Below are 72,089 nucleotides of genomic sequence, written 5' to 3'. Positions count from 1 at the left end.
ATATACTGTCCTTCTTGAGGTGTATTCCAAGTGTTGTCACGCCACAGATTTGTTTAAAACTTTATGAAATAAGCAGCTTTATTTTTTATTCCTTTCCTAATAATCCCCTTTTTATGGAATTTGCCTTTTTCATAGCAGCTGTACAATCAGGGCCTTCCGAGACGAGGCCTTAGCACGCTTTGTGGGCCGGTTTCCCTGCTGTGCGTCCAGATGACGCACAGGGGAATCCGGCGCCAGGCCGCACTGAGGCCTTCTCTAACGCGCCATAAGCGAAGTCGCTTATGGCGCGCCTTTTTCAAAGCCCCGGCCTCAGTGCGAAACGTCTAGGAAGGTCCGTGGCTTTTTGCGGCTACTCGCTTACTCGCGGCTACTCGCTTACTCGCGAGTAGCCGCAAAAAGCCACGGACCTGGCACAGCGCTCATACGAGCGCTGTGCCCATCGTGCCAGGGGGGGTGATCCGGGGGGGGAGATGGGGGAGGGAAGGCCAGACCGGCAGGAGAGGGGATGGCGGAGGGCAACGAACGGGAGATGGCGAGGGGATGGCAGAGGGCGATGAATGGGAGACGGCGAGGGGATGGCAGAGGGCGACGACTGGGAGATGGTGAGGGGGGGCAGAGGGTGACGACCAGGAGATGGTGAGGGGGGGCAGAGGGCGACGACCGGGAGATGGTGAGGGGGGGCGGAGAGCGACGACCGGGAGACGGCGAGGGAGGGCGGATGGGGGGGGGGCTTAAATTAAAAAAAACCTTACCTTCTCCGGCAGCTTCGGGCCCCACATGGCCCCTTTAAAAAAAAAAAAAACATGGCCAACGCTGCAGGGCTTGCGTCGTCCCTACGCGTCGGCTGTCTAGGAGGCTGGGCAGCGCGCTTTAAAGTTAGCGCGCCGTCGCCCCGCCTCCCTGCCGGCTTATCCCGGCAGGTCTAGCAAAGCCCTTAGTCAACTTTTTCATTTCCTTGTCACTCCCCACCAGTGCAGACCCCATCAGCATATATGAGACATTTTGCCCCAGTGCTCTAATATTTTTTGCCTCATTGTGTATCACTTTGCACTTGCTTACACAGCAAATCTCATTTGCCACTTTAATGCCAGTTTCACCCCAGTTTGGTGAAATCCTTTTGGAAATCCTCACTATTGCTTTTTGTTTTAGCCTAAATAATTTGGTGTTCTCAGCAAATTTGAAACCCTTGATGCTTACCCCTAGCTCCAGATGGTTTATGAACAAGTTCCAGTGAGGACCCCATCACTCCATTGTGAGTACTGCCCATTTATTCCTACTCTCACCTTTCTGTATTTTAACCAGCTCCCCATCCATAAAAGGGCCTCTTCTCTTATCCCATGACTGTTAAGATTGCTCAAGAGTTTTTGCTGCGGGACTTTTAAAAGTCCAAGTAAATTATGTCTATCTGATTACACCTACCCACATGCTTGTTGGCACACTCAAAGAACTCTAAAAGATTAGTGAGACAGAACTTACTTTTGCAGAAGCCATGTTGATTATTCTTCAGCAAGACTTATCTTCCTACATATAGGGTAGGCAGCCTGGTGCCCTCCAATTATCTTGGACTACAACTCCCCAAATCCCTGACGATTGACCATACTGACTAGGGTTGATGAGAATTATAGTCCAAAACATCTGGAGGGCACCAGTTTGCCTATCCCTTTTCTATATGCTTGATAAATGTATCTTTACTAATGCTTTTCACCAATTTACCCAGAACAGACCATTGAACTGGCCTGTAATTTCCTGACCCCCCCCCCACTTCCCCCAATCCCCTTTTAAAAATTGGCATTGTGGCCATTTTCCAATGCTTTGGTACAGAGGCCAATCTTAGGGTCATGTTACGTACTGCTGTTAGAGTTTCAGCAATCTCACATTTGAGTTCTTTAGGAACTCTCAGATGGGCACAGTCTCAACCTAGTAATTTGTTTGCTTTCAATTTGTCAAAAAAGGTCTACAACTTCATCTCTTGTCACCTCTATTTGCCTAAGAGACTCCCTTCCTGAAAATGTCAGTTCAGATAACGGTATCTGCTCTACACCTTCTGCAGTGAAGACATCTACAAATAATTTATTCTAGTTAGTTATGTGCCTTCAAGTCAGTTTCAACTTATGGCGATCCTATGAATCAGTGACCTCTATTCACATCTGTTGTTAACCATGCTCTGTATCACGCTCTATAGTAAACTTTGAGTAGCAAAAGTGGTTTGCTGTGCCCCTCCCCCGCCCCAAAGAACAAAGCAACATTGTGAGACCGCAACTTTTATGAGGAAAAGAGAAAAGGCATAATTTCACATAATTAAGTACAGATAGGTGGAAAAACAGAAGACAATCACAACTAAACACTTGTGCAAGAAACTGCAGAAGGCAAATAAATAAATCCAGAAATCAATGATGGAACAGAATGTACTAGATTCAGCCCTCACTGGGTGTGACTCAGTTACATGCATATTGACCCTAAAATATCTTATGTTGAGCTTGTGGCAATAAAGTCTTGCTAAAACAGTGCATGTAGCTGGGAGGAGATGGAGGAAAGAGACTGAGGCCTAATCTACACCAAGCAGGTTATTGCACTGTGAAAGCGGTATGAAAGCAGTATATAAAAAGCAGGAGCCACACCAAGCACGATATAACACTATGAAAGTGGTAGGAAAGCGGTACATGGTATGTGTCCATGGACCCCAACAGTTGTCAGTGCACTTCAATACCGCTATAAAGCAGTAGTGTGGCTCCTGCCTTTTATATACCGCTTTCATAGTGCAATATCCTGCTTGGTGTAGATTAGGCCTGAGTCAAATAAAATAAAGTGGCTTGAGATTGGTAAGAAAGAGGTGATCTAGGTGGACTGAGAGACAGAGAGATGCCAGAAAGAATGAAATGAGCAAGTATGTGGGGTGGGGGAGGAGAGAGACAGACAGACAAAAGAGAAAAAGAGAGAGATGGGCGAGGAATCTCCCTTCGTTCACTAGTGGTTAGCTGGAGCGGGGTGAATGGGGTGGATTGTGGTAGCGAAATTTACCAGCTAAACCATTGGCCACAGGCCTCTAACATTGTATATTACACATCTTTTTAGCAAATCATCTGCATCCAATTGGATTGTTAATTTTAAAATACTAAATTGTTAGATTATTAATCTTCAAAAAGCAAGTTCTTCATAAACCTGATTTAGCGATGTATGATTTCTGATCTAAGCAGGCATTCCTATAAAATTGTTTATTGATTTCTTACCTCTGGACCCTTTCTTGCCATCGCTTACGAAGGCCACACTTTGTCTATAATTCTTTACTCTAACAATCCCAGGCTTTTCTGGGAATTTAGAAGTGGTCACACTTTTAGCCAATATAACATAGATCTTCTGTCCATCAAGTTCCATATCTTGACGCTCACGAATAAAAACATACTGCACTGAAGTTTAAGAAATAACCAGGATTTTAAAATATAATATATATTATGGAGAAAGAATATATATATTGATGCAGATACAGAGAACACACCTTTATCAAAAAGCCTGGATTTTCAGATAGAAATTCATGTGTTGTTTTGCTTTTCAAATATAAGAAGGAATACGATTCACAAGAATACACATCAATGGCCTACTTTTTCTTCACCCATAGGGAACGTTAATGTTTCATTTAAACTTTCAGAACTGTGCTGAGAACTGGCAATCATGTCAGGGTCTGCAGCTGCAAATGCTAAATGTAAAACTTCAATCCAAGACATGAAAGGATACATCTCTATTTGCCAAGGGGAAAGGGAATTTCAATTCCCAGTAGATAACTGATAGGCCATCATGAGTTTTCTCACACATTTCTACAAATTGGAGGAGAAATGTGTTAGATGCAGACCATGTATTATTTAACTGAACTTACATATCGTATATAAGGAGTGTCAAGCATTTGACTAATTAATGTTTGGTTAATTAAATGTGTGACAGAAGTCACACTGAAATTAAAACCTTGTAGGTGTCAGGCCTCAGCAAAAGTCAGGTCAGTTAAAACCAGACAACAGAGGCCAAAATCCAAGGCAGCAATCATGGAAGGAGAACAGGAGTTTAGGGAGGGTTCTCACACTCGAGATGAGTTGCTCAGACTAAGGAGCAAGCTCTGGTGCATAGGGACTGGCCCCTGGAGTCAGCTTACTGAGTGTTTCCTACATGGTACTACAGCTTAGTTGTTGCTCTTGAAGCAAAGAACTCAGTCTGTCAGTGGAAACAGTGCTGGTGGTGCAGGAGGGAAAGAGGCAGAAGCTGACTGTTGAGAGTCTCGGGGTTAAGACACACACATACACATGTGCACGTATGGCATCTTACAGTATGATGCAGCAGCTGCCTTTCAGCCCTCTGTTTTCTGCTCCTTTCACTTCCGGTAATAGAAGTAAACTTGGAGTGCAAAGTAACACCGTGCATTCCTTTTCTGACTACACATTAATGGAAGGAGGGGGGAGGAGATGCAGGGTTCATGTTTTCCTAATGTGTTGTTCTAACCACATTTAGAAGATCAAATTGGATTTGTTTTGGACATTCTTTTGGGAAGCCTCAGCATCTGTAAACTTGATCTCCTCCGTTTTCAGTCTTTAGCCCACATTATCCTATAATGGATACAACAAACATTATTCTTCTAATCTATATCTATGTTATAAAATACGCACACATTTTACAAAACTATTATCAACACCTGAGATATTCCTTACATACAGTACCATGCTACTGATAATCTAACATAAAGTATGTAGATTGTATGTAAAAAGCCAGTGTGGTGTAGTGGCAAAAGTGTTGGACTGGGAGTCAGGAAATCTGGGTTCTAGTCCCCACTCAGCCATGGAAACCCACTGGGTGACTTTGGGCCAGTCACAGACTCTCAGCCTAGCCTACCTCACAGGATTGTTGTGAGGATAAAATGGAGAGGATTATGTACGCCACCTTGTGTTCCTTGGAGGAAAAATGGTGGGATATAAATGCAATAATAATAATAAAAAATAAAAAATAATCATCAAACAAATAAAGCATGGTGGGAGCCTCAGACCCGGTGACCAAATCCAGTCTTCTTAGGGTCACAGTCTGGCTCTTTAGGGTGCATCAAAGGCCCATGCCCCTATTCCTCTGACATCACCCCATAACCATCTGTTGCTTGGTAGTTTTTCAGCTTTTATGCAAGCTTACGATAGCCAAAGGACTTGAAAGGAAAGAAATGTTCCTTGCCAAGATCTACTAGAAAACAGGTAGATTTGGGGCCTATTTGAGGAGAATGTTCTAAATTTGCAATGCTATCCTAAGCAACCAACTTTGGAGATCTATGCAAGGGGGATCTCTCTGAGAAGTGAGAGGAATCCCCTGCATAGATTTCCAAAGCTGGGGAAGTTCATATGGAATGGGAGAATGCACACCTTAAGGCAGCTTTCCCCAACCTGGTGCCCTCCAGATGTGTTAGACCACACTTGGATTCAACAGATCATGTCAGTAAAAGAAGCCGTTGTGTTTTTTTCCACCAACACCACCGTGTGCTGCGCAAGTAGCCATCATCTGCATAATTCCCCATGATGCAGCCTGGGTTGGCATGTTGTCCAAACCCGGCGCATAGCGGGAGTGGTTCCATATCCACTATTTAACCCACAACTTGCAATCAAGGTTGTAGTCTGGGTACAAAACAATCCCTGCCTCACTGTGTGCCAGGTTTGGACATCATGCCAACATGCGCGGTCACGCTTGCAACACACACGGGGGCAAGGGGAGGAGACACAAAGACTAGTTTTGCCAACATGATAATCCAAACACCCCCTACAACTCCCAGCGTTCCCCAGCCAGCCATGTGGAAAGCTGTATTAAGGCATCCTCCCTTCCAACTAAAAACAATTCTGTCCTAAGCTATTATGTCAGGCAGACCATAAAGTCATAAAGCCAGTTCACACATTCCCCCCCCCCCCAAGTAATGTGGGAATGGCTGCACGTGGGACTATTTTGCTATAATATAGATGTCAGGGAGCCAGTCAAGGGGCCTAACAGCAATACCTGAAACATCTTCTTTTCACATGACTTTATATGCAATGCCAGCTATTTAATGGAAGAAACTGTAGTTCCCAGAATGCAATAAGACACCACAGAATATTGCATTTTCCACCAGAGGTCACTGGAGTATTAACTTGGTGCCACTGGACATCCTATTCAGCTTTCTAAGTCTTATGCTGGAATGGAAATCAAACTCAAAAGTGCAGATGTGAGAAAACAATCACTGTGGATACATCCAATTGAATGGACAATACAGAGGCACCACTTCAAATTAATGGGGATTTCATTTTAAAATGTCATAGATTTTTGTCTCACAAGAGGGATAGTCTTACCACAGTCATTCATGCACTGGTAACCTCATGATTAGACTACTGTAATGCGCTCTATGTGGGGCTACCCATGTGTGTGGTTCAGAAGCTGCAGCTAGTGCAGAACGCAGCAGCTAGGGTGCTCATGGGGACACCTAGCTCTGCTCATATAAAACCTGGGTTAAAAGAACTGCACTAGCTGCTGGTTAGCTACCAAGCCACATACAAGGTTATGTTGTTATCCTACAAAGCCCTAAACAACTTGGGACCAGCATACCTAGCAGTCTGCCTTCCCTTATATGCACCCGGACGACAGCTATGATGCTCAAAGGAGGTCCTGCTGGCCATTCCAAAATGAACAGAATGCCACCATGAAGAACCTTGGCGGCAGGCCTTCTCTATTGCGGCACCCTCCCTCTGGAAAACCCTCCCTTGTGGGGTTCGGGAGGCAGAAAACGTAACATCTTTTAAAGCCTCCTGAAGACATACCTTTTTACACAGGCTTTCCCTGGTTTTTAATGTAGCTGGCTTGATATTACCTTTTTAACTTTTGAATGTTTAAAATTTATACGTTATATTTTATGGTTTTCAATTGTGTACTGTCTAGAAAGCTTCAGCTGATGGGCAGTATAAAAATGTAATACATGTCACTTAAGTTCATCCTTGTATTTCCTGAGTGCAGCCTCTTTCAAGGCTGCCCAAAGAGTGGGAAGGGGTCAAGGATAGTGAGAGTGGGTTGCTGATTAATACGTTTCTGATATATGCAATGTTGTTAATTCTTCAACCAGCTTCTTATTACACAACTCCTGGTGTGCCCGGCTTTATTCATCTTTTATTGCCTTTAATTTAAAAAACTACTACTTTTTAAAACTGTCTACAATCTTTCCAAACTTGCTATCAGGAATGTAGACTGCTCAAAGGTTGTCTATGTTCAAAAAGGGAGGCAAATACAGGACAGTGGTGGGAATATTTATATTGATGTGTCTGGGTGCTCAACCCTTCCAGAGGTATCCTCCCACTCCCCTATAAAGCCCTCCAGGCTGAAGATCCTTGGGAGCAGCACCAATGGGACATGAAGAGTCTAATCTGAAAGCTTGCTACATGGGGGCTAGATGCTTGAATCATGTCAAAAGAGACTGAAATCTCAATAATTAATTACTCAATAATTAATTCCTCATTTTTAATAATCATGGAAATATTTAATGCAGCTCCACTAGTAGAGGTGTTCAGAGCACCGTCCGGTTCAGTTTTATTGGATGAGTTTCGGTTATTGAGGCCCAAGGATGTGAACAAGGTGCTTGGCCAAGTCCGGTCGACCACCTGTGTGCTTGACCCTTGCCCCTCATGGCTCATTACATCAAATAAGGAGGGGATCGCCGGCTGGGTCCAGGAGGTTGTAAATGCCTCCTTGAGAGAGGGAGTGGTGCCGGCCTCTTTAAAAGAGGCGGTAATTAGACCACTCCTGAAGAAGCCTAACCTGGACCCGGAGGATGTTAACAACTACAGGCCGGTGGCTAATATCCCTTTCCTGGGCAAGGTGCTTGAGCGGGTGGTTGCAGGACAACTCCAGGCACTCTTGAATGAAACGGATTATCTAGATCCATTTCAATCGGGTTTCAGGCCTGGTTTTGGAATGGAAACTGCGTTGGTCACCCTGTGGGATGACCTTTGCTGGGAGAGAGACAGGGGGAGTGCGACCCTGTTGGTTCTCCTGGACCCCTCAGCGGCTTTCGATACCATCGATCATGGTATCCTTCTGGATAGGCTGTCTGAGCTGGGAGTTGGAGGTACTGCGTTGTAGTGGTTCCACTCCTACTTGGATGGCCGATTCTAGAAGGTGGTGCTGGTGGATTATTGCTCTGTGCTGTAGCTCCTAAGCCATGGGGTTCCACAGGGCTCTATCTTATCCGCTATGCTGTTTAACATATACATGAAGCCGCTGGGGGAGGTTATCCGGAGATGTGGACTGAGGTGTCATCAATATGCGGATGATACCCAGCAATACCTTTCCTTTTCATCAAACCCTGGTGAGGCAGTGGCTGTTCTGAAACAGTGCCTGGGCACGGTAATGGACTGGATGAGGGCTAGAAAACTGAAACTCAATCCAGACAAGATGGAGGTACTGTTATCGGGTGGGTCATCTGTCCGGCGTGGTGATGTTTGCCCTGTCCTGGATGGGGTTGCACTCTCCTTAAAGGATCGGGTCCGTAGTTTGGGGGTGCTCTTGGATCCAGAACTGTCACTTGAGGCACAGGTGAACTCAGTGGCAAAGAACACCTTTTATCAGCTTAGGTTGATATACCAACTATGCCCTTATCTGGACAGAGATAGCCTAGCTACAGTTATCCATGCTCTGATAACCTCTCCTTTGGATTACTGCAATGTGTTATACGTGGGGCTGCCTTTGAAAACGGTCCGGAAACTTCAGCTGGTACAAAACAAGGCAGCACGCTTACTAACAGGGACTGGCCGACGAGACCACATTACGCCAGTCCTTTTCCAGCTTCATTGGCTGCCAGTCCAGGTCCGGGCCCGATTCAAGGTGCTGGTATTGACATTTAAAGCCCTAAACGGTTTGGGGCCAGGTTATTTGAAGGAATGCCTCCTCCCATATGTAGCTGCCTGGTCCTTAAGATCATCTACAGGGGCCCTTCTCCATGAGCCCCTGCCAAAGGAAGTGAGGCAGGTGGCTACTAGGAGGAGGGCTTTCTCCGCTGTGGCACCCCGGTTGTGGAATGAGCTCCCCAGGGAGGTCCGCCTGGCACCTACACTGTACTCTTTTCATCGCCAGCTGAAGACCTTTTTATTCTCTCAGTATTTTAACACTTAATTTTAACTTAAATTTAAATTTTACTGTTCTAACTCTGTATTTTAATCTTATATCAATTTTGCTGTGTGGCTTTATCCTGGTTGTGCTTTTTATACTGTATTTTGTATTTGTGTTTTTAACCTGTTGGTTGTTTTATTATGGTTTTAATTTTTGTGAACCGCCCAGAGAGCTTCAGCTATTGGGCGGTATAAAAATGTAATAAATAAATAAATAAATAAATATTTCTTTTAGGAAAAAGTACACTTTTACTTGTTTTCTTTCAATAATGAATATTAAAAGGTATGCAATATTATAACTAATTTTGTCTGTAGTGTTTACTGCTATACCCATCCACCCACTCTCCGCCCTGGAAAGTGCAAGCTATACGTACATCAAAATAAATCAAGTTTAAAATAAATCCACAGTCCCAGTCTGTGGAATTAAGACATGTATTAGAAATGTCCACCTTTTAAAATGTCTCATTTGAACTACAATGGACACCTAATGTGTACTGATACATTGGAAAATATAGATGTGAGTATAGCCTTATGGTACTGATAACTCAAGCAATTTGAAACAGGGGAAACATTCCCTACTTGATCTTACCATGTATCAAAATGTGTGTGAAGTTCAGCAAATCAGACATTGTGAGTCACTTGCAGAAGGAGACATTCACATCCTTTAAACCCTGTCATGTTGGGAACATAGATTTCCTTCCCCACCCTTTATGGCTGTGGCATGATTGCACTGATTTACTGTCATCCAAAGGCAAGATAGTGTGCCTACTATTAATCTTTCACAACAGCTTGTTTGTCAAGGGAGATGGCAGATGAGCAAGCCTTCCTTATGCATTGTGCCATCTCTAAGGAAAATAGTCAGTTTTGGACAACTGGGGATGGAGAATAGACCAATTCTGCAAAGTTTAGGATGGGAGGGCATTTATTTATTTATATGAAAAATTTCTATCCTACAACCCCTAGTTATGCTCCCAAACACACCGGTAATCTACACTAGTTCTGGAGCTGGCACAGGTTAATTCCCTCTCGTTGGTTTCAATGGGAGAGAATCGGATAAAAGACACACACACACACACACACACACACACACACACACACACCAGTTAGGGGAAAAGGAATGAAAACGCAGATGCTCCCTCACTTCTGCCCTGCTGGCATGAGCCTGGAAGGGCTCTGGATAACTCGGAGGCTCCAATGCCATTTTTTTTCCAAAATAAGGGCTCAGATTCTCCTGCCCAAATAAAATTTCTAATGACTCTCCTTAATTATTTACTAACCTCTAAGATACTGGTCCCATTTTGTCCTGTAGTTTAAATCCATGTAAACATCAGCACATAGCTCTGGGGGACAATCAGGAAGAAGACTGTACACTTTATACTCATATAGTCCAGTTTTCTGAAAAATAAACATATAAGTCAGAAAGAGAAAGCAGTGGAGAATCAAGAGTACCCTACTCATGCTTACTTCAGATATACGCCTGGTAGTACTAACAATGTCTAAAGCTATTCCTTTATAACACTCTGCTTTAATACCAAATAATACAAATTTCCACCAGCAGTTAAAATATAAAGAGAGTGCTCTGTATGGTTTGTGCTAAAAGAGAAGTAAGTTGATCCATAAGAACTAGATCATTCTTTAAGAGCCTATGGCCATTTCTACACCTGCCTTTTTCCCCCGGGATCTTCCTGGGATTGTTCCTGTGCATCCAAATAATACACAGGGGATCCCAGGGGCAGGCAGGGACGATCCCTCCATTTCCCTGCGATAACTGTTAGGTGTAGAAAGGGCCTATCTTAAAACATGCAAGTGGAGTTGCACTCATTCCAGAGGACACCAAGCAGGATATTCCACTATGAAAGTGGTATGAAAGTGTTCTATAAAAGGCAGGAGCCACACTACTGCTTTATAGCGGTATTGAAGTGCACTGACAACCATTGGGGCCCATTGACACATACCATATACCATTTTCATAGTATTATATCCTGCTTGGTGCTGATGTGTCATGGGCCCCAACAGTTGTCAGTGCACTTCAGTACCCCTATAAAGCAGTAGTGTGGCTCCTGCCTTTTATATACCACTTTCATAATGGAATATCCTGCTCGGTGTAGATAGAATCATAGAATAGCAGAGTTGGAAGGGGCCTACAAGGCCATCGAGTCCAACCCCCTGCTCAATGAGCCCTTCCTCTCCTTTCCCTTGAAATCCCTGTGCCCCTGCCAAATCTGCTCCAGATTAGGGGACATGGGGAGGGGTAACTGCAAAGGGAAGGGGTTATCTGTTCTGCCAGTAGTATCTGCTGCACTGGTGGACAAACAGTTGGATACAATTCACACATTTCTCCACAAGGCCACAATTTTCCTGTATAATCCTAAATATAATCCTAAATATATTACTCAAAATGTAATAATACTTTTTCACATCAACCCCTTAGCTGTTGTACAGATAAATACATTGTTGATTTTAGAGATTCAAGAAATGGGTTGTATCCAGTGTTGTCCTTCCACTAGTGAAACAGATATCGCTATGGATCAAATTACCCCTCCATCCAGATTTGGCTGCATGGGGAAGGAAGGAAAAGGAAACTTGTTGTGTGAGCAGAAGGCTCCTCACATAATGTTGGTTTTACCCCATCAGTAAAATGAAACCCTTGTTAGCATATAAAATATAATCCTTGATACTTATATTTCAATCGTGATATTGAAATGTAACATATATATTTTGGTTGTGAACTATTTCCTTCTGCAAACCACTAACACCCCTGGTCTAGCCAATCTCATGTGTTAATTACTTTGTTCTACATGACATACCAGAACTCTTTGTGTAAAGGAATACTACGTACGCTGTTGTTAGCATTACTAATTGCAGAAACAGAATGATTTCAAGTCTAATGCAATTCATTAGTAGGATCAAGCATTCTCACCGAGGGGATGAAAATGCTACTGGCTAGTATACATGAAAAGAATTTAAACTACTATATCACTCTGTGATCTGTCATATTACTTGAGTTACCCTTTTCTCACGAGCACTAACTGTGATTAAATCTAATTCTGTGTTAGAATTATTAAAACAGTTCTATTATCAGGAGCATTCCTATTCATTCAACATCACTTCATTCTTCAGTGCTGTCAGCTCAAGGCCTTTATGAACCAAAAAAAGAAAGGAAATATTTAAAATAAAGATATGTATGACTCACACAGCATTTTGTAATGAAGCATTAAATGTTTCCCCTTTTCACAATACCACTTCAAAAACTAATTCTGGCAATGGAGGTACACATCCACCCAAGCCTATGCCTTCCTGAGTGCATTTTTCCAAAGATACATCAATTATGCAAGAGTGATTCCTGGAATGTTATACCCTTCATAAGGTCACCCAAAGTCTCTTATTTTAAACAATCTCCCCTTATTTAAACAAAAAACAAACAAACAAACAAAAACCCTACTCTTTATTGCATAACGTGACAGGAATAGCCTACACTGCCATCTACCAAGACAGAAGTTCTCCTGGTATTGATTTACAGGAATTGCAATATCAGTGCGTCAGACAATTCATTCTTTCAGGGATCGACAAATATATTTATTTTCCAGTGTTAACAGAACATGAGTATCAAAACAAAATGAGATGTTGGCATTTGTACAAGTTACAGGAGACAGTTTAGAAGGTTTCAAGACATACAGAATCGTGCAGCACTGAAACAAACCAGCAAGCAAACAAAATTGTTGAGTGTGCTTTTTTCCCCCAATCAAGGAATTAAAACAAAAACAAAAATACAGCTGGCCTAGGTTTGCATGATCACACTGCCCCAGCAACATGAAATGATTTCCACTACTATGAAGAGGTTAGTCTGCACTTAAAGATTTGAGCCGCAATTGCTACAGTGGCAATAGCTGCTATAAGGCTGAATAAAGTTGGTAGGCAGAGCCTTCTTTCTTTCTCTTTCTTTCTCTCTCTCTCTCTCTCTCTCTCTCTCTCTCTCTCTCTCTCTCTCGCACAACTCGGGGTCACTTGTTAGAGCCCTTAAACCTTTCATTTCTAATTGTCTTCGTTCCAGAGGCATGTTTGCAAACTGCTTAAAATAAACTGCGTTTTTTTTTTCAAATTTAATGATACTACAGACCACATTAATTAAGAGATAACATTTTCATAGAGGTGACTTGGCATCAACCATGTTCATGTGAATAACATTTATTATATTGTGCAATTAAAATATGCTAAAACATCGCTGTTGATGTGCGACCCCACCCTACCCCCAACAGAATTATATCTGGGTCTCCAGTTACATATTTCCTCTGCGAACAATTTGAAAAGAAAATGCTTTTTAGCTCATGTGCATTCTTGTAATGTCACTTGGGAACTGTAGTGCAGGTATGAGAAAGACACAGCACATTGCTTAAGCAGTTTACTGTCACAGGTCCTGACACTCTGGCCACTGATTGGCTACTGAAACTGCAGCTCCAGCAGTTGCCTCAACCATCTAATAACAGCCAGGTATCATTCTAGAGCAGGTGAGGTGCCTAATCGAGTTGTAGACTCCCCACCCCACCCCACCCCACCCCACACACAAGTGCTTCTCCTAGTGTTAAAGTGAAGGTTAATTACAACATAGATTCCTGGTTGAAGAGGGAATCATGAGGGTGGGCAGCAGGATTTCCTGACTAGAAGACTGGGAAGCTATATGTCTCCTATTCTGAGCAAGGAGGTATATACTAAGATTTAACTAACCTGATATTCTCTAAATATTTTGGGTGACAACTCCCATCATCCCTGACCATTGGCCTTTTTGGCTGGGATTGATTGGAGTTGTAGTCCAAAACATCTGGAGGACACCAGGTTGGGGAAGGCTGGAGTAAAGTGTAATCATCAGGGAGGAAGGAAAGTTTCTCATTAAGACTGATTAAGGGAAATAAAGAATCAAGCTTTGAGCATGAGCCAATAGTGGCTACAGGCTTGTTTACCTGATCTGACAAATGCTGACTATTCAGGTGTTTATGTGGGACACCAGTTCAAAATACATTCATTATTAATTATTATAAATAGATGAAGAGTTGCAGGCTAATGCCTGACTCGTAGTAAAAAGAATGTATCAGGAGCCTGTTGTCACCACCATCACTAAGTATGACAATTAAATTCACACTACTGTTCCACCATGACCCATGGCACTACACAACATCTTGATTTACAGTTGCATATCCCAACCCCCAGCTCCAGTTTTTGTAAATGGTACAACAGCAAAATGCAACATGTGCCAGATACACCTCCTTAGCAAGGATAATATGCTAAGTTCTTCCTATTGAGATACATTCCGAAATCTTCTAACGTCAAGAAAAAGAATCCAATTTATTCCACAATCAGGTGGGTCAGACCAGCAGTATTGTATAGTTGACCTTAAATAAGGGCATTGTGAGCCAACTGTAATTATATATCTCTGTGGTAACTGTCTGTATATTTAAATGCAATCATAGAAGACAAGACTTCCTTATACTTAAATTGCTGATCTGCATTCACATTAAAGAATAATGCACAGCAGGAAGCTGCCTTCATGGTGCCGCTTTGGCACCGCTCTGTCACTAAACCCTGCAGTTTCTCTGCTGCGGGGTGGTGGCAGGTAATCCCCATGAAGGAGGCAGTGTGGGTTTCCCAGTGACCATTCAGCTCACCTGGCCCACCCCCTGCCCAGCGACCAATCTGAGGTCGCCTTCTGCCCAGGAACACCCCTGGCTTGATACTTGAATGAGGATAGACAGTGGAAGAACTATGCTGACCTCGCTTTGGCTGGAAAAGTTGTGCTAACTTTTTAAATGCACAGCTTTTTCTATTTGCCCTGTGGTGGCCACGAATTGGCAACTGTGTCATATAACCGGCGCAGCACTGATTTGCAGCCACTGCGGGGCAAAGACAATGTTTAGACAGCCCCCAGGATGATGGTGAACTACATTTCTCTCTGCATTTGAATGGCATAAGTTACTCAATGCACTCTTCTTGGGTTTCAGCTATTATTGTGTGGGATGAGAAGTAGCTTCTTCAACACTCTAAAGTGGAAACCCATGAAAATTCATACAGCAAATGGCAGAGATTGGGATCAAAGGAAGTCCCTTTGAGCTTAGCAAGGGAGTAGCCCCATATCACAAATCAAAAAGTGTCCTGCTGCCCAGTGCCTCCAGGGAATTGAGAGATAACAGCACCCTGAGTTTTTGGGATGTGGTGATGGCCATCCAGTGGACTTCCTGTGTCAGTAGAAATAAAGCCAACTGGGTTTACTTTCTTTTACCTGCCACAGTTCTTTCCCTCTCCCTCTCTCCCTCACTAACACATGTACATACAGTCCCAGGGCTAGTGCCTGAGTATTGCCCTTTCCTGCCACAGGTACTCCTGAGAAGAATGAGGGAAGCACTCTTTCATTAGGGGAGATATTCTGATATCCCAATATTTATTAGCAAGGGTGGAGGATCACTATTGTGGGTAATGACCCTCACCAACCCTGCAGTACTGAACCTCTTCTGAATTTCTCACAGTGGCTTTGTAGTGTACATAATACACTGAAGCCAATATTTTTCTTGCTGTGTGGTACCCTCCACAATGCAGAAAGGTACAAATGCAAAGCATGTTACCTTGGGTTTCCACACGAATATACTTCCACATACCACATTAGTAAAAATTGGCTATTTACCAGAGAATTAGCAAACCAATTAAAACTAAGTGTAAATTTGAACAGAAAAACTATGGAATGGAACACGCATAACCCTAAATTATTGAGTATAATTCCAAATTACTGGATGGCTTCCAGCAGTTACCTTACACTACCTGCTAATATCATACTCTTGAAATATAGCAGCTTGCAAATGTCTTCTAATGGCACCATTTGTTTTGCTAAAACAAATGCAAACATTTGTTTTATTTAAAACTAAAACAACTGTGGCATCTTATACTTTCTCTTCACAGTCTCCTAACATTCACGGTGTTGACATTACTTAACATGTGAAACTTAAATTGCCTTAGACGCCCTCTTGCATGAATGTACAATTGTCGTTAATGTGGAAGAAAACCCCAAAGAGAGGTGTTTGTTATTCTGACTAATATAGCTTTTGCCTTCATATTACAAAAGCACTTTAAACAAAAAATGTTTAAGCCTCTTGTGAAACTGTTCTTGATCAGTGTCAACATTTGCTGACTGGACTGCATTGTCACACAACCAGGCTAACATAGCATTTAAAACAGTTCACTTCCAAATTCCAGTTCTCCAAATTCCTGCTGTATCTATCCAGGAGGGTCATAGAACACACAACGAAATGGCAGAGGTTTCAAGCATTCCACCAGCACACGTCCCAATTTTGATAGCACTTCAGTTAGAGAATTGGGCTCCCTGCCTGCATTAAACTCCACTTCCAGGCATCTCTGCCAGCTGCTTGAATCATGCTGTCTCTGACCACAGGCAGCCCACAAAGTTTTCCTCTTGGCCAGTAAACCAGCAGGGCTTCAGAATTTCAAGGCAGAATGCCCTGCTGAGTTAGCCAGCTGTCTATCCTAAAGCAGAAGCAGTCTGAAATCTGCACTTATGGGGCTAAGATTCGTTGTCAAACTTACTATCACCATACAAGGGTGAAATGAACTTAAAACAGACAGATTTAGTCCAGCTGTATGGCAAGAACTGGCATGTTCAGCTCCATGGTCACCACCATTCTGTAGTTGCTGTCACACCACCTCTAGTAATAACTATTACTTCCACCTCCAGTAATAACTATTACTTCCATAACAGCTGCTCACTGTTAAACACTGCATCAAACTAAGGTATACTATAATGGCTTAACCCTGCCCACCATACAAGGATTTATGGTGCTTCTAGTAAACACTCCAAATATGGAAAGACAAGAGAAAGAAGCCCCATTGAAAACATTTTGTTGAAACACTCATCTTATAGGGTCTTCACACACATACAAAATAATTAAGGCTGCAAACTGAAATAAACTAGGGATTAAACCCCATTGAACATGAGTAAAGATGCATAGGATGGGGCTGAATAATAGCATTGTCAGAAGATCTCCCTGAGTGACGGAATTGTGAATGGGAAGCAGAAGTAAAGTGGTCACAGCTCTTAATGAGTGTAGGGAACACAATTCAATGGGCTGGATTGATTTGAGAGAGGAAAAGGGTTGCAATGGAGTGTGGTCTCAAGAAGGCAGAGAATGGGGTATATTAAAGCAGAGGTGGACAACACCTCTGTTCTTGAAAGCTGCTCTACTTTCTATATACCGATGTAAAGGGCAACATATAGCCATCCCTATGACAGGTGATTGGGCTGTGGATAGGATCTGTCTAACCTGGTGCAGAGTCAAGAAAATAAAGAGAAGGCATGTCTAGGGAACAGCTGAGATACTGAAATGGAAGTCCAACATCAGATAATTTTTGTGAAGATTTTTTGTCTTGCTTCTCTATTCTTTGGTGGCGGTTGGAAGTAGAGCATTGAAAATATGTTTTAGAGATCTTTTCAAATTTCTAAGCTGCTTTAAGCCTTTGAGATGGGATAAGGTAAATATGTAAATAAAAATAATAAACACAAGATATAGGGCAATAGGTTATATAGGAGGAGCTGGTGTCCAAGATCTCAGAACTTTTAAGATTTCACTACCCACGATATTCTTTTTTTCTGGAATAATAAATGCCCATGGCAAGAAATTATGAAAAAGGAAACTCAAACACAAGTGTGTAGTAAACATAACCCTTCTAAAAACCAAACTTCTTGAAAGTAGGCTTAGGCTGTGGGGAAAGAAATGTTTTTTTGTCTTTTAACTCCCAAGCCCACACCACTCCTCATACATTTTAGCAGGCTCTGCAGGAGATGAAAGAGGGGGAAGGCTTGTGGGAGTTTTTTTACTTGCAGTTTCCAAGGACACAATCTGCGTAACAAGGGAGAGAAAAAGAAAACTCTGCCTGTGGTTATACTCCGGGCATCCTGCCCACCTCCCTGACCCCCTCAAGGATGCCGCAAAAAAACCAAAGTTTGAAACAAGGATTAGATCTATAGTCTACACAGGTTCTGAAACTTTGTCCTAGTGAACTTTCCTTAGTGAAAAGGAGTAGGGGAAAGAAAAACAGAAAAGCGTTGTGCATCCCCATGGTTAAGCAAGGCAAAGTCCAGCTGTTAGCACTCACTGTCATCTCTCAGGTCTGGGAAGCGGAAGACTAAAAGAAAATAGAAGATCATGAGGTCCCCAGGGCCATGGGGGATGAGATAACAGAAGCAAAATGCCTATGAAAAATGGGACTAACCCCTCAGGCATTAGTCAGTCAACATGTGATTACAACAAAGACTTTGAAAGTCTAAATCCATAATCACCTGTGTGGAGCAGGTCTGCATTGTTCCTATTTACACATGGAAAACTGAGAGCAATTTACCAAAAGCCAATCAGTCAGTCCATAATATATCTAGTCATTAGGTACTTTTAGTGGAGATCCAGTCTGTGAAGGGGCTGGAGAATGATGAGCCACAACCACTCCCTAAAGTAAGTTCTATAGTCACAACAACCACCGCCACACACCCCTCTTGCTTCTGTTCTGGCAGCAGGACCAGTGGGAAGCAGGTGATACTTCTCAGGGGCTAGATTTGGTCTGTGGGATGCCATTTGCTGGTTAGTACTCTACAGGAAGCTGTCAACCCCCTATTTAACACCTCCTATTTGGAACTCTCATATCCTGACTGCCATTAAATCTCTAGAGTGCACCTAAGTCCCTTTCATGGCCCCTACCCTCCTAGATTGTCTCAGCCCATTTGATGACCCCATGCAAGGACTCCACTCTTGCACTGCTATGGGGTTGATGAACCGGTAAGGTTCTTTGTCCTAATAGTTCCCTTATCACTGCATTGTTATGTTAGAGAAAGCTGCACTTGTTGAATTTCTTCCTGTCATACACACATTTACCAAGAGTTGTGAACAGGGAGCGGGTAGTCAGGAGTTGCATCCTAACATATAGTTTTGCAGTGGCACAAGGAAATTGAATATTATCAAAGGAGGTGGAAGAAGCTGCTAAAAAAAATTTCAGAAGAAAAGTACTAAGGCTGTGGCTTGGATAGGGGCCTTGTCATGTGCCCTGGAAGGAAGTCCTTTGCCTGGGAATAAACATTAGGGAGACGTTGTGGAGGTCAGGCATATCAGCAGCTCTCCACCATCTTAGCTACATAGAAGCTCTGTGTTAGAAGCAATATACCTTTAAATACCAGATGGTGGAGACAAGGGAAGTCTTCAAGCCATAGCTTCCTGGAAGCATCTGGCTGACCACTGTTGGAAACAAGATGCTGGGCTAGATGGCCCTTTAGTTTTATTCAGCAGGGCTTCTTCCTTGGTTATAACAGACTCTGGCTGCTGTTGCTCAGTGAAGGTAAAGCATTTAGGTACATGCTCCAGTACTTTTTAATACTGCTTCCTATCTGTTTCTTTAAAGAGATATGGCCAAACAATGGGAGCAAGTTGTAAGTGAATGAGATAGGGGTGGAGCTAGCAGATAAGACATTTCTTGGGCATAAGATGTTGGCACCCTATTCCGTCTCCACTTCTCAAAAGGGTGAAGCCGCTAAATTATTAGAATCCAAGCACCACGAAGACCTAGGTTAAAATTCTCAGTAGGGTGACTATATGAAAAGGAGGACAGGGCTCCTGTATCTTTAACAGTTGCATAGAAAAGGGAATTTCAGCTGGTGTCATTTGTATATATGGAGAACCTGGTGAAATTCCCTCTTCATCACAACAGTTCAAGCTGCAGGAGCTATACTAGAGGGACCAGGTTTAAAGGAGGACAGGGCACCTGCAGCTTTAACTATTGTGATGAAGAGGGAATTTCACCAGGTTCCCCATATATACAAATGACACCTGCAGAAATTCCCGTTTCAATACAACTGTTAAAGACACAGGAGCCCTGTCCTCCTTTTCATATGGTCACCCTACAGACTCTTCAGCAACCTTGGGCCAGGCACTCTCTCAGACAGGATTGTTGTGAGGATAAAGTAATGTTGTTTGGATTTTAAAAAACAACAACACCAAGAGTCTTGCAGCAACCATAAAGGCTAACTCGTTTATTCAGGCATAAGCTTTTGTGGAGATGCAGTGGGCAGCATCCACAAAAGCTTAAGCCTCAATAAATGTGAATACTCTTAGTCTAAGGCATCATTCACAAGACTCCTGGTGGCTTTGGCTGCAACGTACTGGCACGGCCATCCCTCTGAAAATTGCATTTGTAATTGTTTTGTTGTTGTTGTTGTTGTTGTTGTTAGTGCATTTTTTGAAATATAATTATAATACTTATTTAAAAGAAAAATCCGAACCCCACACGGTACCCTGAGCTCCTTGGAGGCAAAGAGGGATATTTTTTAAATAAAATAAAATAAAATAGTTAACTAATTAATGAAAGCGTCGCGTAACACATCCAATGCCTCTATGTCAACGGCGCGCCCACCAGGGCCCCATTTCATGCCCGCCTCCTTCGCCTGCCCCGGTTTCTATGGCAACGTGGCGTCCCTCTCCCTCAGCCGCCCTTCCTCTGAGGCTCTTTGGTAGGCCTCGGTCGGCCTCTCCTTGTGTTTGCCGCCCCTCACACCTCGTCAAGGAGCCGGTAGATGCTGAAGCTCCCGGAGTCGACCATGAGCTGCCAGGGTCCGCCGGCCGTCTCTCTCGGCTTGAGCACCTCGCGGCAAATGCTCAGAAACTGGTCCTCGGGGAAAGGCACGCGAGGCTGCTCCGGCCTGCGAGCGGAGGAGGAGGCGGAGGGGCCGGCGCTTGTGCCCCGGGACATCGCAGTCAAGAAGGGGAAAAAGCGGGCAAGCGACCACCGCTGCCCTCCGCCTGCCCCCTGATCCTCCGCCTCCGCTCTCAGCAGAATCTTCGGGCGCCTCGAGAGGAGGACGCGGAGGGCCTCCGGAGGGCACATGGCCCGGCCCTCAGTTTGAACCCGAGGCAGAGCAGTGGTGGCCTCGAACCTCTTTTGGAAAGTCGGAGATCGGGCGTGGAATATGCGGGGGCCGGCCTGGCGTGGCGGTTAGCGTGCCGACGGGGAAGGCGGAGGAATGTGCGTTCAGATCAGTCCCCCCTTCGGCGCTAAAGGGTCGCCTGCGGAGAGTCCCCATTTCTCAGCGATCACCTGCCTTACAGAGCAGCAACGGGGTTGAAAATCGTGCATGTCGCCCTCCTTTTGGAGCAAAGGAGGGAATAAAAAAATAATGAAATGAGAGGATGCTGTTGAGCATGTGCAGAATGCATCCCCCTGCTATTCTTTCTTTATTACCAAAGGGCAGGATGTTTAAATTGTGTCAAGGATTTCAGCCCCACCTGTTTTTGAAACTCGAGGATCTGCGCTGCAACATGTGAAAGTTTTTTTTTTTTTTTTAACATGCTTCTGAGTATGGGCAGAGTGTATTCTTCTTCACGGTCTCCTTCCCTCTTCTGTTCCCTCTTTGAGCTTCATTTGAGCCACATATTATTATTAGCCCCAGACCCTCTTTAGACCGAGGGCTTTTCCATCATTGCTGGAGGATTACCAGAATCCAAAATCATGCCCAGTATTATATTTTCCTCATGCCCACTGTCACCTTGAACCTCTTACTAATTAAATTAGAGTTTTTCTGTACACTCAAAATCACTTGGATGGATTAGAAGCCCCACTTCACCCATAAATTGCCATTACATGAGTGGAAAATAATCTACTTTTTTTACTTTAAGTGAAACAGGGATTTCCTCCCCTCTTTCTCAATAAGGAGCATTGTCAGGACTCAGCCTGTTTCCAGGAATCTTTTTCTCCCCAACTATAATAGCCATTAAGTTCTGCCAGGATCCTTTAGATGTTGAAAATAAAGGGTGGTAGTTTCTAATGCAATGGCTCTGTTCTAACTAGGACCAATGTTGGATACAACTCACTGTTTTCCTGCCTTAGACATTCCATTTGAAGAGCAGTGGTTGCTCCCAGTTTGAAAGTATTATGCACTAGATTTGACTAAAGGTTTGTTTAGGTTTGCACTGGAGAAACTGAAGTTTCGATTACTGAAATGCTCTCATAGACTGCGTAGACTGTTGATTCCCCCCACTCCTGTCTCACACGACACACTTTCTTCTTGGCTATTATCTGCCACATTTTAAGTTTACAGGATAAGAATCCAATGCTACAATATATTTTTTCCATAAATCTAGATTTTAAAAATACACTAAAAATAGATAGCAGTTTCATCCCTTTGCAATATAATAGGATAAACTCAAAATTCTGATTGAGCTTTGAATTGCATAAGTCTTGCTCAGTGCTCATTTGTCCTTGAAAGTGTATCAGCAAATATTAATAAATGAAAAGAGGGAGAAAGAAAAATATTCTAGTGCTTCAAAGTCTGACATGGAAGCTAAGCAGACAAGATAGTTGCCTTTTATTGGGTGGGAACTCCACAGTTCCTCATCTGGCCTTTAAAGAAAGTCTTCTACAAAAGCTGTAATTGTGACTGCTCAGTTTTGTCTGTGGTTTTACAGGGAATTTTCTGCCTGATTATGTTGCCAATATGGCGTGGAAGTAGCTGTTGCCTGGCCACTCAACAGCTGCTCTTGAAGTAGCCCGTGTGTAAAAAACAGACAAGCATCTCTCTCTAAGCTACACTAATGAGAATATTATTTTTACATAAATCTGCATGCTTCTGCAGCATCCCACACTTATGGGTAAAGATTACATTTTTGAAGACTACAGCCCTTATGGCAATAATATATATTATATATATGGTCTTTAATGTGCCACAGGAGTTGTTGGGAATGATCCAAAAGTCCAATGCACATGTTAAAGTGCTTCTATTATCTGTGAGCCTGCCAGTGTCAGGTTTCTGCTCTGACTGTTATATTGGAGATTACTCCAGAGTTTTCTAAATTTGCAGAGTGGCTTTTCAAAGGGTGTCAGAGGCTGCGGGATCCACAGAAATGCCGTTATGAGTTTTTGGAATCTATCCTCTGTAACTCGTTGCTGAGTTATAACATGCATAACTAATGTATGCTGCATATAAACAAAACACTGAAATAGGAGGCATTTTTTATTTATTTTTGGACCACATGTACTTTTATTCAGTTATTTGTTGCCTTTTTAAAAAGTTGCAAAATTCTATGAAAAGGAAGAGGTAGGTTCATGACATCACAGATGCCACCCCAGTGAGTGCTGTGTATAACTGGCTTTTCTTAAATCTTGCAAAACCTGTTTTCCATACACATCAACCCTTCAGAGACCATTGTTCCTTTTACCATAAATCAGTTAGTATTGTTGCAGAGTGGCTCCACCAGAAATCCAATGTTTTGTTTGTATACACTAGCTGACACACTTTCATTGTGGGAACTTCCAGTTTCAGTAGTTAGTGTGCTTTCTTTCAAAGCAGAATGAAAAAAAAGTATTTCTAAGGACAATGATCTGCATCTCCTGCTTATAATGCTTTTTGTTAGTATGTAAAAAAAAAAAAAAGTCGGGGGGGGGGGAACAGCAAGGTTGATAGTGCAATCCTATGCAGCAGCCTTCCCGAACCTGGTGTCCTCCAGATGAATTGGACAGCAACTCCCATGATTCCCAGCCATCATGGCCATTGGCTGGGAATTATGGGAGTTGCAGTCTGACACTTAGAGGATACCAGGTTTGGCAAAGTTGCTATGATTTCTCAGAAGTAAGTCCCGTGCTCAGTTGGAGTTGCTTCCAAGTAAATGTAAATAAGATCACAGCCTTAACTAGTATTCTCTCTTACAGTCCTAAGTGACATATGTAAACAAATTTATTTAAATATGTTTTAAGTTTAGTTGAACTGAGATCTAATTTTTACTTGTAGTTAGGGAACGAAAAGGGCCAGGTATCTAATAAATATCTTAGGCAAAGCCTGACAAACCACACCCCAATATGAATTCCACTTTGTGGCTGCCAACCAAATTCAGTTCCAGAGAAGCCCTTGGGTGCTGCAGTCCAGGTTTAAGTGGGGGCAAAGGCAAAGGGGGCAGGGCTGAATACAAAAATAAAACACCATCATATCGTAGCTTAAAGCCCTTTCTGCCAGTAACTAAGCTTTTGGAGAGACAACCAAGACCTGCATCTCTTGAGGGAACTCTCTTGAATGCATCTGTTAATACTGCACTATGATGTCATATGAGCATTCTAGCAGCACTATTCAAACCATTTTAGTAACTGAATGCACAAGTAATAAGTACCATATTCTTCTCACATATTACTGAATCCACCAGACATTACATAGGGTGACCATATGGAAAGGAGGACAGGGCTCCTGTATCTTTAACAGTTGTATAGAAACTGCGGGGGTACAATGGTTGTAACAGGCTAATCAAAGCATCTCATATGAATACATATACACCAAGGTTAAATGATCCAATAATAATCCACACTAATGCTTAATAGCAGAAAAAACAATCTCATCCAAGACTATATATTGCCCACAGCAACCACCCCTAGACCAGAGCCCACTCTGATGGTCTCTATAGGTACCAGCCTTTGTAGCTGGAGTCAGTCCAGGCCCACCCTAGGCAGAGAACAGGGATTAGAGTCAGATCTACACCTTGTCAAATCATTATGGATGTGGAATAAAAAGCAGGATATACGAAAGTGGTATATGGAAGGCGGATTGTGCCCTAACAGTTATCAGTGCACTTCAATACCGCTATAAAGCAGCAGCGTAGATCTAGCCCAGGTCTTGCAGGACTCCTAGCTTCTTTATATATGCAGCTATAGCAGACTTTTTTGTCCATTGAAATCCACAGTTGTACTTTTGACTCCCTTGTGTGGCCATTGTGTTAGGGTGTTTGTTCAGGAATTACCTCTGGATGGCAACGTGCCCTATTTCACAGAAGGCAGTTCTGTTTGAAGGGCTGTCTGATTCAAGTCCAGTTTAAATAAGATAAAGAATTATAACATGGGAGAGAAGAAGATCTGTCTCTTACCTTGGGGAAAAAAACACAAGGGGTCCAGCTGGCCTTTATATTTCCAGAGATGCAAGTCAGCCATTGCTTCTGTCCTAGAGTGCTAGGTGTAATCTGTAATCTGCAACACCCACCAGTGTTTAAATCATTCATTTTGTAGATTTCTTATGCAAATGTGTCCTTTTTGGAGATATTTTGTTTATTCGTTCAATCGTTTCCGACTCTTCGTGACTTCATGGACCAGCCCACGCCAGAGCTTTCTGTCGGCCGTTGCCACCCCCAGCTCCCCCAAGGTCAAGTCTGTCACCTCCAGAATATCATCCATCCATTTTGCCCTTGGTCGGCCCCTCTTCCTTTTGCCTTCCACTTTCCCTAGCATCAGCCTCTTCTCCAGGGTGTCCTGTCTTCTCATTATGTGGCCAAAGTACTTCAGTTTTACCTTTAATACCATTCCCTCAAGTGAGCAGTCTGGCTTGATTTCCTGGAGTATGGACTGGTTTGATCTTCTTGCAGTCCAAGGCACTCTAAGAATTTTCCTCCAACACCACAGTTCAAAAGCATCTATCTTCCTTCGCTCAGCTTTCCTTATGGTCCAGCTCTCGCAGCCATAGGTTACTACGGGGAATACCATTGCTTTAACTATGCGGACCTTTGTTGTCAGTGTGGTATCTCTGCTCTTAACTATTTTATCAAGATTTGTCATTGCTCTCCTCCCAAGAAGTAAACGTCTTCTGATTTCCTGGCTGCAGTCAGCGTCTGCAGTAAACTTTGCGCCCAGAAATACAAAGTCTGTCACTGCCTCCACGTTTTCTCCCTCTGTTTGCCAGTTACCAATCAAGCTGCTTGCCATAATTTTGGTTTTTTTTTTTGAGGTTTAACTGCAACCCAGCTTTTGCACTTTCTTCTTTCACCTTTGTCATAAGGCTTTTCAGCTCCTCCTCGCTTTCAGCCATCAATGTGGTGTCATCTGCATATCTGAGATTGTTAATGTTTCTTCCTGCAATTTTAACTCCAGCCTTGGATTCGTCAAGCCCAGCACGTCGCATGATGTGTTCTGCATACAAGTTGAATAGGTAAGGTGAGAGTATACAACCCTGCCATACTCCTCTCCCAATCTTAAACCAATCCGTTGTTCCGTGGTCTGTTCTTACCGTTGCTACTTGTTCGTTATACAGATTCCTCAGGAGGCAGACAAGATGACTTGGTATCCCCATACCACCAAGAACTTGCCACAGTTTGTTATGATCCACACAGTCAAAGGCTTTAGAATAGTTAATAAAACAGAAATAGATGTTTTTCTGGAACTCCCTGGCTTTCTCCATTATCCAGCGGATATTGGCAATTTGGTCTCTAGTTCCTCTGCCTTTTCTAAACCCAGCTTGTACATCTGGCAATTCTCGCTCCATGAATTGCTGGAGTCTACCTTGCAGGATGGTGCTATATAAATAAATCATCATCATCATCATCATCATCATCATCATCATCATCATCTTGAGCATTACCTTGCTGGCATGTGAAATAAGTGCCACTGTCCGATAGTTGGAACATTCTTTAGTGTTTCCCTTTTTTGGTATGGGGATAGAAGTTGATTTTTTCCAGTCTGATGGCCATTCTTGTGTTTTCCAAATTTGCTGGCATATGGCATGCATCACCTTGACAGCATCATCTTGCAATATTTTAAACAGTTCAGCTGGGATACCGTCGTCTCCTGCTGCCTTGTTATTAGCAATGCTTCTTAAGGCCCATTCAACCTCCAGGATGTCTGGCTCTAACTCACTGACCACACCGTCTGAGCTGTCCCCGATATTATTATCCTTCCTATACAGATCTTCCGTATATTCTTGCCACCTTTTCTTGATCTCTTCTGTTTTTGTTAGGTCCTTGCTATCTTTGTTTATGATCATACCCATTTTTGCCTGGAATTTACCTCCGATGTTTCTGATTTTCTGGAAGAGGTCTCTTGTCCTTCCTATTCTATTGTCTTCTTCCACTTCCGCACATTGCTTGTTTAAAAATAATTCCTTATCTCTTCTGGCTAACCTTTGGAATTTTGCATTTAATTGGGCATATCTCCCCCATCACTGTTGCCTTTTGCTTTCCTTCTTTCTTGGGCTACTTCCAGTGTCTCAGCAGACAGCCATCTTGCCTTCTTGGTTTTCTTTTTCTTTGGGACGTTTTTTGTTGCGACCTCTTGGACAATGTTGCGAACTTCTGTCCATAATTCTTCCGGGACCCTATCTACTAAATCTAGTCCCTTAAATCTATTCTTCACTTCCACTGCATATTCAGGATATACATTGTATACAATTGTATACAATGTAGGATATACGTTGCCAAAATAAGAGGAAATGCATCACCTAGTTGCCTTGTTCAGACAAGCCACCGTTTGGGTGTCAGTTTTGATATAGCTAAAGCCCCCCTAGAACTATTCTCCCCCCCCCCCGGTAGATTTTAGGTGTAGTAAAAGGTCTAAGCCAGTGGTTGGGAACTGTTTTTGGGAGGGGCGATGGATGATCCTTCCCACTATGGACCAGATGTCATTAGTGAGCAAGAAGCGTTCCTCCACCCAGTGTCTCAGTCTGCACCTTCCCCATTGGGGCGGGGACATGGTATGGGCTAAGAGGAATCCTGGAATCCCCACTGTTATCTTCAGTCAGTGACTGGAGATAACAGGGATCCCCCTCCCCTCCAGGGGTTTAGGGCTTGGGGAGGGAGCTGATTAGGCCTGCAAGCTGGAGGTTTCCTATCCCTGATCTAGGAACATGTAATACTGCAGCGCTGTTGAATCTAACCAGATGTGGGCTTCAGCTGTTCCTTAGATGGGAGACCCTTGGGAGCCTTATGTAAGAGACACCTATGTTTGTTTTTGTTTGTTTTGAATTGCAAACCGCCCAATGAAATACATTGTTGTTTTCTTTATATATGTTGTCCTTGGGTAATCTTATTCGATCTCATGGCCTCCAATATCATCTGTACACAATTATATCTTTCATCTCCGGAACTTCCTCCTGATGTTCAGGATCGTTTCTCAGCATGTCTTTCAGATGTCTCAGCTCGGATGCTTCATTGTCGTTTGAAACTTAATATGGCAAAGACAGAAGTGCTTGTGCTTTTCGCTCATTGAATGCTATGTTTCTTGCCCCCGTCTTATGATTATTAGTGAACAACAAATGTTGCTCTTTTATTTTGACCATATTTTCACCATGGTTTTCCTGCCTTCTTTTGTATCTGGTCACTCTAGTATAGCTCCTGCAGCTTTAACTGTTGTGATGAAGAGGGAATTTCACCAGGTGATTCACGCATACAAATACTGAAATTCCCTTTTCTATACAACTGTTAAAGATACAGGAGCCTTGTCCTCCTTTCCATATGGTCGCCCTATGTAATGTTTCTCCAAAAGCTTAGTTACTGGCAGAAAGGGCTTTAAGCTACGATATGCTGGTGTTTTATTTTTGTATTCAGCCCTGCCCCCTTTGCCTTTGCCCCCACTTAAACCTGGAATGCAGCACCCAAGGGCTTCTCTGGAACTGAATTTGGCCCTTGTACAGAAAGAGGTTCTTCTCCCATGTGTAGGTATTGAATTGCGGTGCATAGACTCACTCGCTGCACAGATACATAGGCTAAATGTAAACCAGGTTTCACTACTTACAAACAAGGCAGCTGGACTTAGTCACACATCTGGAGAAGGGAGCTCAATTAACAAAAGGCTTATTGAAAAACAGTTTTAAGCCTAAGTAACCCAACCCAGCAAAATGTCAGAGAGAAACCAGGAGGGGAGTCTACACCAGCCGTTTATTGCAGGATTGTATCGTAGTCGTCACTTATGGGCCATATGACGTTCACCTGCTCCCGTGGTGACTGCAGATCCACCTCTCACTTTTACCGGAATATCCCTGACTGCTTTTGTCACTTTTTTCCGGCTCTCTCACTTCTATTGTGAAGAACGTTTGTGATGTGCCCACCCCCTTTGCGAGGTCATTGCTGTTTGCCATGAGTTCCAGGCTCAGCGAACAGCCAGTTACCTGTGAGGGGCACATGCATGGGTATTGGCGTTTTACCACCAAGTTTTTTTTAAAAAAATACAAACTTATCTCTGTGCAGGAGCACATATTTGACAAAGCTTCTATCCCCTATGTGTTGCTGCATGTCTGCTCTCATGCACATCCCTCACAAGTAATTTTTAAAAATCCTGTGCCCCGTAGCCATCTGCCTAGTCCCACCCACTTCTACCGATACACTTGCAGAACCACCGTAATGGGGCACATGTCCTCCCGCAACGTCGCTCCTAGGGATCAGTCCCATGTGCCCCATGAGGGGCGATTGTGGAAGCGGGGAACCTTCGCCAGCATGCCTCTTCCATTGCCAAAGGGCTGCAGGTGTAGATTAGCCCCGGGAGTCCTTCATAGAGCAGCTAAGCACAATCACCTGAATGGCTTAGCAATATTCTTCAGATGTGCATGGGTAGCTTGGCCAGAGATGTCCCAAACCAGATTTTAATAGCTTCACAAAAAACGAAGAATAATCACACAGTGCACTGGCTTCAGGGGCCACTTGTCACTGGACTCCTGCTCTGTAAAAGCTAACACATCCCCATCTCTGAAAAGGATTGTTGCTCCTTAAGAACAGTGTTTTAGCTCCTCAGGCAAACCAGCTCCCAGCCCAGGGAGGATCAGCAGTCTCTTTTTTCCAGAAAGCAGAGCAATAAATCTCAGCACTCAAAGAAACTAAAGCAATTTCCTAGTTTCTTGTTAGAATAAGCAGCACTCTGCCCATTTCAGGTCCTTGTGAGTGAAAGGTTCTTGGACAAGAACTAACACCAGCAACAGAGTATTACCTGTCCCTCTTTTATCAATATGCCCTTGGGGAGGGGGGGTTAGCTTGAGAACCCATCTTAGAGTGAGCTCACCCACACTGATTTCATATATAATAATCTCTATCAAAGCATGACACATCATACATTCACCATAATACTTTCACAAACCAAAGAAATGTAAAAATCGAAATAGGCAAATTACTTGCCATCAGCTTTTCCGGCTTGCTTTTTTCCTGCTTAATATACTCCACCAGATGGCAAACTTCCATGGCTCAGTATGTTGCCTAGAATCACCTCCAAGCCCTTTCTAGCTATTGGCTGAGCTGCTATGATAGCATGGAAACAGCGATACACACGCTAGTAACCTTAAGACTGGATTACTGCCATGCATTCTATGTATTGCTTAAGTATGCTCTATCTATCCTTACAGATGCTCCAGAAGCTGGAGCTAGTGCAGAACGCAGCAGCTCAGCTATTATTGGGAGCTGCCTCTTTTCAGCTTGCAACTCATTTTCTGAGGGAACTGCAGTAGCTTCCTAATCACTACCAGGCCATGTTTAAAGTTTTGCTACTAGTATACAAAGACTTAAACCAGGATACCTGAGAGAGCGCCTTCTCCCTTACCAACTGAGATCATCAGAGGGCATGCTTCTGGTGGTTCCCCATGGGCCTATGGCCCGATGGGAGTCCACTTGGAAAGAGCCTTCAGTGTGTTGGCCCCCTTCCTATGGAATTCCACGCCTCTGGAGGTCAGGCAAGCACCAAAGCTATGTTGTTTTCGGTGCCACCTGAAAACAGCTTTTTTCCAGGAAGGCTTCCTTGGTAGAACAGCCACGGTTTAACTGGTACTCTATTATTATTATTATTATTATTATTATTATTATTATTAATAATAATAATTGTTTTGTTTTGTTCTTTTTTATCTTTGTATCATTTTATCTCTCATTGTTCATCACTCTGCAATCTAATTAGATGTATAGTGGTATACAGATGTTGTAAATTAAATAAATAATGGGATGTTTACAACATTCTAACTGCTCAGGATTAACCTATTAGCAATAGGATTTTGACACATTTAGTGAGAGAAGTGAAAGGTGGTTATGTCTGAGGAAAAAGCCTTAGGCCCGAGGATGGAAAGAACTGTACACTGTTGTAGGGTACAGAACAGGGGTGCTAGGCAGGTTGGGAAAATGGAATAGGAGGAGGGTTCAAGAAGTGGGAAACCTAAGAGATGAGGTTGATGAATTCATTCATTCATTTGCAACATTTTCAACCTGCCTATCTAAAAATATCAAGGGAGCTAAGTATTACAGCAAAAAAAAATTTAAAATTACAAATCAGAAATTAACCTATAAAGCAAAAATCAGATATATATCAAAACAGAATCTTAAAAGCAATAGTAGGAATACATTGAAAAAGGCAGAATTTAAAGATTCCTGCTGCAAGAGGTAGGTTTTTACTGGCTGCTGGAAGACAAGCAGCAATGGAGTCAGATGAACTTCCTCAGTCAGTTTATTCCATTGTCTCAACACAGTGACAGACCTGTAGCATGGGGGGAAGAGTTCTACAGAGAAGGGGTTCAGTAGATGATCTTAAGGGTTGAACAGTTCATATGCAAAGAAGCAATTCTTAAGCCCTACACCATTAGAGCTTTAAATGTCAAAACCAAAACTTCAGATTGAACCCAGCAACAAATTTGTAATAAGTGCTAATGATATAATATTGGAGTTTCAGGCACGAATCTATGCCCTCCAATTAAAATCCTGATAGCTGCATTCTGAACCAACTCAAACTTCTAAAGTGTCTTCAAAGGCAATCCCTCAGAATGGTCCAGAAATGAAAACCTCATGGTGACTTGGGTATGAATGAGTGTATCCTGGTCAATCTTTTCAAAGAAATGGTGCATGTCAGCTGAAGCTGCTAAAAGCTAGTCTATCCTGGCCACTGCCCCTTCTTGATCATCCAAGAATAGAGATATGCGATGCTGGTAATTCTATGCCATTTAAGCCCCATAGGATTCCACAATGTTTCCATTCCAGTAAGCAGTAGTGGATTATTTATCCCAATTCCAAAAATGTTTTGTGCATTTTTTCCTGGGTTCTGCGATTTGCACAAATGGTAATTGGAGCATTTTTTTAATGGTGGGGTTGGGGAGGAATCCACATTACCAAACAGGGTCAATTTTTTTTAAAAAAAAAAATGGCGACCCTGTGCACATTTGCATGACTGCAAGTGTGCCTAGTTGTCAAAGACCATGTCAATTTCATATTCTACTTTGTGCTTCCCAAAGCAAAAAAAGGGGGGATTGACAAGTTCTTTGGCAAGTACCATATATGGCTCTGCTGGGCTAAACAAAGGTGAGTGGAGAGGATGAAACTGACAAGGATATTTACAAGAGGGAAATATGCCTCTGTGAGGCTACATAGCAGAAATGCAGACTTGTGATCATTCATACTTACGAAAGATCTCCAATTTAAAAATAAAATAAAAATTACAAACCCATTTGTGCAATTTCAAGATCCAAAAACAACAACAACACAATTTGTACAAATAGCTGCCATTAAAAACATAAACAAGAAGCCATGTATTGGACAGATCGAGTTGACACCAGTGGGGAGAAATGGAATGAAATACACAAAGGCTGAACCAGAAAAATCCATCAAGATTTCACCTGCCAAATGGATTTCTCATACATCCCTCTCCAAGAGAAAACTTGAGTCCTGAAGCACTACCCAGACAGTAAACTTTATTTTTAAGAGGGAGTGAAAGCCCATGCACAACAGGCTGCTGGACACCCCTTAGCCCACCGGAACCAACAGTATCTCTGTCTTGTCTGAGGTAAACTGCAATTAGTTTGCCTTCATCCTTCCAAATTGATGCTAAATAGAAGTTTACAACTTCCACAGCCTCTCTGACCCAGTTGTTTCATGTAGATGTTAAAAATGCATGGGAGACAAAATGGAACCTTGTGACATCCATAGTTCAAACAAAGTCCATGTGGTGGAAAAGCAGCCTCTGAGCACCACCTTCTGGAAGTGACTTCAGAGGAAGGACATTCCAACAGTGCAATCGAAAAGGATACTATGATTGGTAGTATCAAACACCACCACCGAGTCCAGAAGAATCAGCATGGTTGCATTCCCAGTGTCCATCTCTCAGTGGAGGTAATCCACCAGAATGGCCAAGGCAATTCTAGTCCCCAACCTGGACTAGAAGCTATAGTGGAACATATTTAAATACTTTCATCCAAGAATAGCTGAAGTTAGAAGATAAGAAGTGCCATGCTGGATCAGACCAAGGGTCTAACTAGTCCAGCACACTGTTCCCACAGTAGCCAACCAGCTGTTGACCAGGGACCAACAAAGCAGGACATGGTGCAATAGCACCCTCCCACTCATGTTTCATCAGAATGCATTCAAATGCCTAAGAATGGTAAATGAACTTGAAATAAGGTGATAGTTGTTAAGATCTGTTGGCTCAAGCGATGTTGTTTTTTCCAGGATTCCCACAATGGCTTCTTTAAGAGCTACTAAATGTGAGACAGAATTTGGGCAGAGAATCTCAGGTGGGACAGACCAAGCCCAAAGGAATGAGTGATGAAGGAGGCAGAGTTTTGAGGAATGGGTTGGACAAGGAGCCACTTTGAGGATGTCAGTCCAAACCTGGAATAAAAATCTCAATAAATAAGTTCAATAAGAAGGAAGGTGAAGTTAAAACAAAAATATTTCATACATGACCTTCAGACAGGATACAGCTGTATGCCGTTAGATGGAGAAAAGTGGACAGTTGAAATAGCTTTGAAGTCCATAAAGTATTGGTGGATAAAGGGTCAATGGGATAGGAAAAGTCAAAGAGGTAAAGCCTGAGGTTGGCCAGTTAGTTCAATTTTGCTTTGAACTAACTGGCCATAGCCGGCAGGAGGACCATATCTGCAGTTCCCTAATTCCCACATAATTACGCCTCAGCAGCAGGGGCAGTAGTTTAACAGAGTCCTACTCAGAAGTCCACCTTGTGCAACAGTTTATGAAATTTGATGTGGAGCCTGGACACGGGTTGTTGTTGTTTTAAAATTTATTTCATAGAAACTGATTAAACATCCTTTTAAAAAAAATCAGAGCTGCCTTCTAAAACCAGTGTCAGCTGCACTGGTTCCAATCTCTTTGTGGCTGCATAATTAGAAAACATTTGGGGTTTCAAAGGGTCTTTTCTTTTGGCATTCTCACAAAGCACAGTTACTCAAAACAAATCGTAATTATGAAAAGTTACACCCTCTCCTTAGGGCTGTTAGTTCTCCAGGAAAAGAGCCCTTGTTTTCTTAATAATAAAAAAAGAGAGTTTATTAAATCCAGGCACAGGCTTTATTGGATCTGGCAAACGATGTCTTGAGAAATTAAAGACTTGCTCCTTTCTTTCACACACAGACCTTTTTATTTTGCCTCCTGGCCCCTGCTGGGAGTTTCCCACTCTGAATATCCTATGCTACTTATGGAAGAACAAACACCTCCCTTTTCCAAGAATGTTGCACAGAGGATTTGCTCAGCCCTTTCATCAAACAGAAGTCAAAATCTCTCTTACCCTGCCTGCACCTGAGTCCAGCCATTGTAAAAGTGCTGAATCAGTCTGATTTGGATCCATTGCACCAGTCTAGAAACTGCATAACATGCAGGGCCAGGCAATTATCAGGGCCTCAAGATTGGAAAAGAGCCTGTTTTCCCAAGAATCCCAGCCTTTCTCACCTTGCACAGAGCACCCACGAAGGACAGAAGCACTGTGAGTGGGTTTGGGGATCGTATGCCCACCTCTTCCAGTTTAAGGGTGCCCAATGAGGATGCCTTGTCAAAGAGACGCCAAAATTTTGGAGATGGCACTGAACACCGCATAGCTAATTTCTCTGGGGAGAAATTTGGGTATGAAATTTAGAGGGGGGAAGTAGCCCCCAAAACTCTCCCCTCTTTTTTGCCACTGCAGTCATTTTTCAGGGGGGCATTGCTCTGTGTGGCTGGTATTTGCCATTGTTATTTCCCACAAGTATGCGAATGTTGCTACATGGTGATATAGCATCATCTCCATAGGACTTGTGGAAAATAAAAATGGCTTCCAGTCAAAGAAGCAAGCATTGCTGCCAGTAAGATGCCCTCCCTATTTTCACCGCCTGCATGTGGGGTGGGGAAATGGCAGGGGACATATTGGGACATACCCACAACCTTGTATAGACACAGACCTAGTCTTTTTTAAAAAGCCATGTCCTAGTGGCAATTATGACATCATTGACAATCTCAGTTCATTATAAACCACAGCCACAATCACTATGAGGGTCGAAGTTGCACAGCCTGTAGCCAACATTGGTTGTATCCAATGTAAGTCTAACTTAAGCCCCATGCAATTTAATGGATCTACTCTAAGTAGGACTAACATTGGACACAACCCATTAGGCTCAACATTATATGTATAAACAGGTATATTGTACTGCAGCATTCTGCAATCTGGTGCCAAGTCCAGTTATGTTGTACTACAACTCCCATCATCCTTAGCCAACACATTTGGAGGGCACTGGGTTGAGAAAGGCTGTGCAGAGAGATTGTCAGTGAGTCCTTGCCAAAGGTACACTCAGTGGTCAATCTGGGCTTGCAACATGTGAAATTACCTTTAAAAGCAATGTTGCATTGAAGCTACCTGGAGCTAAACACAGCAGTAATCGAATATCGAAGAGAAATGAAATCCAAGGGGTACATAGCCCCATTTAAGCAGATCCATATAATTTAATCCAGGGGTGGGGACCCCGTTTATTTATTTATTACATTTCTGTACTGCCCAACAGCCAAAGCTCTATGGGCAGTTCACAGAAATTAAAACCACATGTACATCATAAAACCATATAAAATATAGAAGCTTAAAAAGACAAATATAAAAGTACACCCAGAATAAAACCTAACAGCAATGCATAGATTTGAAATACAGAGTTAAAATAGCAGAGCTGAAGGACTAAAATGCCTGGGGGGGCAGGGAAGTCTTCACCTGGCGCCAAAAGGATGTTGATGGACTGGAACTCCCATCAGCCCTAGCCAGGATAGTCCCTGGTGGGGGATGATGGGAGTTGCATTCCAACAACATCTGGAAAGCTACATGTTCCCCATCCCAGAGTTAAGCTAAGCAGGAACTCAGTGGGAGAATCCATGTAAAATTCATTAAACCTGCTTAGGTCCCCGCTCTTCCCTACTGAGAACTGAGCAGTTTCACATACATACATAAATAATAAATAATAAATATTTATTATATTTATATCCTGCTTTCCCTCCTAGGAGCCCAAGGCAGAATACCATATTCTCTCCACCACCCCATTTTAACCTCACAACAACCCTGTGAGGTAGGTTAGGCTGAGAGAAAGTGACTATTCTACAGTCACCCAGTGAATCTCATGGCTGAGTGGGGATTTGAACCTGGGTCTCCCTAGCCCCTGTAAGCTATGTTGTTGTTGGTGGTGTTTATTATAGTGGAGATAGAGAACAGGAATATAAGATGAGATGAGAAAAGACATGTAGCTATTTGCATTTATATGAATAGATATAATGATGAGACTTCTAGGAATTTATGAGGTGTGTGTATAGATCAGCCTTTCCAAACTTGGTGCCCTCCAGATGTTTTGACTTCTCTCACCAGCCCTGCTTGCTTGGGAATGGCCAGGAATGCTGGGAGCTGTAGTCCAAAACATCTGGCCAGCACCTGGCTGGGAAAGGCTGGTTGTAGATCGTCCTAAACATTGATCCAGAGTAAATGCCATTTACTGTGCGAAGAGCTGTGGTTTTCCAAGCGCATCTCCATGCTGCAAATTACTCCAGAGTGTAACACAACCATCTGCGTAGGGGAGTCTCCCTGGTTTGTACCAGGAAGTGGATTTGGCCTGTGCGAAGGGGCCCTCACGATCGCCTCCCTGAAAGGATCCAATCCGAATCTTTCTGCCTCTAAAGCAAATAAACAAAGCATCTATTTTCTTCTGCCAACGTCCTTTTGCAGCGCCTTCCCTTCTAGCGCCCCGCAAGTGGGGAGGGGGGCGCGAATCCTACCCATGAGGAACAGCGCCCTCCAAGAAAGCTTTCCTTTAATCTTGTGAAATTGTCTCCGGTCCCTTGATATTTTTTTTTTTTAAGGCCTGGCTCAGCAGTTTGTTTACAGTCCCTTGCTCCCCACCCCCCCTCCCCTTCTCTGAGCGCCGGACAAGTGTCTGTTCAGTTCCATTCTGGCTGAGCGAAGGTAAGCTGCGCGCAAGGCGTCTGGACTCGGGAGTTTGATTCAAAGGGAAAGAGCTTGGTGAAACTTTTCCGCGGACCGTTTTATACATAAAAATGTAAGAGAAACTTTTTTTTTTTGCTCCAGCCCCCCCCCCCTCAAAAAAGGGGGGAGGAAGGGGAGGGAGGAGAACGAAAAGCGCCCGCAGAGGACGGAGATCTGTAAAACATGTCTGGTCAATGGAAGAATATTGATCGCGATCGGAACTTTTCAAATGGGGCTTCTCTCCGCACCCCCCCCCCCGCACCCTGGGCGCTTCTTTTGTTTCTCAGGGGCATTAGGCAGAGGTTTAGGGTTCGCTGTTTTTCTTAAAAGTACCAGGTATTGTCTTCCGCTCTCCCCTCTCCCCCAATCACCTTTAGGCTAAATGTTTTCTGCATTTTATAGACGCTGTGATAGGAAACGTTTATACTTCTGTTGTTGTTTTCTTAACATTGGAACAGTTTGCCTGGGATAAATTTCGATGGTGTGTCTCCCCTTCCCCTTCCCCAACACCCCCCAATTTAAAAATACTAGGGCAGGGAACAGTTTTCTGTAGACGTTTAGAATACTCCCCCCCCCCCGCCCCCTTTCCCTCCGGATCGCTTCGTTTCCAAGTCCTGTTGCATTCTCTTTTGTAGGCTTTTAAAGCTGCAATCGTATATGCACCCTTACTTCAGAGCAAGCCCCGTTGAACGCAACGGGACTTACTTCGCATGCATAGGCTGGGACTGCACAAACGGAACTCGTGTGATTGTATTTGGACCAGTTAACTTCGAAACTGAATCACCTAAAAGTGAATAATGTCAAGTGAGAACTTAGCCTGGATTTTAGGAAATCGGTCAATTTCCAGAATGAGGGAAGGGGAAGAAGAGGAGAGGAGGAGGAAGTTTGACCAAGTATATTTATTCATTTATTTTATTTAAAACATTTATATCTCGCCCTATATCATTAAGATCTCAGGGCGGTATACCAAATGCCACCTCCCTATGGATTCTCATTAGAATGTGATTCTTGAACCCAGGTCTCTGTAACCTTGAGAAATGCTATTAGACCCTAATGGTATTTTTTTTTGCATGTGAATGTCAGTTTACTGTGAAAAACAGGGTGTTACACATTTTGAGCAAGTTTCATCCTGCACCTCACATGGGGCGAGTGCAAACATATTTTTTTTCTAGATCAGGAGAAAATTGAGGTTGGGGTGGGTGAGAGGCATAAATTTGGGGACAGTGCTTGGATTTCCATGTGCAAGGGTACCTCTGAATGTACACAATTGCCCATGATTATTCTCTTATTTCTGTTTTGTGAACCCTTTCCCCCCTCATATGTTTTAATGTGATTTTAGATTGTAAGCCTTTAGGCAGGGTGTTGCTGTTTTATTTGTATATTTTGTACAGCACCAAGTTCATTGTTGGTGCTATATAAATAAATAAATAAATGCTTGTTGGGCGATGTTCAACAAAAAAGACTGGATCCCATAGAGACTTGAGTCTTTGGGGTAGTGGGGTGTTATATCCTGACACATCAAACCATTTAAAGTGCCTCCACGAGGAAGAAAAAATACAGTGGGCAAAGAAGGGGCAAGGCAGATTGGTCTCATGTGTGCAAGCATTGAATACTGCAATAATATTATAAAAAGTATATAATTCTCATTATTTTAATTTTTCCCATTTGGATAAGATAGGAAGATGGGCAAGCAATTTGCCTCCCCACCACCACCTTAATGGGAATTGTATGACTTTTTTTTCTTTCTAAATATACATAGGACTGCACCCTTCAGCAAGTAATATTTATCTTATTATAGGATTATGATTGGAAACCTATGCACTCTATCTTGGAAAGAAGTTATGTCCTATTAAACTTGGCAGGGCTTACTTCTGAATAACATGCATAAGATTTTACTTGTTACTGCTGACAAATGTCACAAGGTTTTTCAAACCTGATGTATAATTATTATTAGTAGTAGCAGTACCTAATACTTCAAGAGACACCAGGACCTGAGCATTTCTAGAAATCACAACTTTCTCTTAAATCCCTCTTGTGTGGAGTTTTGTAATTACTCATAATTTTATTCTGCACATTCTCAGTGGCACCCTTCTTTCTCAGTACTTCACATACCCCATGGTTATGTCCCATTCTGAGAAGAGGTCCTGGAGCTGAGCCCTGGGCAGGATCTACACTTCTGTTTTATAATGGTTTATAATGGTATTGACAACTGTCGGGGCCCGTTCCATATACCATTTTCAAGCTGCTTGGTGTAGATCTGGCCTTGGTGAGTCATTGCACAAATTAAGCCCTGATTGCTATTATTTAACATTCTGTAGCTCAGAGAAAGTGCAGGAGACAAAGGTTTCTGGAGGATGTGCAATTTAATTTAGCCTGCTAAGAGAAACATAAGGGAAAGTCAGCATTTGAGAATATGTAGTGAGGATGGTAGAGGAATAGGTAAGATGCAACTAGGACTACTGTTTTTTTCGGTGTGGAGGGTCATAAGGTAAGAACCATTTGGGGAGAGACACATATACAATCTCTGTCTACCAGTTTTTTAGCGATTCAAAGATCTGTAAATCTTGCTTGGCCAGAGATGACAGTGGGACAAAAAGAAAGCACTGTGGACAATCATATCTTCTTTAATGTTCTAATAATTTAGCTATTGTCTGTCATCAGCCGCAGTAAAAGAAATAGTTCCTAAGAAGGAGACCAAAGAGGCTCCAGTGTAGGCAGCCTGGTGCTCTTCAGATGTTTCATTGTTCTATTTTAAATTGTAATTTGCCAAGAAAACATATTTTATGAGGTTTTAATAACAAATTTTTTTTTTTGAATGGCAACTCCCATAATCCTTGGCCTTTGGTCATGCAAGCTGGAGTTTATGAGACCTGTAGTCCAAAACATCTGGAGGGCCACAGATTTCCCACCTTGAGTTAGACAAACGATGAGAGGGAAGATGTTCTGAACAAACCTGGAGCATTGTGGCTGAAGGAATGAGGAAAGGAGAAGGGAAAGAATATCTTGCAGCCTGAGCCTGTCCATGTTTCTCTTAGAAGTAAATTTCATTGATATGTATCAATTGGATATGTGCTTAGGGATAAATGGGATCAATATGCTTAGGATTGCAGTCCCAATTGTTGTCTTACAACTTGCATACATCATTGTAAGATTTGGTGTGTGAGAGAGTACCGTATTTCTTTGATTGTAAGACACACACTCATTTCAGTACCAACAGAGAAAAAAAACCTAAGACACACCCGCGATTCTAAGACACACCCCATTTTTAGAGATGTTTATATGAGTAAAAAAAGTGCGTTTTAGAATCGAAGAAATAGGGTATATGTATTTAGGAGATAATAATATATATTACCTATCTATCTATCTATCTATCTATCTGTATTCTCCATTAATCATTCCTCCTATATGAATACATGTTTGATTTAGTCTTAGTTTATAGCTTATTCAATTAGTCACATTTTAAAGTGCATGCTCATATATCCTGATTATACTTGTGGCTTGCCAGCAGGCATTGATCAGGTCCACACTTAGAAACATAAGAAGCTGTCTTTAACCAAGGCAAACCCTTGGTCCATCTAGATCAGTATTCTCTCTGACTAGCAGAAATCGCTCTCCAGGGTTTCAGGCAGTTTTTTGTTTTTGTTTTTTGTCACCCTATCTTAGAGATGCTGAAGATTGAACTGGGACCTTCTGCATACAAAGCAGGTGCTCTGCTACTGAGCTATGCTTCTTCCCCTGATTAGCTTCAAGAATGTGCCAACATCATGTGCTCCCAGGCCATTTGCTACTAGGTGAACCTAGTGTAGAACATCCAGTTCCAAGTTCCGCATGCAGCGCATTAGTTGTGTATCTGTAGCTATGATTCCAACAAGGCAATCGGTAAAACATGCCCTTTGAAAGCCTGCCTGGCTGTGACTCCAGTCTCACCCATACAACTGCTTCTCCTGAGCTGGTTTGCTGCGGGTGTGAGAAACCAGATGCGACAGGGCCAGGTGGTTGTGCATAAGAGAGACATCAGGTATTATTGTCAACTGTAGCATTCACTTGTTTGGGCTGTCACTCTTACGCTGATGCTCTCCCATCTGCTGTGAAGTATTGGAATGGTCACAGCCCCTGGGAGACTTCCAAGTATCATTGCTGGATCCACGTGCCTGATAGCCCTTTCCCAAAGCCTCAGTAAGGAAACTTCCTTGGAGGTGACAAATGAGGGAGAATGAAATGCAGCAGCAGCAAGAAATAAGCCTTGGTCCCTCAAAGCTAGCCTAAAATCCATCCAAAGCCTGGGAGGTGTTGGCTGTACTCAGTGCTGAGGGGCAGAGGTGTTCATTTTATATTACATCAAAAGGATAGAGAGCCTGGGCACAGGAAATATGTTCTGAGCCTGGCTTTAAGTAGATCCTGGGTTTGCCCCAGGGTTACTTCGCAGCAGGGGCCCGTCACCTACGTTGCGAAGCCATCTGGGGGCAAACCCTGGAAACGTCACTCCAAAAAAGTCAGGCACTTACCCCAACTTTTTTGGCAGCGGAGCCCATGGCACCCCCTGATTGGTCGCCATGTGCCTCTAGAGAAGTACAAAAAAAATGGGGGCGAGAGGAATGGGCCGTTCCTCCCCCCTTTTTAAAATTTTATTATCTATATCTGTGGAGCTCCGCAGATACAGATAATAAAAATAAATGGGGGTGGGTGGGGAGGAATGGGCTGCCAGAGGGAGGAGACGTGGTTCAGCCAGTCACGTCCTCCTCTGCTGCCTCATCCCCCCCCTTTTTTTTGTTCTTTTCCAGAGGCGCGGGGCTGGAAAATTCGCACTTGCCTGCCTTCCTGTGCAAATGCGGTGCAACGCAAGTGCAGGTGCAAGACGCCTCGCGGTGCCAAAGCGCCACCATAAAGATGGGGGCCTGGTTGCCTTAACCGCCTTGGCAATTTTCCTTGGTTGTCATTATTTTAAATAACTTAAGGCTCAATCCTATGCATGTTTAGATTGAAGTTGTAGGACTTTTCCCCATCTAAACATGCATAGGATTGCACCCTTATAGACCTATTTTCGAATTCAGTTTTGTCCTCTCAATTTCCACTCGTGTTTCCTCTGCCATCTTACTTTGCTAATTAATGTTGAGGCATCTTTGCATTTTCACAAATGTAAATAATTGTGTAGAATTTCAGGAGAATTAGGACCATGAAGGCTACAATCCTATACATATTTACCTGGGAGTAAGTATCATTGAATTCCAAGGAGCTTACTTTGACTGTACAGTGTTTTCTCCTCCTCAGCAATACAGAATAAAAAGTTGGTGTGTTTGGGCAGGTGGAGAACTTCTGTTGTGCCCAGACTAGGATTTTATTGTGAAATCGCACTGCCTTGTTCATAGAATCTTACTGGCTCCTGTGGTGGGGGTCCAGGCATCATCTTCCATTTGTGGCTCTTTTGTGTTTTCCTGCTGCTGCTTCCATCTTTTTCCTTCCCAGGGTGGGGAAGGGAGAACCATTAAGAAAAAAAAGATGGAATAGATGCACAGTGCCTTTTGATGGTTAGTGCTAGGGGTCTGGAAGCACTCTAAGGCAGGATCTGCACTTCTGCTTTATAACGGTATTGAAGTGTACTGACAACTGTTGGGGCCCATTGACACATTCCATATACTGCTTTCAAACCGCTTTCATAGTGTTATATCCCGCTTGGTGTAAATCTGGCCCGAATCTCGACAATTTAAACCTTTGTCAGTTTTCATCTTCAGACAATTTAAACCTTTGTCAGTTTTCATCTTCAGACTTCACTTAGGGCCTTTCCAGACTGATTGGTGAGGTGAAACGGTCAGGTTGCATTTCCAGACGTTGCCCTGAGGCTGGTAGTCAGTTCTTCTCTCCTTTTGGATATTTGAGCGCCCCACCCAAGCACTGGAGCGCCAAGCAGCCAGCCTTGAAAAAGAAAAGAAAACCAGGTAGAATCCACAGGAAGGCTATCCACCCTTTCCATTCCATGTGAGTGGCATATCTTGCTTCTCTCCAGGCTTTTGGTGGAATTGCATGTTTTAAAACAAAAGGAGGCCTCCCAACCACATGTTAGCCTCTTGACATGAATGGAGGACTGTATGGGTCACTTGAAGGAGGAAACTGTTTGCCAGGAGGTGCTGCTTAACCTTCCCTTGCCTGCCAAATATCTCCTGGAAACACCTGTAATATAGAAATAGTCAAGGATGCATTCTCTCGGGCTACCAGAGGGGGGAATAAAAAAGCACAATCTTAGCTATTAGGTGTGATGGAGTGACCCACTCATATACTGCTTCTGTTGCCTCTTGCTGCCTTTTGTAAAAGTTTGTGTTGGATGGAGACTTTTTTTCTAGTTGTGCAATATGTTCCAAACAATGGAAACAGTACTGTAGTTTTCTTTCTAGCCTCTGCAGATAGTTTTCCGCTAGCAGCCCAGGCCCTGTGATTTCCGCTGTGTCTCTCACCTTCTCCACCCACCACCACCCTCCAATAGATTCTGAGAAGAGGCACTCACATGGTTTGCACGTAACCGCAAGCCGCCGTGGGTGAATTTCCCTTTGCATTTTGAAAGTTCAAGCCGCAGCAGGGGCACTCTGCAGCTTGTCGCTACATGCAAACACAGCGAGGGTCGGTTAAGGTGCTTAACAAGCCCCCCAGAACCCATGGCCTGTTTTAGGGTTGTGGGTGGGGAGCAGGTTTCATCCACATGTTTCTTTCACTTTTGTTGGACTGAGAGCATAACACCAGAGTTTTGCTGTTAAGAACATAAGAAGAGCCATGCTGGATCAGACCAAGGGTCCACCTTATTCAGCACTCTGTTCACACAGTGGCCAACCAACTGTCAACCAGGGATCTAGAAGCAGGACATGATGCAACAGCACCCTCCTACCCTTATTCCCCAGCACCTGGTGTACATAGGCTTTCTGCCTCTGCTACTGGAGGAGCACATAGCCATCAGGACTAGTTGCCATTGATAGCCTTCTCCTCCAGGAATTTATCCAGCCCTCTTTTAAAGCCATCCAAATTAGAGGCCATCACTATATCTTGTGGTAATGAATTCCATAATTTAACTATGTGCTGTGTGAAGGAGTAATTCCTTTTATCTGTCCTGAATCTCCCACCAATCAGATCCGGTGACCAGTACTAGACAGTCTAAGCACATTTATTTGGAAGTCATATTAATAAATAGTACTTCGCTGATATCACTTTAAATTAGAGAGTCAGTACTCTTAAATAAGGGATGTGGAGTGACATGCTGAAGCCTGAACTTCATCTCTATTTAGGGATAGGCAAAGTTTCAGGATCCAAACCTCGTCTCGCAGGTCATCTCATCCCTGATGCTCATTTGTGTTTGCGATCACTGTTTGCTTTGCATGAACGGTAAACTGAATGAGAGATCTGATGAGCGACTGAATGAAAGATTTGCACAACTCTCCCCACGTTTGTGCAAATTTCCTCCATAGAGAAAAGCGGGGCTGATTCAGTCTACTGAGGAAATTGTGAACATTAGGAAATTTGTTCAAGTTGAACTGGGGATCGGGAATGAAAGGAATGCAAGCACGTGTTCAACAATGTGCAAACATTTGCGGCAGATTCATGCTTGTGCTTCTGCTCATGCTCGGCGCTTTGAACAGGGTCCGATTGCATGCTCTTTGCAAGCAAGCACAAAATTCTCATCATCCCTAATTTCAATACACAAGGAACATATAGGAAGCTGCCTCATGCCAAGGCAGATTGTTTCTTCATGTAGTCCGTTGTCATCTCCTCTGACAGCAGCTCTTCAGAGTATTGGGCAGAGAAGGGTCTTTCACATCGTCTCCTAGCTGATCCTTTTAACCAGAGCCATCTGGCATGGATGCTGTGCATATAAAGCATGTGCTCTCTATCAGGGCCAGCTCTACCGCTAGGCAGAGTGAGGCAGCCACCTCTGGGGGCACATGCTGGGAGGTGGCAGCTAGGTGTGGGAGGAGAGAGCTGTGTGTAATGCAGCCTGCCCTACACCCCTTAAGCTAGCCTGCTGCCTTCTGCAGCGATGGAGGTCGCTGTCCCATTTTCAAAGTTGATAAAAGATTCAACTCCCAATCCAGTTGTTTTTTGTACAGGGAACGGGCAGATGTGCTACCTCGGTCCTTGCCTTAGGCAGCAAATCTGTGTGGGCCCAGCCCTGCTCTCTACCACTGAGCTACAGTCCCTCCCCCTAAAAGTGTGATCCCCCCTTCCCCAGTTGCATGGGCTTGACTGGGAAACATATCCAGTATCTCACCCGACTCCTGCATACGTGAAGCTGTTCCTTCAGTTGAAGTGAGTGGGGTAGCCTGGGAGGACACAGGAGCTCCAGCTACACACACACACACACACACACACACACACACACACCACTTCCACTGCAAATTTCTGGATCAGGGCAAGGAGCTAAAAAAGAGGCACTAGGCTTCCAAACAGAGAATGTTTCCGTTCCACACTATTTTTACAGACGTTTTAAGCTCCCATAAACAATTTGGTCTTGTTGTTTTATAGCACATGACGGAAAAGGAAGGCTGGATTAATATTTGTCAAAAATTGCTTGCTGCTCCTTTGGGCACATCATGGGCAATCGCTGTGATGCATAATACAGGAGGTCAGAATAGACCCAAACTGGTACATTGATCCAGTACAGGCAGCTCTGAATGTGCTTTTTCCAATTGAATATTCCTGACATTTCTTACTCTTCCCCGGATGGAAGCCCCAGCTGCAGTGTTGAAATGGCCCTAACAATCTTCCGTAACCACACATGCATCGCAAAGGAATGTCGAGTAAGCTTAGTAACAAATCTTTTGCTGGTTCAGAAGGTTAACCCAGCTGCCTGGCAGTTTCACAGCTGTTGCTCCTGTTGACAATGACTTTGGCTCTCCCTTGCTTAGATGGGTCACAGAAAGTGTTGCTTTGGGTTCTCGCTGATTTTAAGGCAGGCATTGAAGAAATCTCATCCCACTTGGAACCAATCAACTTGAAACAGAGCCCTCTCCTAAATCGAGGGAGCCCTTTCTTTCCATCCACCACCCAATGGAACATTGCTTAGCGGAGGGCATAGCTAGGTGCTAGCTAGGAAAGGAGAATTTTCATAGCGGAAGAGGTTAGAATCGATAAATAGAAGTAACGCTTCCAAATAGCGTGAGGTACTGGTTCCCTTCTATTTGGTACTGGTTAGGCCTCATCTTGAGTATTGCGTCCAGTTTTGGGCACCACACTTCAAGAATGATGCAGACAAGCTGGAAGGGGTTCAGAGGAGGGTAAAGGAGATGATCAGGGGTCTGGAAACAAAGCCCTATGAGGAGAGACTGAAAGAACTGGGCATGTTTAGCCCGGAGAAGAGAAGATTGAGGGGAGACATGATAGCACTCGTCAAATACTTGAAAGGTTGTCACATAGAAGAGGGCCAGGATCTCTTCTCGATCATCCCAGAGTGCAGGACACGGAATAATGGGCTCAAGTTACAGGAAGCCAGATTCAGGCTGGACATCAGGAATTAACATCCTGACTGTAAGAGCAGTACGACAATGGAATCAGTTACCTAGGGAGGTTGTGGTCTCTCGCACACTAGAGGCATTCAAGAGGCAGCTGGACAAGCATCTGTCAGGGATGCTTTAAGGTGGATTCCTGCATTGAGCAGGGGGTTGGACTCGATGGCCTTGTAGGCCCCTTCCAACTCTGCTAGTCTATGATTCTATGATTGCTGGGCACCATGTGCAAGCTCCCAGTGCTATACTTCTCTCTTATTAGAGGGAAATGCCAAAGTTTTATTTTGACTTCTGTATAGGAAGAAGCTGCACAAGTGACCTGTGTTTCCTGTTCCCCCAACTTCACCATCATGTCCAATGCCTCTCTTGGCCAAATGAGCCAGGTTGAAAGAACTCTTTCGAGCACTGAAATGGTGCTTCAAAGACATAAACGATGGAACTATAATGTCCATTCTGTGGATTTCTGCCAGGCTGAGGGATGGGTGGGGGTGAGTTGGAATATTCTGTTGAGTCGTGTTGGACTACCATGAAATGAAATGAGGGTAATTCCCACGAAAAGAACTGGCTAATCTTTAGTTCTAGACTCAATGATCCTTAACAGAGTGGTATTTTTTATGAAGGAAAATCGCAGACAACCAATATTGGAAGTGTGTGTGTGTGTGTGTGTGTGTGTGTGTCCCACAACACACGTCTTGCACTGTGAAATAGCCATCCTTTCTTAGGCTGGATGCTCCTACAGTCTGTATAAATTTACTGCTTTATAGTTCTGATTTCATCTACATTCTTTCCTCCTAGATTACCTCTGCGGTGCTGTTCAGTTCATGGTCTGGTTTTGAAAGGAACGGAAACCATGCAAAAGAGAGGAGCCTGAAGCTGTTAGCTGTTAGTTTTTGATGTTAGCTGACTGGGGGTTTTGTTTTTTTGTTTTTGAGTGGAGGGGAAACCATTATTTATTTATTTATTTATTTATTACATTTCTATACCGCCCAATAGCCGGAGCTCTCTTGCTATATAAATACATTTATTTATTTATATAGCACCATCAGCGTACATGGTGCTGTACAGAGTAAAACAATAAAATAGCAAAACCCTGCCGCATAGGCTTACATTCTAATAGAATCATAATAAAACAATAAGAAGGGGAAGAGAATGCACCAAACAGGCACAGGGTAGAGTAAAACTAACAGTATAAAACAGTATAAAACAGCAAACACTTTGGCAACAAAACTCTTAATGAACCTATTTTTTTGCCAAGGCATGATGGATTTCCTATGCATGACGAAGGTGAACATACCGGTGGAAGCTGTTTAGTTGTGTTTTAATTAATTAGTTGCTTAAAATGTGTATAAATATCCTCATGATTACAAGATAATGTGCATGCCTGGTGTAGCAGGCATCATCTAAAAGAGGGATTTTCTTCTGGGTGATAAAGGAGAAATGTTTCTTCTAAGATGGGGCCTACGTTAATAAGACATATTAATATGATTAACACCTTTTAAAATTGATGCCCAAAAGTTTCTAATCAGTTTATCCAGCTTTCCCCAGCCTGGGTGCCCTCCAGCTTTTTGCTTTTTTTTACTACAACTCCCATCATCATTGACCATGGGTCATGCTGGCTTGGGATAACAGGAGTTGTAGTCTAGCACTTCTGGAGGGTACCAAGCTGGGGAAGGCTTCCCTAGAGGAAATGAAATCTGTTAACATAATTGAGGGTGAGGGAGAGATTGTACATTCAATTTTTAAAAAAATTCTAAAGTTTTATCCGTCACCCTTCCGAAAAAGGAATAATAAAGATGCTTAAGCAGCAATCCCACCTGGGAGTAAGCCCCTTGGACTCAATGGGTGTTACCTCTGAGCAGACATGTACAGAATTGTACAGTTAAAACATGAACAGCTCAGGGTGTGAACTGCAAAGACCCGAGTTCAAACCTCAGCAATGCCCTTGCTAGGCAGCTTTAAGTAAATTGTGCTCTCTCACCCCTCAACTTCCCAGCTGCAAGATTGGGGAATGTTTATTCTAGGGTGACCATATTTGGGAAACCAAAAAAGAGGACACCTAGTGTGTGTGGGGGGAAGCAGCTTTCTGAGTCCTGCAGAAAGTACGTTATTCCCCCGCCACCTTAAAGAACCCGATTGGAGTGGAGGAGGGGAAAGGATTTCATTCTGCACCACCACCATCCACTCCAATTGGGGCCTTTTCTATAATGTCCACGAATGACCCACTTTCCCCTTTAAGACCTCAATTGGAGCTCGGGGTGAGGGAATGATGTGCCTCAAGAAAGCATGTCATTCCCTCCTGCCATGCTAATGGCAGCCTTAAAGAGGAAGGTGTGTCATTCCAGGACATTATTGAAAATTATAAAAAAATCCCCCCTGACACCATGGAAAAAACAAAAACCAGGACAAATCCGGAGAAATCCTGACAGTTGGTCACCCTAGTTTATTCTTTATAGTCTTATAATCATTTGACTATCTTGTTAGGATACTTGGGTAGGGGAGGCTCACATCTACCCTAGTGGAGGAAAACACACACCACTAGAATGAATGAATGAATGAATGACTGAATGAATGAATAGGGAAAGTCCAAAATATGAAAGAGTAGGGCAGCCTTGCCTTTCCCACTGTGAAAAATTAGACCGTAATCTGCAGTACAGACAAATAACTTCTGCTTCTGAAACTCTGCACAGCATCATGTACAGGGATGCTGTCGTATAGATAACATCTCGTTATGGAAGTACACTCCATCCCAACCCGGTGCTTTGAGGTACCTCTACTAGTTCGCTGAATTGAGGAGCAGGTTGTAGCATAGCTCTGGAAAAACACGCAGGAGGAGAATATAGATCTGGCTCTATATTAGTAGGCATTTCAATCCTGGTATGCAATAAGTGTGTGGCACCTAAACTGTAATCAGGCCAAAAGGGTAAACACAGGGCTATTGGAGAATTGGACTGGCAGTCTTTTAATTAAATTAGCTGGGTGCTCTTTGTATATTGTAACTGTGCCTGGATAGCTCAGTTGGTAGAGCATCAGACTTTTAATCTGAGGGTCCAGGGTTCAAGTCCCTGTTCAGGCACATGCCCTCTTTTTTCATTTCTTTTGAAAATAGAAAGAATTGTTTGTTCAACATGTGTTGTTTTTTTAAGGATCAGGTGATATGAAAGATCCTTTTCCAGAGGCCCGGGAGAGCTGCTGTCAGTCCCACTAGACAATACAGGGCAAGATGGACAAATGGTCAGACCTGGTGTTGCTTCCTATGTGCCGTCTTATGCCCCAAGGTCGTTTTTTTCCTGTGGATTCCTGCTGTAATATTTAAAGGCCTGCATGGTCAGGCTTTATAATGTTGCAGACGCATCAGAGGATGAACCTACGGAAAAGCTGTTTCTACAGTGCTGTCGTAAAATGCAAAGGGCTTTTAGCTGATCTAATGAAAAAAATGCAGATTGATTTCTGAATAGTCTCGCTGTAGGTTATCCCTTTACATCATGGGTGGTGTAATTGCAGCATGAATATTGCATGTTTCTGACATATCTAGACAAAAGCCGAGGCCTGTAGGGGAGAGTTCATCTTGTCCCATCATGGCAGATGTACATGCCAGATGTACAATTCTCTACTCTATAGAATTTTTAGTGTTTTCTCAGTGGTTGCCCATGAGAAACTGTATTATTATTATTATTATTATTATTATTATTATTATTATTATTATTATTATTATTATTATTACCCGCCTCTCCTCTGAACTGGGGCGGGGAATAACATAAAATACAAAAATGTTATAAAATACATAAAACTGATTAAAACATATAAAAACTAATACATTATTAAAATAACAACCAGCCATCTTAAAATTCAACTGGGTAGGCCTGCCGGAAGAGATCAGACTTTATAGCTTTTTTATATTCAGAAAGTCTGTTGAGTTGGCAGATCTCTCCCGGCAGGCCATTCCACAGTCTGGGAGCGGCAGAAGAGAAGGTCCTCTGGGTAACAGTTGTCAATCTAGTTTTAGCTGAAATAAATTCTTTCCAGAGGACCTGAGTATGTGGGGGAAATTGTATGGGAGAAGGCGATCCCACAGGTAACTTGGACCCAAACCATGTAGGGCTTTAAAGGTAATAACCAACACTTTATACTTCGCCCGGAAACTAATTGGCAGCCAGTGAAGAGATTTTAAAACTGGTGTAATGTGGTCACCCCTATGTGTACCGATGACCAACCTGGCTGCCATATTTTGAACTAGTTGAAGTTTCCAGACTAGGCACAGAGGTAGAGCGCATTGCAGAAGTCGAGCCTCGAAGTTACCAGCGCGTGCACTACTGTCTTTAGGTCTTCCAACTCTAGGAAGGGGCGCAGCTGGTGTATTAGCCGAAGCTGATAGTAGGCACTCCTTTTAGGACTAGTAATGATTATTCCAAGGGTAAGCAACCTGGTGCCCTCTACATATTTTGGACTATAATTCTCATAAGTCCCAGCCAGCATGGCCGTTGATCAGGGATTGTGAGTTGCAGTCTAAAAATCTAGAACACACTAGGTTGCCTACCCCAATTTATTATTTACATAGCACTTGCCCTAAATGCTTAATTTTTATCAAACAGCTTTACAGACTTATAAAATAAGATAGATGGTGTGTTTGTGAATAAAAATTGAGAGAAGCTAGTACTGGGTATGTTTATGGCTGTGAAGATGTCTTGAACTGAGAACTCTATGGATCCTAGCTTGTTATCTTAACCACTATGCTACAGTGGCTCTCTAGAGATGGAAATATATAGCAAAAACAGGAATACTGCTGCATCTAGACAATAATATTCTTTAACATTTGTATTTTGGACCCAGATTCAGAGATTCCTTTTATACTCTCCATGGTACAAAAACTGTCAAAACAAATTAACTCCCTTGCTGATCCTATTGTACTGGTTTTAAGAGAGGCTATCTGTATTATGCATAAAAAGCAAACTTACTACGTGCTATATGAACCCAAATTTTGCAGAATAGATTTGGGAGATCCTTCTGTGCTAACACAGAAGGTGTCTTCACGGTGCCACTTTGCCACTCTTTCCTCTTGAAACTCCACAGTATCGCCACTACGGGTCGAGGGCAGGAAATCCCAATGGCAGGAGGGAGCGTGGGCTTCCCGGTGGCCATTCGGCTTATCTTCAGGCCTGCCATCTGCCCGGCCTTCCCACTCTTCCAGCAACCTAGCAGCAGTTGCCATCTGCCCCAGAATGCCCCAGGTTCAATGCCGAAGTGAGGTCACACAGTGAAAAGCCCTGTGGTGGCTACGAGTTGGCAGTTGTGTCGTATAATCAACATGGCGCCACTGAGCAGCCACTGCGGGACAAATAAGACATATAGACAGCCCCACAGTGTTCGACTTAGATTCTTACTGGATGGCTGCTCCATCAACATGGAGATCCAGTCAGCTTTAGCATCTCAATAAAAGCTGCCCTTGCTGCACCCTCACTAAGATAAAAGTATATGATGGTACTGAGGCCAGGGTAAGGTCATTTTTTACCATGTCCTTACCCAACTTCAGCTAATATAGTTGTAGAAAAATTGAAAGGCACTAACTAGGTATGTTTCCTGTTGAGAGCCTTGAAGCTAGTTAGGGTATTCTATTGGAAGAACCACACAGGACTATACAAAACAATGCTGCATTACTAAAAATAATAATAAGTAAATTGATTTTTAAAAATGAAAGTCAATCAAATCGCCCCCTCCTTCTCTGCCACCAGTTAAAAATATTGGAAGGAAACAGTTGTTGTCAAGGATATGTTCTTATAAAACATTCACTTTTCAGTTAAAAAGACTGGAAACATTTTGACTAAGAACAGGGTAGCTAGGCGAATCATTTAAAATGTGAATAAGCAAACCAGAGATCGCCTGCAACAATTTTTATAGATGCTCTTTGACTCACCAGAATCTGTAATCAGAATGAATATTTTCAGGCAATGAGCCTGTTATATATATTTTTCTCCTGAAGAATGCTTGGTAAGCACAGTTAAGCAAGCTCCAGTGTTGCTGTGACCTAGGAAATTGTAAATGAATACTTGGTCTTGCTTATTTGGCATATATTCCCCACCGACTGGTGACATCTGTTGATTTAGACAGTGATGTGCTGTTTATTATGCATCGGGTGAGAACAAAGGCTGATAAGAAATGTGAGTGAGCAAAAAGGAAGTGGAGTGCAATAATTTTATTTTTAAAAATGCATTCACAGAGGATCCTTTACAGTGAGCGTGAAAGAGAAAACCCTCCCAGGGTTACATCGCTACGCTCTGTGTAAAAGCAGCAAGGCTTTCTTTTATTTCTGATTCAATAAAATGTATGATAAAATAATTTGGTTATCAGAGTGTTCAACTGTTGAATGTTGGGATTTGTGTGTGTATGTTTGTAAGTCTCACCAATCTGTTTGGAAGTGAAATGGAGCCAACCCACAATAAGGGCTTCTTTGGGGGGGACTCCCTAGGCATGCAGAAGTGTATACGTTTGTAAATTGAGGGGGGGGGGCAAAATACTGACAATCCTCTGAGATTTCAAAATTGTTGATGACATTTGAGCTTGTAGATTAAAGATCTCACCCATTTTCTGAAGATGAACATTCCCAATTCCTTTAGGCTCTATTTTCCCCTGCCCCAGGGAGGTTAAAGGCTAGGGATATACTGCAAAAAATTTTTTTACAGGTCCCTACATATCAAATTACACTTTCCTGGGAGTAAGCCTTACTGAACATAGGTGGGACTTACTTCTGAGTAAATATACCCAGAATGGTACCGTTAAACATTTGAATAAACAGGACATAAAATGTTTAATTTCAACAGTATTGTGCCCACGGTATTTAATGGGAAGTCCAAGTTTTTAATTCCTCTACACTTCCAATTAGGAACTAAACTTCTTTTTCCAAGTGTTTTTGCTTGCCTTCTGTTCCCAAAAAAACAGGTGTGTCCCTTACTCACAAATTTGGTTCATTTTTTGATAAGAACTTACCAAAATTCACAATTATTTTCATAAACAGGATGGAAAGAAGGTTGATTAAAAATAAAATAATTAAAAAAAAATGAATGTGGGAGAAAGTAAAACTGACAGGTTCATCTATCACTGCAATACATCTGAATCCCCCATCAGCAGCACAACTATTTGCATAAAAGGTTTATATTGTGTGTGTCTTTACAGGTTTGGAGTTTGTGCTTGGACAGTCTTCTGCTAAGGCTTATACAACTTCAGTCCCTATCTTGGGTGGGATGTCTGGATGTCATTGGAATGTAAGTTAAGCTGTTGTTATATCATGATTTTAATTCGGGTGCTTTGAGCTAGGAAAGGATTTTCTATGTCCTTTTTTTTTTCTCCCCCCACCACTGGTCACCCACCTACATTTTCCCTGGGTTATCCAACATGGAACCTGGGTTGCCTAGTGCTTTTATAAAAACCTGGCTCAGCAGACATTGCAGAGTAGGGGCTTATCTACACCAAGCAGGATATTCCACTATGAAAGCGGTATATAAAAGACAGGTGCCACACTACTGCTTTATAGTGGTATTGAAGTGCACTGCAGGATCTACACTACTGCTTTATAGGGGTACTGAAGGACACTGACAACTGTTGGTGCCCATGACACATCTACACCAAGCAGGGTATAGCACTATGAAAGCGGTATATGGTCTGTGTCAATGGGCCCCAACAGTTGTCAGTGCACTTCAATACCGCTATAAAGCAGTAGTGTGGCTCCTGCCTTTTATATATAACTCTTTCATAGTGCAATATCTTGCTTGGTGTAGATGAGCCCTAAGAGACCAGTTTCCCTCATTGGAGCCATGTTTACTAGTAGCCTATACAGTTACGAACAGCTTGCAGCTTCTGACTTCCTCCTCCATGCATTGATTATGCCCTGAATTTGGTCCTCTTCATGGGTTCTGAGCGATTGTTGTATGTGGAGTTGGGAAAGAATGTCTCCCTCTCCCCTTCCCCAAATTAGGTAGTGACCTTTTGGACTTTCTGTTTTGCCTTAGAATTGGCTCCTCTTGGAATGATTTGCTCAGAAGCCACCTCCCAAGCATTGTTCTTTGGTGATGCTGCATTCCTGCCAACTCTACCAAGCTTACGTCAATGAGATTTACTGACCATATGCCAGCCCTGCAGTTTATTAGGAAAATAGTAGAAGTGGCAGGTTTGGATTCTATAGGACATTATCAGACTACTCGTCCACCCAGTATTGTGTACTTCCACTGGTTACGACCCTCTAAGGCAGGGGTGGGGAACTTGTGGCCTTTCTGACGTCATTGGACGTCAACTCCCATCAGCCCTGACCTTTGGGCATGTTGGCTGGGATTGATGGGAGTTGACATCCAACAACATCTGGAAACCACAAATGCCCTACCTCTGCTCTTGGATCAGCATCTTCAACAGAGGTCCTTCCTGCCCCCTGCTGCTATCTCATCCTTTTTATCACTGGAGATACCAAACATTGAACCTGGGACCTTCTGAAGGCCAACTATGGACTCTAACACTGAGATGTGGTCCATTTTCATAGGTAGAGATGCAACTGGCCCTGCCTCAGAGAGGGGACCTAGGGGACACTATTGGCCTTGGTAGCCTTTAGGTCCCTTTCAACCTTACAATGCCATTTATTCTGTAATATTTAGATACATGTCAGCTGCATTTACATTGAAATACCACATGGAGGATTCCAGCGGGAAGCAAGGGTTCACAGCTGTCCCTTCCAAAATATATCCTGGGACCTCTAATATTAATTCACACATCTGACCATTTCTTTTTATCATTATAACTTCATAAACTGGCAGGTAATCGCAGCATCTGACATCTCTCTCCCAACTTCCAACACATCAAGCAGGAGCTGGTAAAGCTAGCTAGGAGGGGGGCAACTTTCCAGCCAGCAGCCCTAAAGCCAGGCCCCTCCAATAACTGCCTGGCTAGGGACAGTAGGAAGGGAAAAATCCTTGTTGCCCCTTCTATCTTGCCTTTCCCCTGCACCTATTTGCTTCGCCAAATAAATTATTCTAGAGCAGCCATCCCCAAGCTGGTGCCCTCCAGATGTGTTGGACTGCAACTCCTATCATTCCCAGCCACTGGGCATGATGGGAGTTGGGGTCCAGCCCGTCTGGAGGGTGGCAGGTTGGAGAAGGCTACTCCAGAGTCATCCCCAAAATACTCATCTGTTTAAATGCATTTTCTTGCCACAGTTGAAGCCTTTTAAACAACGCCTGGTCTAGCCTCAGCACCGCCACAACAGAATCCAATCCAAAGTGGCAAGATGACGGATGAGCCCATCAAAGAGATCTTGGGAGGTTCCAAATGTCCGCAGTGTGCAACGCTGGAGAAAAGCAACAATAATGACTGCAGGGTAACGGCCGTCCCTTTGGTGAGTGAATGCCAGCTGACAGCTGCCACGGGGGGAGCTGAACTCTCCTGTTACCGTTGCACAATCCCCTTTGGGGTGGTGATCCTCATCGCGGGAGTGGTGGTCACAGCCGTGGCATACAGCTTCAACTCCCACGGATCCATCATCTCTGTGCTTGGATTGGTCCTATTGTCGTCCGGACTCCTTTTGCTGGCCTCAAGCGCCCTGTGCTGGAAAATCCGACAACAGAACAAGAAGGCAAAGAGGCGTGAAAGCCAGACGGCTCTCGTGGCCAACCAGAGGAGCCTGTTTGCGTAAGCGAAAAGCGAAAAGGATGGAGGAGTGAGGCAGATCTCTGAATGGACACATCTATTTATTTGCAGTTGGGCTGCAGGAGCTTTTTTGCTAATGGCTGAATTGGATTTATAAATATAAGAACTAAAAGGCTGTTGAAAGTTCAGGAATCATTTGTATCTGTTTTATCACAAGCAGGTTTCAAGATGCACTAGGTTTGGCATTTGGGGATATATCCTTTCATATGATTTCAAGGTGTTTAATTTGCCCAACTTCCATTATGATGTTCAAATGTTGTTTATATACACCTTGCATATATACATACCATTTTGTAGTGCAAGAGAAGCCAACCATTCCCACTCCCCAAATAGGAATGTCCAGGTGGAAAACATGGTCAAAGACCGTGGTGGGCAATTGGTCATACAGATCTTCAGATTATGCCAAGCCTTTGGAGCAAGTTTATGCACACCTACCAGACAATAGAACTATAAATTCCGTAAAAGCCTGCTTTAAAAAATGTCACTTCCTGAGGAGTGTCTTCTGGAAAACATTGGGAAGAGGACAATGTGGACCATTCTCTTCTTGGCTGGGAGCCATTGACAGATCTATCTTCCATGAATGGCCATTGGCATAGCAACATCTTGTGACTGTGAATTCCTTACATTAAAGCAGTGTGGGCAAGGAAAGGGTTAAAATCCCCCTCACTAATTGCCTCTGTACTCTAAATTACTTAGGAAAGTCACCATCAGTCCTTTGCTACAGGTGTGTTTGTGCTGCATAGATCCTGTTTAAGAGTCATCTTCTGGATTAAAAATATATCAGTTACACTACATGCCACATTGACCACATGTTTGCTTGGTTTATAAAAAGTTGGATATAAAATGGCCTCCTTAGCTACCATCACTTGAGAAAGCAGCCTTGAAATTGCATACTTCCCTCAGCTGTCTTCTCTTCCACGACAGGAAGAGCTTTCCTGCTTGCCACCCCACCCCTGCCCTGTTCACCCCACAGCCGGAAAGACTTAGGCCTTAGCTAGACCAGGCTATATCCCGGAGCAAACCACGGGATAGTCCCTGTGCGTCCACATGACGCACAGGGGATCCCGGGATCAGGGAGGGATCATCCCTCCCTTGCCCCGGGATATAGCCCTCCCCTTTGGGCCTGGTTTTTCTGTGGTACTGGGCTGAGCTCGAGACCATGGAACATCTGGCCCATTTCCACGGCTTGACTCGCACGGAGCCGGGAGCGCTGCACCCATTGGGGTTAGGGTGGGGGGAGCAGGGAAATGAAATGAAATTTTAAAAAGCACCTACCTTCAGCACACGAACGTTTGTGCGCTCCTCCCCCTTTAAAAATAAAAAATGGCGGGCGCGATGCCTTTCTTCCTGAGGTCGTTGCGCCTTACGTGTAAACGGGGGAAATCTTGCATTAATCCCAATGCGAGGTCTCCCCTCCTCTCCCTCGGAACAAAAGGTAGGTCTAGCTAAGGCCTTAGTTTGCCTTCTAAGTTAGCAAATGCTTAGACAGTGTTGGGAAAGATTGTCAAGAAAATCAAGAATATGAGAACAGACCCCCAAAGTGCCAGGAACTGTGCCATACTTAAGTCCACCAAGTGTTTTGTAGCACTTGGTGGACAGTGTTGTTGTTTTTTTCAACAGACGAAGAGCCCACGGCCCTGTTTAGAAGACAACTTAAATCATGGCTTCAGCCATGGTGAATAAGGCAAAAATGCTTTATTCACGTGGTTAAAGCCGTGTTTTAAAGTGTCTTCTGAACAGGGCTCAATGTGGCTTCGATTGGGCTTATTTGTTTTTTTAACAGAACTGTGATAGTTCTTGGATATCAGCTCAGCTCTTCATTTTCTTCCTGTGAAGTTTAACTGTGGTACTTTTTAAAGAGTAATATTGAACTTCTTTTTTTTATTATTATTATTATGGTTTGTGGGATGGGGGTGGGGTGTTATCTCTTAGACGCAGGCTGCTTTCTGTACTTACTTGCCCGAAGCCAACAGCAAGGTATGCGTATAGCTCAAAAGGTGACTCTTCTTTTGCCATTGTAAATTTAACTACACAGTCATACTTCGCACTTTGGGGTGGTTTTGATATTAAAAGAAATGTTTTTAAAAATTGTACCCTTCATTATAAGAAATAATAAATAACCGCTGCTGCTAGAGCTTTAGAAGATCTTAATCCTTTCAACCCGATTGGGAACATGTTGCCCTGATCCAGCAAAGGAGATTGACATCTACATAGATGATGTGAATGTGTATGTGGCTTGTGATACTCATCCTGGCCCCTGAGAATTTGACAGATGCATCTGATACAGGATTGCATGCACACCACCATCCAGAGGCACCAGTGGCATCCAGTAAAGCAAGCCTGCAGGTGAACTGGGCCTTTATTATCCAGTGCCTGAATGCTTCTAGAATTCAGAATGATTCTGAATGGCAGGTACCCACCCACCCTGAAATGGGAGCAGTTGCACCTTTAAATGCATTTTAATGCTCAATCTCCTCTCCCATATTAATTTAGAGGAATAAAGCACCTTATTTAGGAAAATAAATAAAGTGTTGGAGATTTCAATAATAAATTAGGTATTTTTAAAGATGCAGACAGAAGAACTGATCCGTATGAACATGTGATACTGCCTTTAAACTGCCCAGTAGATTCAGGACAGACTAAAGCAGCCTACCCCAACAGGGTGCCCTCCAGATGTTTTGGACTGCAACTCCCAGCATTCCTGACCATTGGCCATGTTAGCTGGGGCTAATGGTAGTTGACATCCAAAACTTCTGGAAGACATCAGATTGGGAAGGCTGAATTGAAGAAAGTGTTTCCTCCCACGGTGCACAATTCATTCATGGAATTCACTGCCACAGGATGTGGTCCTGGCCACAGCTTCATCGATTCGTTAGTTTGTTGCAGCACAAGCAACAGAGCCCGATGACCCCTTGAAGACGTAACGGATTTATGCCATAATAAATTTGTTTGTCTATCAGGTGCCATAAGACTCTCTCTCTCTTTCTCTCTTTGGGTTATAAAAGGGCCATTTTGTGGCAAATCCATTTCTTTTGGGAGCTTAGCCATGATAGGTAATTGAAACTTCCAGTTTCATTTCCAAAAAAATATTCTACCTTTTCTACCTGAGATTACATTTCCTGAATTCATGACAGCATGCCTCAAAACAATCCATTAAAACATTTAAAAAACAATAATTATACAAATAGCATAAGAACCAAGCACCAATAGTATGGCAAAAACAATTAAAACAGCTAGTCAAATCACATCTAATGCTGATGAAAGCCTAAGTTCACAAATGTAGGTTTTCCTTAGGCAACAAAGCACTTAGTTACAGCATGGGCACCCGCTGGCCCCTTGGGTGGTCCTCCAACATTGTCCCTGCTGCCGCATCACCAGGAGCGCAATCTTCCTTTAAAGAGAAATTGCTGCTTTTTGGTTGCTGAAATTAAGCAACCGAGCGGGCGGCAGTTGAATGGGTGGAATTTAGATGGCGGCAGGGAGGGACGTAGCCTTCGCAGTGGGTTCCGGAGGGTTGCCCACCCCTGTCCTGGATAAATGGGTGCAGGAATGCAGCATTAACATAATAGGATGCAGAACATTGTCCCACTCTGTGCCAAACTAAGCCTGGAATGTGCTTGGCCTCTTCCAAATGAATGAACCATGGAAGCCCAGCACTGCATGGCTCTCCTCTCCTCTCCTCTCCCTTTCCCAGTTCCCTTTAAAAATTCGGACACACGCATATACCCCACTCGTAGCTGAGGTCCTGGCCTTGTAAAGTGCAAGCTGCGATTTAAATAGAGCAGGCTATCCATATGGGAGGGGATGTTTAGAGCCAGTATTTGTGTTGCTACACTCTGCTGTTACCAGACGCTATAATAAAATCACTTGCATCAGAGGAAAGCTGACCACACATTTTAGCACTTTTCATAGCCCGAACTTAATCACGGCAGGAAGCTTTCCTGCTACTGGGGGAACATATTGCGTCACTAGAACATCTGACATGGGTATCTTGTGTCAATCACTTTGCTTAAGGTCATTAAAAATATTAGGGGGTGTCCTCTTACGATATAAAGCCGCTGCACAGAGTGACAATTAACAGGACACGTTGCAGTGATATATCATTGAACAGGTGGATTAAAAAGTAACGTCTCTCCCGTCCAGAACAAGTGATTAACATCAGGGGATCGGTCACTTCTTGAAGCGGCAGGACTTATCAGGTTTCAGCAGGGGAAATAAGAATGAAAGGCCCGGCCACTGTCATTATCCTTGTTCCTGATGGAATCTTGGGCAGAATCCAAGGGTGACCGCCTCCGAAGGGCCAGCTCCACCGATTCTGTTCCCCAAGTGGCACCCGCCATTTGCAGCATGGAGATTTAACACTTCTGGGATCAAGCTAAAATAGGGTGACCTGGTGGAAAAGAGGGCAGGGGGCTCCTGTATCTTTAACAGTTGTCTAGAAAAGGGAATTTCAGCAGGTGTCATTTGTATGCAGGCAGCCCCTGGTGAAGGCCTCTCTTCATCACAATCATTAAAGGTACATGAGCCCTGCCCTCTTTTGTATCTCATCACTCTAGTATAGCTCCTGTAGCTTTAACTAGGGTGACCCTATGGAAAGGAGGACAGGGCTCCTGCATTAACAGTTGCACAGAAAATGGAATTTCAGCAGGTGCCGTTTGTATGCAGGCAGCACCTGGTGAAATTCCCTCTTCATCAGAACAGTTAAAGCTGCAGGAGCCCTACCCTCTTTTGTATCTAATCAAGAGGGCAGGGCTCCTGCAGCTTTAACCGTTGTGATGAGGGAATTTCACCAGCTGCTGCATGCATACGAAGGACACTTGCTGAAATTCCCTTCCTATGCAACAGTTAAAGATACAGGAGCCCTGTCCTCCTTTCCATATGGTCACCCTACTTTAACTGTTGTGATGAAGAGAGAATTTCACCAGGTGCAGCACACATACAAATGACTCTTGCTGAAATTCCCTTTCTATACAACTGTTAAAGATACTGGTGCCCCCTGTCCTCTTTTCCATATGGTCACCCTAGCTACACTCATTTCTGGACCAGGCCGGGCCAGCGGAGCTCAAGTAAGAGAGCTCCACTGATTGGCCCTGTTCCAAAAAATTAGCATTTTGGCTCATTTGGGAGCTTGCCACAGGAAGCTCTAAATCTCCATTGCACAAGCAGCGGATGCCGCTTGTGCAATGGAATCGACGGGGCTGGAACCCTAGTGGCGGTGGGCCCTCACATGGATGTGCAGCATAGGAGATGGAGAGCTGAGAGCTCCCTTCCCTCCTGCTACCAACTCTTGCTGCTGAGACCGTCGGAGGGAAAGGAAGCAGCAGTCAGGCATCCCTCCATTGTGCCTGGATCTGTATGGGGCTATTAGAGAGAGAGAGGCAGACCTTCCATAGTGTCCATGACATGCTGAACTTTACAACTAAGAATCTAAGTGCCAAAATTTGCTCCCCCCCCTCCCATTCCTCTTTTCATTTTGTGTCATGTTTTTTTAGACTGTCACCCTGTGGTTAAGGACAGCCGTAAGAAATATCTTTGTAAGCTGCCTTGGGAGCCTTTTGGGCTAAAGGGTGGGATTAAAAAATGCATAAATAAATAAATAAATAAATAAATAAATAAATAAATAAATAAGAGACTGCCCCTTGTTTAGTGCAGTAACCTGCCTGGGTGTATTTACAAGGCTGAGATGCAATGAAAAGACCAATCACCTACGTGGAGTTGGAGGCCAGCAATAATTCTGCTCCACCCTCCCCCTGGCAGTTGATGTTGAGCCCATGATGTGAACCTTTGCCCCACTATTGTTTACAGGTTTTGCAGGTTTTTTTGCCAGGCTTCAAAAACATCTAAACTCTGTTTGATCAAAAATGACTGCAGGGCAAAAGTCCTGTACATCTTTGGAAACAATGGCTCTATCACAACACATTGAAATCTCTGGAAAACGGTGTGTCTACAGCATATTTATTTAGTTTAACTGTGGGCAGTGTAATCCAACAGGAGTTGTGGAGGAAGAGTCCTTGGACACTGAACCATCACTTCCAATACCCTGCTGGGCTCATGTGGAATGGGATCCAAAATTTATTTATTTATTTATTTATTTATTTATTTATTTATTTATTTATTTTATTACATTTACAGCCGAAGCTCTCTGGGCGGTTTACAACATTAAAAATAGTAAACATTAAAAGTATACAATTTTTTTAAAAAAACCCCATAAAAACAGTATAAAAACAGTATCCATTTAAAAACAACAATTCTGGGGTCCATTAAAAACAAACTTAACGTTGTTAAATGCTGTTAAAATGCCTGGGAGAAGAGAAAAGTCTTGACCTGGCGCCGAAAAGATAACAACGTTGGCGCCAGGCGCGCCTCAACGGGAAGATCATTCCACAGTTGGGGGGCCACCACTGAAAAGGCCCTCTCCCTTGTTGCCATCCTCCGAGCTTCGAGCTTCCCTCAGAGTAGGCACTCGGAGGAGGACCTTAGATGTTGAGCACAGTGTACTGGTAGGTTCATGTCGGGAGAGGCGTTCCATCAGGTATTGTGGTCCCAAGCCATGTAGGGCTTTATAGGTTAAGACCAGCACCTTGAATTGGGCTCGGAAACATATATAGGCAGCCAATGCAAGCGGGCCAGAATCGGTGTTATATGCTCAAATCTCCCTGTTCCAGCTATCAATCTGGCCGCCTCATTTTGCACAAGCTGCAGCTTCCGGACCGTCTTCAAAAGCTGCCCCATGTAGAGGGCATTGCAGTAATCTAATTTGGAAGTTACCAGAGTATGGACAGTCCTATCTCTTAGAGAAGATGAGCAACAATTCTTCTCCCATGCCACCAACACTCATTTTTGCTTGCAATGGCATGAAGATGACATTGTGGTGTGGTGTGGTGTGGTGTGGTGTGGTGTGGTGTGGTGGCTAAGGTGTTGGACTGGGAGTCAGGAAATCCGGGTTCTAGTCCCCACTCGGCCATGGAAACCCACTGGGTGATTTAGGGCCAATCACAGACTCTCAGCCCAACCTACCCCACAGGGTTGTTGTTGTGAGGATAAAATGGAGAGGAGGAGGAATATGTATGCCACCTTGGGTTCCTTGGAGGAAAAAAGGTGGGATATAGATGATGATGATGATGATGATGATGATGATGATGATGATGATGATGATGATAATAATAATAATAATAATAATAATAATAATAATAATAATAATAATATGAACAGATGATCCTTCAATTCTGAGTGAGCTTGCAGGGGAGAAAATGAAATAAATGTTGTCAAAGTTGCTTGGTTCTTGAACATTTTGACAACAGTGCACACATGCACAACCACACAGATGATGCTGGAAAATTGTCTCACAAAGGAATTTCTCTCAAAAGCCAACTAGTGATGTAGTGGGAGAAACTGCCACACCACTCCTCTTTGGAAATTTTCCGCACTCCTTGGTAGAAGCATATGGCATGGGTCTCAATGGGACAGGTGTGCTGCAAACTGGGCACATGTCCCCATTGCTGAGACCACTGGGATGACACTTCCAAGCACTATTGGATTTGCCTCCAAATGCGGATGACGTTCCACTGTGTTTCATGACTTTAATAGGGATGCACATTGGCACCAGCAGTTGCAAATGATGATGGGCTGCAAACAGGTATGCCCAAAAAAAAGGAGGGGGAGGGAGATCAAAGAATTGGGTGGTTGGAATTTTTCACGAACTTGTATACATGCACACACACAAATTGGCAACATTTGGAGTCAAAGCTGAACTTCACAAAAATTGGACACAGCACTAATTTAAGTAACCCTTCCAAAATCTGAGAACAAGAAATTGGTCCTGCAATTACACCCTGCATGCCTTCTGTACGTAATGCACACCAGAGAATAAGAGTTTCTTTGTTTTTGTTTTTTAAAAAGAATACATGGTTCATTACAGTTACACGCCTTTCCCTGTTCCCAAAGTCTACAAGCCCAAGATAGGATTTGCAAGTTTACAAACTGTTTGTGAGTTCCCTGATTTTTTACTAAGCAGGGGCTTGTATAGGAGTTGAACATAGAGATGAAGCCAGAGATTTTGGTGTCCAAGGCATAAAATTTAAGTGGCAGCCCTCAATGGTGAAATATAAAAGTAATGAGAGATGGCTGGCTTCCCCTGGGCTCTTGTCGGATTGGCTTGGAAAATAAGCCAAGTTACTTCCCCCAAATTAAGAAATAGCTCAGCTTATTTCCAAGCCAATCTGACTTTGGAAATAAGTCCACTGCCCTTATTATTATCATTACCATGATCATGTATATCCAACCTTTCCTTTTAAGATGCTCAAGAGTTTTAGACAACGCTAAGTTAAAACAAGCATGATGAAACAGAATTGCCGAATTATTTATTGTTTATTTACGTGAGGGGTTTCCCCCCTGTTCACTGAAAAAGGCTCCAACTTAGAAAGATAGAAAGATCAGTATGAGACAGTCGATACCCTCATGTTTACAAAGTCATGACTGGAAAGGAAAAGGGATTGGTGAAGGAGGAGGAAAGAAAGGAACACTCAGGATGTACTCTCAGATACATTTTCTTTCTTTCTTTTTCTTTTTTTAGTAACAACCAGCTGGAATAGAAATGGCTCAAGGAGGAGAGGAGCCAAATGTCTCAGCAGAGGGGATGGAGCGGTGCTGCTTCCCTTCTCTGACTCTGCTACAAATTGCTAAAAACAGGACCCCTCCCTACCACAAACCTCAGGCACTTCCAGATTAGAGTTTTATAGTGTAATTGCTCCGCCTGGGTAGGGGCTCATCATCGCCTTCCGCTTGTAACGTTCCTGTGTTTCCCCACTATTTCTCATGGCTTTTTTCTTACCAGAAAAAAAGGAGGGAAAGATAGCAGCACGGTGTCTTTTGATAGATAGCACTAGGAGCCCCAAAACAATCAAACAAGAGACAGCTCTACCTGGCTAGATCTACACTACTGCTTTATAGCGGTATTGAAGTGCGCTGATAACTGTTGGGGCACAATCTACATTCCATCTACCGCTTCCATAGTGTTATATCTTGTTTTTTATTCCTCATTCGTAATGATTTGACACGAGGTGTAGATCTGACTCGCAGGGACATAGCCCAGAGGCTTTTTTTTCATTAGCAGGGATGGTGATGTCATTTATTTATTTATAAATAAATAAATGGGGGTGTCATCTGCCACCACCCCCATCAGAATTCTCTGTTGCTTCTCATAATGTAAAGTATTTTGGGGTGGCTTTGCCTTGAATGGGAAATTAAGATCCAGGGGCTTTACAAAAGACTTGCTCCTAGCCGTTGAAAACTCCTAGGACTGGTATGTTGATGTGGATCAACATGGTTACCTGCAATCTTGGACTCCCCGCCTGCAGGCTCATGCCCTTCAAAATTTGCCACTACACCTCTGGAAAGTTCCTCTGCAAAAAGTAAATAAGGCAGAGCTGTGTTCCCCTGCTTTGCAAAGACAGACCTGAACATTTAAACTCAGCCATATCCACTTTCTGTCTCAAGTGCAAACTTTGTGGATTGAATTAACGGCTTTCCTGGAAAACTGGCCCATGACATGATTTCCTTGTGAACTCCATCCACCTGTCATGTTAGGGTTTGGGAAGCTGCCAGAACTGGCAGGAAATAATAGGCAGCAGGATACTGGTGTGTGTCAATGGCCCTGACCCTCCCATTCCTGAACATGAATAAGTTTGAAGCTTGCAAGGCGTCAGAGGCCCATCAGCTTCTGGATCCACAGAAGCATATGGGTGGGAGGCACAGCGATTAAAATAACATCCAGTCAGCCAGGTTGCTGCAGAAACCTTCACGGCATGGGAAGCTCAAGGGGGCTGCATTCTCTTCGGCTGTCACTCCCATGCATCCCTTTGTTCTTTTGCTTGCGTAAGGTTCCGACCGGTTCTAAATGAAGAACGCAGCGCAACCCGAATGCGAGCGGCTGCTCGACGAGCTGAAATCAAAGTTCACCCAAGGGAAACATGAAAAACGGCTGCTCACAATTTCCATGTTTTAATGCTCCCTTTTAGAAGGAAATGTGGTCAACGGTGATGCTGAAAAATATAAAACTGGAAACTGGTTTCTAGCTGATTCGACTGTTAATTGATAGACCTTGTTATTTTTGTTGTTGTTGTTGTTGTTTTCAAAAGTCATCACTGATGGGACTCACACTGGGTTCTTGTTATTTTACCCAACATTTATGGGTGTTTTGTAACCAAATTTCAAAAATACAGTGTCAATCAGATCTTGCAGGATCTTTGAGAGGCGTTGGTTAAGACCCGATTCAACTTTACATGGGCAGTTGAGATTGATACCAGTACAACAGCAGTTTTGCTGCTTATATATGTGGAATATAAAGAGAAGTCTTTTCCTAAACACTCAGGGGCCCATAGTGGGCATGTGTTGGGGAGTTGCGACTGAGCTTTTTATTGTGTGCTGGTACCATTTGGAAACCACATGTCACCTTCTTTTTCTGCATTAACATCTGGAGGCTGTTTTCATGGCACCAAGTTGGCGCTTGCTCCACTGCCAAACCCCGCAGTATAGCTGGTGCAGGGTGGTGGCGAGTAATCTAGAAGAAGGGAGGCAGTGCAGGCTTTCCGGTGGCTGTTAGGCCCAATGGGTCCACCTCTCTTTTTCCCACGGCTTCTAGTGACCAATGGGAGGTTGCCTTCCACCCGGGAACACCCCCGGGGCAGCACCAGATCAAGGACAGATGGTAGAAGAGCCGCACTGACTTTGCTCAGGCAGACTTCTCAGCTGTGGATCTTTGACTTTTTGCCCTGCGGTGGCTACGAATTGGCGGCTGCATCATATAACTGACGCAGTGCAGATTCAGAGCCACCCTGGGGCTTCCAGAGCATATAGCCAGCCCCCTGGGAAGGGGAGTTTATATTCACAGGCATCCATCAGTCTTTATATAATGCAGGGGCAACTTTGGAGAGTCAACCATGGGCAGTCAAATTTCCACCTTTGGAACCCACCAGAGGCCCTGACAGATGGCTGTCCACTCTCTGTTTGAATATCTCCAGTGACGGAAAGCCCACCACTTCCCTAGGCAGTTGGTCCCATTGTCTGACTTCACTGACCATTAGGAAGCTTTTCTTGATGTTCAACTGAAATCTGCCTTCCTGTCCTACTATAGTTTAGGATGATAGTCTGTGTGACAACCCTTTGGGTACATGCCCAGGCCTGATTCAAAGTGCTGGTATTAACATTCAAAGCCCTAAATGGCTTGGGTCCAGGTTATGTGAAGGATCACCTACTCCCATATTTACCTGCCAGGATCCTAAGACCATCTTCTGAGGTGCTTCTCTATGAGGTTACCAGGAGGAGGGCCTTCTCTGCTGTGGCACCCCGGCTGTGGAATGAGCTCCCTAGAGAGGTCTGCTTGGCACCTACATTGTACTCTTTTTGACACCACGTGAAGAACTTTTTATTTCCCCATTCTTTTAGTATTCTACCATCCTAGTCTTTTAACTCTGCTGTTTTAGCTCTGTATTTTAAATCTTTATTTTAAATCTCTGCATTGCTGCTCAATTTTATTGTGGTTGTACTTTTATATTGTGGGTTAAGTTTCCATATTTTAAGTTATACTTTATGATTTAAATTTTTGTGAACCATCCAGAGAGCTTTGGCTATTGGGCAGTATAGAAATGAAATGAAATGAAATGAAATGAATGAATAAATAAATAAATAAATATTTGAGAAGTGCTATAATACCCCACCCCCTCAGTCGTCACTTCTCAAGGTTAACATACCCAATTCCTTCAATATTTCCCCATAGCACTTAGTTTCTAGTCCCCTGATCATCTTTGTTTCTCTACTCTGAACTCATTCCAATTTATCTGAATCCTTCTTAAAGTGTGATGGCCACAATGGGACACAGTATTTGATGTGAAGTTTTACTAGCACATGAGTAGAGCAGAACTATTACTTCTTGTGATTTTGAAACTATACTTCTGCAGTTTGAAACTATACAATTGCATTTGCCTTTTTTGCAGTCACATCGCACTTCTGACTCATATTCAGCTTGTGACTAACTACAAATCCAAGATCTTTTTTACATGTTCTATTGCCAAGTCAGGTATCCCCCATCTAATACCCGTGCATTTGATCTCTTTTTCCTAACTGAAGAACATTCCAGTTGTCCATTAAATTATGATAATGGATTAGCAAAAACATGGAAGAAACAGTGGCGGGGCTATAAATGGAAGACAATGACACCTGGACCACCATGGGTGAGGCAGGACAATAATCCCCACATTAAAAGCCTCATCTGGAACCATCCATAGTCCCAAAGCCTGGCCAGTAAAGAAGAGTCTTGGCTATCTGGCAGATCATAAATGAAAAGAAAGCAAGGTGGGCTTCCCTCGGGGGAATGTTCTGGGATTCCATGATCACTGAGGTCGTCAGAGGGCATGCTCCTGGTAGTTCCATGTGGACTTGATTGGAATCCACCAGGAGCAGAGCCTTTAGTGTAATGGCCCCTTCTCTGTGGAACTCTCTGCCCCTGGAGGTCAGGCAGGCGCAAACACTAGGCTGCTTCTGGCGCCTCCTGAAAACATATTTGTTTTGAGAAGCCTTCCCCAACTGACTGGCCACTCTTTTTTCTGGCTCCTTTGTTTTCAAATTGAATAATTTTAATTTGCTTTTAAAATCTTCTTTCTTTTACCGTTTATATCTATGTTCACAGCTTTGGAATCTGTGTTAGATAATTGAGCGGTATATAAATGTCATAAATAAATAAATTCTCCGGAGAGATGAAATCTAGGTGCAGCTACTGAGAAGGACCTCTCAGGCTGCAATCCTATACCCACTTAGCTGGGACTCAATGAGACTTATTTGAGTTCAATATGACTTACGTTTGAGTGGACACATATAGGATTGCAATAGATATGCATGTGTCTATATATTGATGACAGACATTACAAAAATTGTTTTGCGTTTTATAGGTTGGGAATCAGACCCTGAAGAAATTTCAACAAACTGAAAGAAAGGAGTTCAGATAAGTAAGAATTTAATTGCTCCCCCACCCCGTCTCCCAGTAGCTACTCTTAAGTTGAGGCATAATTTTCTCAGCAATCCTTAAAATCCTAGATCTTTCTACACCATAAAAAGGAGAGAGGGCTCTTGTTTAGAATTCCATTTCCTGACTAAAATAAATTTAGTACCCATCAAGAGGGGAAAACATACACAAAACAGGATCTTGGGTATTATTAGAATACTGTCTCCAGCATCAGAAAGTAAAAGAATATAAGACAGATCCAATGGGAGAACGCAACCAGCAACTAGATTTACGAACCAAAATCCAAAATATTTTAAAGGATTCCCCCCCCCCCGACACCATATAAGTTTATTCCTAAGAAAATAGGCTAAAATGAACGTTGAACAGAACAGCAACCTTATTGCTTAGACCAGGGCTGGGCAAATTGTGTCCCTACAGATGTTGCTGGATTTCAATTTTTATCAGCATAGGCAATGGTGAGGGATGATGGGAGTTACAGTCCAACAACAACTGGAGGGCCACAAGTTGCCCACCCTTGTCTTAGAGCATCATCAGATGAGCGTTTTATCCCACACTCGTGACTGGCCACTTACGGATCCTTGTGGGTCATTTTGACAATGCAGTGATCCTGTCATGCATCTCCCGCTCCATTTCCCTGATTTCATATCTTAAAATAACCCACAGAAACCCCAACATTTTTAAAATAAGTCGGGATTTGTCGGGATTTCCTTTAGTGTGCAGGAAAGTTCCGCTATAAAGGTTGCAGTATAGTTGCAGGAGCTATACTTGAGTGACCAGATGCAAAAGAGGGCAGGGCTCCTGCAGCTTTAACTGTTGTGAGGAAGAGGGAATTTCACCAGGTGCTGCATACATACAAATGACACCTGCTGAAATTCCCTTTTCTATGCAACTGTTAATGATACAGGATCCCGGTCCTCCTTTCCATATGGTCACCCTATCCAAGGGGGAGCCTTCTAGCAGGGGCAGGATAACTATAAATCTTTCTTATTTGAGCTGGCTTAATTTTTAGTGATTAATATTAGCCTTTTGGGGGAGTGCTCTCTGTGGGTGTGCATGCATGGTATGCATAGTTAGTATCTTACTTGCTTTTTTCATAGATGGGTCTCTTATTGCTTAGTTATTACTTAGATGGACTTAAAATTGAAATAAATGTTGTGAACGACGTAAGGCATCTGGAAACATAGTCCACCCAGAATTGTGACGAATCTGATTCTGTATTCTGGAGGGAAGAAGGAAAACAGCTCCACTTCTCCCAGACAAATACAGAGATGTCTGTCTAACATTTGGAAATGCAAAGCATGCAACTGAAAAAGAACCTTTATTTCCGGGGCTGGTGGAAAAGAGCCAGAGTATGTTGGAATGGCATGCTGGGACTTTAGCTGAAAGGAAACTGTTTGTTTGTAAGCAAGGCATCATCCTTCTTCTTTTAGTCTTGCTTCTAAGGAGTGCTTGATCCTGCGATCCTTATTCTGGCAAACCTCATGGATTCAAACAGGAGATATTCATGCCAAATTGGGGTTATTTATTTATTTATTTGCTCATCATGCCTTTGCTTTTTGAACTGGATCAGCAGCAACAGGTCTTCTCATTTATATATCCTCACATAATTCACAAATTTAACACCTAATTTTTTTTGAGCTTGCTGGGCCACATTCCAAGGCAGGATCTACACTACTGCTTTAAAGTGCTTTATAACAGTTTTGACAACTGTTGGGGCCCAGGACACACTCCATATACAGTTGTTAAAACTGTTATAAGGGGCTTTAAAGTGCTTTAAAGCAGTAGTGTAGATCCTGAAGAAGAAGAAGAAGAAGAAGAAGAAGAAGAAGAAGAAGAAGAAGAAGAAGAAGAAGAAGAAGAGGAGGAGGAGGAGGAGGAGGAGGAGGAGGAGGAGGAGGAGGAGGAGGAGGAGGAGGAGGAGGAGGAGGAGGAGGAGGAGGAGGAGGAGGAGGAGGAGAGAACTGAGATTACTCTCAGCCCAACCTACCACACAGGGTTGTTGTTGTGAGGATAACATGGAGAGGAGGAGGATTATGTATGCCGCCTTGGGTTCCTTGAGGAAAAAAGGCGGGATATAAATGAAATAAATAAATAAATAAATAGCGATATCTAGGAGGAATGGGCAAACCTCTCCATTTTGCTTTTTCTTGCATCTGCTTTTTTAAAAAATATCACCTTCTTTCTCTCTCGAATATAAAGAACTTTGCAAATTTTGGTGAATTCATATCAAAAATGAATTGAAACAAAATTCTCACCCATCTTACCAGCCAAATTCAATACATATAAGTATTCCCAGTGTGAAGAGGACCATGTTGTACCTGCCTGCCACATAGCTCTTAAAGATGAGGAGCCCATCAAAAAAAGAGTTCAGCACCACAAACGTGGGTGAATATAGGAATTCAAACCCACACTTTTAAGAACAAAGCACTCTTCTGTCAGTTTTGGTTTCTCCACAATCAATTTTTTTAAAAATCCTGAAGTACCTTTGGTTCCAAATACACTTCATGTATTTTGGAAAATTCTTATCAAAACTGAAACAAAATTCTCATTCATCCCCCCCAATTTGGTGGGTTGGCTATCTGGGCTTTAAGAAACATTTTGGAACCATTACCAACCTTTTGCACAACGCCATATATATTTAAAAGCCATAAATGTGATCTGGCTAACATTTGTTTAAGCAGTTTCAAGACCTAGTAGGTTTAATGGAAACTCTAACCCTGTGATTTAGGCTGCAATCCTATGCACACTTATTTGGGAATAAGCACCGTTGATCACAGTGCTACTTACTTCCTAATA

The 72,089-nt window shown here is 43.2% G+C and overlaps 2 protein-coding genes and 1 non-coding gene across 4 annotated transcripts in view; 2 read left to right on the top strand and 1 right to left on the bottom strand.

The window, feature by feature from the left end:
* Positions 1-20,912, bottom strand: part of PCTP (phosphatidylcholine transfer protein) — a 25,296-nt gene extending 4,384 nt beyond the window's left edge. Inside the window, exons 1-4 of the mRNA XM_063119906.1 lie at positions 20,718-20,912; positions 10,412-10,529; positions 3,730-3,809; positions 3,228-3,399 (exon numbers count right to left, since the gene is read on the bottom strand). Coding sequence (XP_062975976.1) covers positions 3,228-3,399; positions 3,730-3,809; positions 10,412-10,529; positions 20,718-20,912 — 565 coding nt within the window. The remainder of the gene's footprint in view (positions 1-3,227; positions 3,400-3,729; positions 3,810-10,411; positions 10,530-20,717) is intronic.
* Positions 20,913-37,082: 16,170 nt separating this feature from the next.
* Positions 37,083-56,760, top strand: TMEM100 (transmembrane protein 100). 2 transcript variants are annotated; one of them, XM_063119909.1, is made up of 3 exons: positions 37,083-37,100; positions 53,765-53,853; positions 55,789-56,760. In XM_063119909.1, the coding sequence occupies exon 3, from the start codon at positions 55,860-55,862 to the stop codon at positions 56,262-56,264; it is 405 nt and encodes a 134-aa protein (XP_062975979.1). In that variant the 5' UTR covers positions 37,083-37,100; positions 53,765-53,853; positions 55,789-55,859; the 3' UTR covers positions 56,265-56,760. The 2 variants fall into 2 exon arrangements, with proteins under 2 accessions (XP_062975979.1, XP_062975977.1); XM_063119907.1 differs by lacking the exon at positions 37,083-37,100 and adding an exon at positions 37,173-37,194.
* Positions 49,601-49,673, top strand: TRNAK-UUU (transfer RNA lysine (anticodon UUU)). The gene has a single exon. It is a non-coding gene; the product is annotated as a tRNA-Lys (tRNA).
* Positions 56,761-72,089: the final 15,329 nt, after the last annotated feature.

The sequence above is a fragment of the Elgaria multicarinata genome, chromosome 3, assembly GCF_023053635.1.
Source record: "Elgaria multicarinata webbii isolate HBS135686 ecotype San Diego chromosome 3, rElgMul1.1.pri, whole genome shotgun sequence".
NCBI lineage: Eukaryota > Metazoa > Chordata > Lepidosauria > Squamata > Anguidae > Elgaria > Elgaria multicarinata.
Note: the sequence above shows the minus strand (reverse complement) of the source record. Positions and strands in the feature narration are given on the sequence as shown.

Coding starts and splice junctions, on each gene's coding strand:
- TMEM100 (XM_063119909.1), top strand. CDS start 55,860: ATGACGGATGAGCCCATCAAAGAGATCTTGGGAGGTTCCAAATGTCCG.